Genomic DNA, 70809 nt, shown 5'->3' on the forward strand with positions numbered 1-70809 from the left:
TGAGAATGCAGCAGAAAGAGACTATTCTTAATCTGAGAGGACATGTATTACTGGTTGTCATTACACAGAGTGCCAGTGAGGTTATCACTCACAAGAGTAAACATTTTACAACTCAATGTCAAATATTTACTTATTGTTACACAAGTGTATAAATTTCCTCAATTCAGTGTTTTGTGCTGTCAGCAATGACACAAGCAAGACTCAATTCAACTTATTTTGGACAACTGTGGAGACTAAGGCCTAGATTCAATCTGTAGCATGGAAGGTCCGTTGAATAGCACGATTTAAATTTTAAGGTCATTTCCGATTGAGTCGACATATGCAACATTTACCGTGAATGCAGTCTCCTCGAACGCAGGAACATTTCTTTTTTCCTTTTGGTACACAAAAGAAGAGGCCATTATCAGAATACAGATATGTAAACCAAATGTATTTTTAAATAAAGCTCAAAGGGTAAATAAATCACACATTCTAATTTCAAACACATTTAGATCAAAAGCCTTTTGACTGGCAGCAGGGTACAATTAATAGTCCACTAAAAAGCATGATTAATCTTAACACTGAATATTTCTCTCTTTACCCTGTGATTTATGTATATTAGCATTTGTAATATCTATACAGTACCAGTCAAAGGTTTGGACACACCTGCTCAATCAAGGGTTTGAGTAGGTGTGCCTGGAAAATTGAGCATGCCTGGAAAATACAAAAGGAAATTCATATCTAAAATTAAAAGTTATATTACAGATATATGGATTATCTCTTGACAATAAGGTACTGCCCGAGAAATCAGTGCTCTATGAACTGAACAAAAAAGGAGAACCTAAACGTAGAACCTACAAGCACAGATTCAATGCCAGTAAGTCCGCTCACCCACATGAGAGAGTCTATTTACACACAAAGCCACACAGCGTCAATTCCAGTAAGTCTTGCTGAAGGGGTGCAATGCACCCACATGAGAGAGTACATTGGCCTGCTTGGATGGGGGTGTGTCCTGGTTTATCAGTGTTGTCTTGGCTGCCCTCTGTTGGTTTGTGTAGACAACTGTATAGCTTAGCTTGCCAGGTTTATGTGGAAGACATATGGCAAGGAACAATACTCACTGCAATAATACTAACTACAGTAACAAAGAGGAAAATAGTATTTGGGAGTAACAAAGATTGCCCCCCCCCCCACCCCCCACCCCCACCCACCAATATGCTCTCCCTAACCTTATTGTTCTGTAGGAGAAAGGAAGTGCAACTAGAGAAGTGGAACCTGACATAACAGACATGAGGTTAAAACAGCTTGTAGAGGTTAATTGAGCCTAGAGGTTAACTGAGGCTACTCTCTCTCGCTCTGTCTCTGTCTCTCTCTTCTCTCTCTTATTACCTCTCTCTCGTTCCCTATCTCTCTCCTTCTTTCCATCTCTCTCTCTCTCTCTCTCGCTCACTCTCTCAATTCAAATAAATTCAAAGGCCTTTATTGGCATGTAAAACATGTTAAAATTGTCAAAGCAAATGGGAATAGATAAACAAAGGGTGAAATAAACAATAAGAAATGACCAGTTAACATTACACTCACAACAGCTTCAAAATAATAGAGACATTTCAAATGTTATATGTACAGTGTTGTAACAATGAGCAAATAGTCTCTCTCTCTCTCTCAGTTAGTGATAACACAACCTCTGTGATCAGATAGCAGGACAAAGTGCCTGGTAGACTAACAAACTCAGGACCAGGTCCTACTGTAAGTCTGTTTACCCACAGTATGCAGGCTAAAGGAGCCCCAATAGGCCTGCATGGGAGGGGTCACCACCACCTTAGCCAGGATATTCTGACCATTTCACTTTAGGTGAAACTTTAGATGAATGTGCTCACCTATTAGTGAAAAGCCTACATTTCACAGAACTTGTTTTTTAATGTGTTTGCATATAGTACATGGTATTTCAACATATTAAGCTCCACTCACAATTCTGTATTGTCACAGGACCATTGTAGTTCGAGGATTTATCCAAGACATGCAGCTGTTAGTTGCATGGTGTAAGTGTGTTCCAAGCAGTGGGCACTCCACTCAGAGTTTACCTCTCTGACTTATAAACTGGAACACATTCCAGCTCCAACTCCAGCCCACTCTACCCTACTGAGATTAGGATGCTAGTGTCCTGTTTGAAAAGCAACTCCATGTTGTTTCATGTCATTCTAATAGTTCCACCACAGTTAGAACATTGAGCCAGGAATTTCACCGGATGTATAAATGTGAAGTATCTGTTTGGCGTTTCCACTCACTACCAAATATGGTAAAGAGAGGAAGCCCAGTGGCCGGCAGTGGGATAAGATGGAGCTAGATGGATTTTTGCTTACATTTTGCACATTTTCTCATTGATGAACAGCAGCGGTGTGTGGGTAAAATCAAGATAGTGTCACGTCCTGACCAGTATAAGGGGTTATTTGTTATTGTAGTTTGGTCAGGACGTGGCAGGGGGTGCTTGTTTTATGTGGTTCGGGGTTTGTTGGGCTATGGTATTATGTAAGAGGGGTGTTTGTTTAGAGTGTTCCGGGGTTTTTGGTCTATCTTCTAGGTTAGTGTTTTTCTATGTTCAGTCTAGTTTTCTACTTCTATGTTTAGGGTTTGTTGATTGACCTTCAATTGGAGGCAGCTGTTCCTCGTTGCCTCTGATTGAAGGTCCTATGTATAGGGGTGTTTTTGTAATGGGATTTGTGGGTAGTTGTTTCCTGTTTTGTGTCTGTGCACATGACAGGACTGTTTAGTGTCGTTCGTTGTTTTGTATACATGATTTGTTTGTTTTTTCCTTCTTTTGATTTAATAAAGAAGATGAGTATACACGTTCCCGCTGCACCTTGGTCTAATCCTTAAGACACCCGTTACAGATAGACATTGTTTTAAAAAGGTATTGGTAACATTTCATTCACTACATAAATTGTGTAGGTGGCTTAACATACCCTGTCCCACGGCTCAACTACCCCATACCTGGACTAAATCGTGCCAAGAGATCTAATTTGTTTTGGACAAGCTATGTTTTCAAAAATGTCATGTTACCATGAATTCTGATCATTTCCAGGGATACACAACATCCTGAAGTATATGTATATATCTTTGTTACAAAGAAAGCTATATTTCACTTGATGGAGTGATGCTGAATGTAAAAAAATGGCTCAACTTACCCCACTCTCCCCTACAAACGCTGCCTCTGCAACCCTTGAACCTCATCATTAAACCCAAAGAGCAATATCCTGTTTTTATGTTTTAATTCTTCCATACAGTCTGATCAAAGTCAATCGGTTGATGCACTGTAATTACCCTGTTTATAATTCCCTATCGATTAGCTTTTTGAGGAATCAATGGGCAAGAAACATCAGTGTTCATCAGCAGTTTGAATAAGTATGTCCAGAGAATTTATGAAAAGCTTACGATAAGTAACACTGGTCCTTGCTCTTCATTTAATGAATATGAACCGTCTGTGTTATAACACAGGTATGTTTATTGCGCAGACAGGATATACATCGCTGCTTATTGTACTTGAAGCAGTGTGTTGGCATGGGTTTTGCAATCTCGCTAATGGTCCTCTTGATGTTTACTCTGAGTGGCTAGCAGGAAATGCCGTATTTGACTACTTCAACACACTATAATGTAATTAACCCTTTACTGTGAGCATACTTTCCACTTTCACTAGAGAATGACCACTGGAAGTAATACTTGTAAAACAATGAGGGTAAACAGTAAGTGCTGCTGTATCTATCTTTGGCTACAGATTTACGTAGTTTAGGATGTTTGTTGACTACCATAGATTGAGTTTACCATAAATTACATTTTATATTGTAGGCCTACTGAAAATCCCTCAACTTGTTAGCCCAGGTTAGGGGTACTCAAATACTATTTGTGAAAGTCCGGTTGCACAAATTTGATAGGTGGCGAAAGGTACAGATGGATATTGTTATTTATCGGAGTGACTCAAACGCTACAACAAAATCAAGACTAAATAGAAAGCCCAACTAAATTCATTAATTATTATGATTACATTTTTTTCAAGAACCGTGGTCCGTATTGACACCGTTCTGGTCCACCTATTGAGCCTGCCTGGAAAAAACAAAAGGAAATTCATATCTAAAATTAAAAGTTATATTACAGATATATGGATTATCTCTTGAAATTAACGTACTGCCCGAGAAATCAGTGCTCTATAAAGTGAACCAAAAAGGAGAACCAAAACGTAACCGTAGAAAACAAACAGAGTCAATGCCAGTAAGTCTGCTCACCCACATGAGAGAGTACATTGGCCTGCTTTGGATGGGGGGGATGTCCTGGTTTGTCAGTGTTGCCTTGCTGCCCTCTGTTGATTGTTGTAGACAACTGTATAGCTTAGCTTGCCAGTCTTATGTGGAAGACATATGGCAAGGAACAATACTCAATACAATAATACTAACTACGGTAACAAGGAGGGAAATAATATTTGGGAGTAACAAAGATTCCCCTCCCCACACTAATATGCTCTCCCTAACCTTATTGTTCTGTAGGAGAAAGGAAGTGCAACTAGAGAATTGGAACCTGACATAACAGACATGAGGTTAAAACAGCTTGTAGAGGTTAACTGAGGCTACTGTGTATGTGTGTGCACTCTTTCTCTCTTTCTCTTTCTTTCTCTCTCTTATTACCTCTCTCTTTTTCCCTCTATCTCTCTCTCTCCCTCTTTCCATCTCTCTCTCTGTCTCTCTCTCTCTCCCTCAATTCAATTAAATTCAAATGGCTTTATTGGCATGGGAAACATTTTTACATTTTCAAAGCAAGTGGAAATGATAAACAAAAATGAAATAAACAATAAGAAATGACCAGTTAACATTACACTCACAACAGCTTCAAAATAATAGAGACATTTCAAATATTATATGTACAGTGTTGTAACAATGAGCAAATAGTCTCTCTCTCTCTCAGTTAGTGATTACACAACCTCTGTGATCAGATAGCAGGACAAAGTGCCTGGTAGACTAACAAACTCAGGACCAGGTCCTACTGTAAGTCTGTTTACCCACAGTATGCAGGCTAAAGGAGCCCCAATAGGCCTGCATGGGAGGGGTCACCACCACCTTAGCCAGGCTATTCTGACCATTTCACTTTAGGTGAAACTTTAGATGAATGTGCTCACCTATTAGTGAATAGCCTACTTTTCACAGAACTTGTTTTTTAATGTGTTTGCATATAGTACATGGTATTTCAAGATATAAAACTCTACTCGCAATTCTGTATTGTCACAGGACCAGTTCGTGCATTTATCCAAGCCATGCAGCTGTTAAGTGATTGGTGTAAGTGTGTACCTCTATATTGGACTGGCCATCACAAAGCCCTGACCTCAATCCTATAGAAAATTTGTGGGCAGAACTGAAAAAGTTCTGGAGGCCTACAAACCTGACTCAGTTACACCAGCTCTGTCAGGAGGAATGGGCCATAATTCACCCAACTTATTTTGGGAAGCTTGTGGAAGGCTTTGACCCAAGTTAAACAATTTAAAGGCAATGCTACCAAATACTAATTGAGTGTATGTAAATTTCTGACCCACTGGGAATGTGATGAAAGAAATAAAAGCTGAAATAAATCATTCTCTCTACTATTCTTCTGACATTTCACATTCTTAAAATAAAGTGGTGATCCTAACCCTACCTAAGACAGGTAATTTTTACTATGATTAAATGTCAGGAATTGTGAAAAACTGAGTTTAAATGTATTTGGCTCAGGTGTATGTAAACTTCCGACTTCAACTCTACGTGCTCCCTGGCCGCAAACATGGAACAATTTTCCTTCAAGTATAATTTTATGTGTAGCTCACATATTTAATTTTTTTTTAACCTTTATTTAGCTAGGCAAGTCAGTTAATAACAACTTCTTACTTACAATGACAGCCTATCGGGGAGCAGTGGGTTAACTGCCTTGTTCAGGGGTAGAACGACAGATTTTTACACACTTACACCAGTTACATGACCTAAAGCATGGTCAAGCAAGTTCGGACCACTAAACAACTATTGATTTAGAACCACAGAGAGTTACCACAAGTCGCAAAGAAAACAGTAGCTGCTTCCCCTATTCCAGCACCATTTCAACTTCATCATTTCAACATCATCATATCACCTCTGCTTAGTCTAATACAGCGACAACTAAAATATACCTAAAACCATTTAGTTCAATCAAGGTAAGCTAAATAGGATGTGGCTGTCCGTAGTTCTGATTTCTGTGTGCGTGTGTGTGCGTGCGTGTTCGTGCAAGTAGAAAACATGTTGACTCATCCTACTGCCAGAGGCACAACAATGTATGAATGAATGGTTGGATCGGAGTTGCTGTTATAATCATTGGCCAGCACGGAGAATTGAGTAACACCACAAGTCCAAATCTCTATCTCCATCAATGGCTAATTTAGGAAAGGGTCCATTTTAGCTAGCTAGCTAGCTAGCCTCCAGAGTACAACAACAAAAGTGACTCCAAAATCCAAGCTGGCTTCCCATTACACTTTTTTGTTGGTGTGCCAGGACCATTCACAGTTGAGCTCGCTCAGTTTAGCTCAACACTGATTGACAAATTTTTTCTACTTTTCTAGGGAGGCCAAATGCTCGCTGGCTTCCCTTGCCTTCAATGCTATGGGTGGCAACAATTTTATACTCGTTTAGACCAGACAGCATCAGATAGATGGCCTACAGGTAGAGAGACAGAGGGGCACCGTTTCGCTCGCTCGGATGCTTTCTCCTGTGAGATACTTTCAGCCTCTTGCGAATTGAAGGAAAATTATGAAACACAGAGAGACAAAATATCAATTATTATATATATTTTTTTTATTGGTACATTTTTTTCGGAAGCCTGGTTTCTCTTGGCATCCATGAATACATGCCACTGTCGATGAAATATTTGCTCTCCATACATTTTTCTGTTTCAAAAACTATAATCTGTAACAAAGATAGTGGATTGCGTTTTGTAGACTTTACCCTTTGCCAAAGTTTCTAAAAATGGTGTTGTTTAAAAGGAGTGCAAGGCTGAATGGAGTTATTACACGTGCGCACTTCACAGAGCAGGCATTCCATATGGGAAATATGAAAATAAATGCCAGAACGTGCCAATAGGATCTCACTAGCTCATGCTTGGCTCTGCCCACCTCCTTGCTTGTTCTGCCCCGATGATTAATTTGCTCCCATTGGAAACAACAGGCTCTGGTCTATTTTGGGTTAGTTATCAAATTCTCCTGTTCAGGGTGCTTACGGTAGATTTCTTACAAACATGATGGAAAATGATTGATAAATTGGCAGATGACAGAATTCACTGTTGGATGGATATTGCCATTGAATAAACATTATTTCACTTATTAACACTTAGTTCAATAACAGTAATAAAAGTATTACGTCAGTTCATCTCCCACCCACTGGTGTCTTTGTGATGGGAACATGGTGCAGTACAAAAGAGGTTGTGAGTGTCAATTTGTTTTTAATGTTCAACTGTCCTTTCCTTATAAGGGCAGATGACACAGCAGTGACGCCAATGTAGAGTGTGCCACCATCACACCTTTCAGCAGTCTGAGGCACAAATAAGTATTTACACACTCTTCCACTGATAAGGGGTTCTCACATTGGACCCTAAACAGGAAATGTAGAAAAACAGTCTCCATTTCTAAACGCTTACAGGCCTGGCATGACCATACAGCTGTATTTTATTTGAATTGACCATTACATTTTTTTACACTGATATATACTGTAAGTTAGGCCCTCCTGAGGGCAGATAATGGCATTTGAATCTACAAGGCATTTGAATCTACTTCTCAGTAGATGTGTTTCATTCAATTCATGTCTTCTATATCTGTACCAGTCATTGAATGGGATGAACCAGTCACTGTCTCAGTGTCAATGTATCAGTCAATTAATGGGTATATGATTTGAGAAGAAAATCACCCTTGATGTAATACAGATTTGGCCTATCACAAGTGAAATAAGTAGTTGTGACTTTGGAATGGCATTGACCTTCTTGATAGCTTTACAGTTAATCAGGGAACGTAGAAACGTGTGTATTCTGATAAGACAGGTACAAGCCCTACGCACAAGGCCATTGGCACTGATATGAAAGAGCCACCAAAGTGGGTAGGGTACGCTTTGCCACTCACCTTAATAGGGGTGACATTGGCTACTCTTAAAATAACACTGCCATTTTGGGGCGGGTAGAGAAGGTGACGGCGGTGCAGTAGTATATAAAGCTGAGCCAACAGTCTGGTCCTGCTCTGGAGGTTGGGGATTTTACACTGAGGAACGTCCCTAGTGAGGATATAAAGACGCTTCCAAGATTTCGGGGGAAAAGAGGACTGAGCGTTGGACTTCAATAGATTTGGGCAGGCCCTCCACCATGAGTAAAGGGGTAGGTTACCCATTTATGTGATTAATCAAAGCTCTGATCAAATTACCATGAATTAAATTAGATTTTCCTTCAATGATCAAGGATATTGTTTATTCATCCCCTAGCAAGATGATACAGGATGTCATCTCTTTGTCTCCAGGACTCTTACGACATGTTTGAGATGAATGGAGAGGTGGATGTCAAGATGAAGAAAAAGAAGAAGATAAAGAAGAAGGAAAGGCTAGAGGGCATGAAGAAGGAGATGGACATTGTGAGTGTGATTCACAAGACCAGAAGGAGAGAGAGCTGGAGAGAATATGCCAAATTAAATGAAATGGGACAGAATTGCAGCATAAATACATTGTAGCTTTTACAGTCTGTCAATCTTTACAGGATGACCACGAGATCACAATAGAAGAGCTAGAGATGAGGTATACCACCAGTGTTACCAAGGTAACTAAACTACCATGGGGTTTCTGTCTGTCTGTCTGTGTCTGTCTGTCCTGTGTCTGTGTCTGTGTCTGTGTCTGTGTCTCTGTCTGTCTGTCTGTCTGTCTGTCTGTCTGTCTGTCTGTCTGTCTGTCTGTCTGTCTGTCTGTCTGTCTGTCTGTCTGTCTGTCTGTCTGTCTGTCTGTCTGTCTGTCTGTCTGTCTGTCTGTCTGATGAAACAGACTGTTGCTAATATAGAGTAAATGCCCCCTCTCTCCCTCTCGCTCACTCTCTCCCCCCTCCTCCTCCACCTTCCCTCCCCTCAGGGCCTGACCTCCAGCAAAGCTGCGGAGGTTCTGGAGCGGGACGGCCCCAACGAACTGCTGCCCCCCAAAGGGACCCCAGAGTACGTCAAGTTTGCCCGCCAGCTGGCCGGAGGGCTGCAGTGTCTGATGTGGGTGGCAGCCGTCATCTGCTTCATTGCTTTCGGCATCGAGTTCTCCAGGGGAACCCTTGGCTGCTTTGACGATGTGAGGAGGATGGGGCGGGGAGAGAAAAAGAGGGAGGAGAGAGGAAGGGTAGGAGGAGGGGGAGGAGAGAGGTGGAGGCAGAGGTAGAGTAGGAGTAGGAGTAGGAGACTGAAGTTACACTGGGAGGGTGAAGGAGATGCTAAAGTTACATTGGGAGGGTGAAGTAGATGTTAAAGTTACATTTGGAGGGTGAAGGAGGGGCTAAAGTTACATTTGGAGGGTGAAGGAGAGGCTAGTTACATTGGGAGGGTGAAGGAGAGGCTAGTTACATTGGGAGGGTGAAGGAGAGGCTAGTTACATTGGGAGGCTGAAGGAGAGGCTAAAGTTGCACTGGGAGGCTGAAGGGAGGCTAAAGTTACACTGGGAGGCTGAAGGGAGGCTAAAGTTGCACTGGGAGGCTGAAGGGAGGCTAAAGTTGCACTGGGAGGCTGAAGGGAGGCTAAAGTTGCACTGGGAGGCTGAAGGAGAGGCTAAAGTTGCACTGGGAGGCTGAAGAGAGGCTAAAGTTACACTGGGAGGCTGAAGGAGAGGCTAAAGTTGCACTGGGAGGCTGAAGGGAGGCTAAAGTTACACTGGGAGGCTGAAGGAGAGGCTAAAGTTACACTGGGAGGCTGAAGGGAGGCTAAAGTTGCACTGGGAGGCTGAAGGAGAGGCTAAAGTTGCACTGGGAGGCTGAAGGGAGGCTAAAGTTGCACTGGGAGGCTGAAGGGAGGCTAAAGTTGCACTGGGAGGCTGAAGGAGAGGCTAAAGTTACACTGGGAGGCTGAAGGGAGGCTAAAGTTACACTGGGAGGCTGAAGGAGAAAATACTGTATGTGAAGAAAGGGGAATACATACGAATACAACATGTATTACAGTTTCAATATAATGTGACTGTTTGTTTCATCACTGTTTCTCTGTGACCACACCTGTCTACAGCTGTACCTCGCCATCACTCTGATCACTGTTGTTGTGGTGACTGGCTGTTTCGGTTACTACCAAGAGTTTAAGAGCACCAACATCATTGCCAGCTTCAAAAATCTAGTGCCACAGGTAAAGATATGGAAATACATTATAACTAAATAAATACATTATAACTAAGGAAATACATTATAACTAAGGATATGCATTATAACTAAGGAAATACATTATACCTAGAGAAATACATTATAACTAAATAAATACATTATAACTAAGGAAATACATTATAACTAAAGAAATACATTATAACTAGAGAAATACATTATAACTAAGGAAATACATTATAACTAGAGAAATACATTATAAGTAAGGAAATACATTATAACTAAGGAAATACATTATAACTAGAGAAATACATTATAACTAAAGAAATACATTATAACTAAAGAAATAGATTATAACTAGGGATATACATTATACATTATTAACAGACCAGGAAAAACTCCTGGCCCTAAATACCCATACAACAGTTACTTTGTTATTGTAAGAAATGGTTTACTTTCATGACAAATATATTCCTTTCATCAAGACAGATCATAATCCACTCACTACTGCACTGAGGCAAGGCAGTCAGTCCATCAATCAATCATTGAAAGACAGGGATTTGGTATAACCATCTATCTCTTTCTAGCAAGCCCTGGTGATCCGTGACGGGCAGAAGAACCAGATCAATGCCATGGACCTGGTGGTGGGAGACCTGGTGGAGATTAAGGGTGGGGACCGCGTGCCTGCTGACATCCGCATCATCTTTGCCCAGGGCTGTAAGGTAGGTACACTAGGCCACCAGTTCCCATTATAGACCACTAACACACTTTCAACCCAGAAGTAATGGCTAAGGGTGTTGATGCAGGTTGAGCAGGAATGTGAACATAGAGCTAGGATTCAGGTTAGAATTAGTGTTAGGGTTATAGCCCTAGCTGAAGCTAGGATTAGGGTTGATCCAGGATGTGGACATGAAGCTAGGGTTAGGGCTAGGTTTAAGGTTGACCCGGGGTGTGGACATGAAGCTAGGGTAAGGGCTAGGTTTAAGGTTGACCCGGGGTGTGGACATGAAGCTAGGGTTAGGGTTAGGGTTAGGTTATGCAGAAGACCCGGGTTTGAACCCTGGTCGATTTCATATGTTATAACCCTGTCAGTTCCTTGATCTCATCATCCCCTCCAGGTGGATAACTCATCCCTGACAGGAGAGTCAGAGCCCCAGAGCAAAACCCCGGAGTGTACCCACGAGAACCCCCTAGAGACCAAGAACATCGCCTTCTTCTCCACCACCTGCCTGGAAGGTAGACACATCACAGGGGGCTGCTGAGGGGAGGACGGCTCATAATAATGGCTGGAATGGAGTAAATGGAATTGCATCAAACACATGGAAACAATGTGTTTGATGAGTTCGATACCATTCCATTTATTCCGGACGATGAGCCCGTCCTCCCCAATTAAAGTGCCACCAACCTCCTGTGCTACCTAAACACACACACACACACACACACACACACACACACACACACACACACACACACACACACACACACACACACACACACACACACACACACACACACACACACACATTGCCTGAAAGGTACTACAGAAGGACACCAGAGGAGGTTGGTCGGAGGAGTTATAGGAAGATGGGCTCATTTTAATGGCTGAAATGGAGTAAATGGAACAGAGTCAAGCATGTTGCTTCCATGTGTTTGATGTGTTTTGTAGTATTGGTACCATTCCATTGATTCCACCACCAGCCTCCTTTGACAGACACACCCCTTATTCAATCACACACAGAAAAGATTCACACAGAAACACTTACACTCATAACAACAAAAATTTGCAAAAACATCAACATTATACTCATAATGTAATCTAAAATCCCCTTTCCTCTGCTTGGCCCCTACCAGGAGTGGCCACAGGAACGGTCATCAACACGGGTGACCGCACCATCATTGGCCGCATTGCCAGCTTGGCGTCAGGCGTAGGCAATGAGAAGACGCCAATTGCCATAGAGATTGAGCACTTTGTTGACATCATTGCTGGGCTGGCCATCTTCTTTGGCTTCACCTTCTTCGTGGTGGCCATGTTTATCGGCTATGCCTTCCTGGAGGCTATGATCTTCTTCATGGCCATCGTGGTGGCTTATGTACCTGAGGGGCTGCTGGCTACTGTCACTGTGAGTCAACACTGAGGCTTTGGTCTGTTTAGGCCTATATCAAGTTGGTTATTAACAGTTTTCATCAACCATCTCCCTCTCTCTCCCCCTAGGTGTGTCTGTCGCTGACGGCCAAGCGTCTGGCCAGAAAGAACTGTGTGGTGAAGAACCTGGAGGCTGTGGAGACCCTGGGCTCCACCTCGGTCATCTGCTCCGACAAGACGGGCACTCTGACCCAGAACAGGATGACCGTGGCCCACCTGTGGTTTGACAATGTGATCCATGCCGCAGACACCACAGAGGACCAATCAGGTCAGAGCTTTGACCAATCATCCGAGACATGGCGATCGTTGGCGAGAGTGGCAGGACTCTGTAACCGGGCCGTCTTCAAACCCAACCAGGAGTCTCTGCCTATTCCTAGGGTGAGCAGATAGACACCAGCCTCAATATATAGATTGGCAGACACATTCATTCACAGACACATCATCAATGAAAAACTATATGATTTATGAGTTACCTTTTTCCAATGGACCTATGTGCAACAGAGAATAGTGGTGGGCGACGCCTCAGAGACAGCTCTGCTGAAGTTCACTGAGCTGGCCATAGGGAACATGATGGAATACAGGGAGCGATTCAAAAAGGTTGTTGAAGTACCATTCAACTCCACCAACAAGTTCCAGGTAAGAGGCCTGATTTTCTGATCTGATTTCAAGTCAGTCTGTTGAAAGTATGTTATATAATCTACAGTATGTTGTATAGGTGTATCATGTGACTATTAGAAATACTTTAATGGCATGACCAGAATGAGCTATTTGTGTTTGAATCGTACTCTGTCTCCCCCCGGTGGCGAGTAGCTGTCAGTGCATGAGTTGGAGGACCCCATGGACCTACGCTACCTGCTGGTGATGAAGGGGGCGCCAGAGAGGATCTTGGAGCGCTGCTCCACCATCCTGATCAAGGGCCAGGAGATGCCTCTGGAGGAACAGTGGAGAGAGGCCTTCCAGACCGCATACATGGACTTGGGGAGCCTGGGGGAGAGAGTGCTGGGTAAGGGACAGTGTTGGGGTGTAGTGAACTACATGTAATTCAACTAGTAATTGAACTACATTTTGCAGTAACTTGGTGGTGGTTGAACTATATTCAAATCTTGGAAGTGTTTTCAATAGTTTAACTTTTTTAGTGTTACTTTTTGGGCCATATAGCGTTGTAGCTAACTACTGGAACTACAGAGTACTTTTTTTGGCTAAAATAAAATATGGGAGAAGTAGGCAAAAATGTCCTTTCTTTTTCGGCATCAGACCTGCCAAATATTTTGTGTTTAATAGGTTAAATGACACATTCTGTTAACATCTGACTGCAGAGTGAACTGTTCTTGCAATTTGTAGTCTATGACATTTCAGATTTAGATATGATAATTTATCACAAAGTAGTTATCACGACGTTAATTACTTTTCTAAGTAACTTTAGTTAAGTAAACTGTTTTATTATGATGGCTTTAATGTAGCTTAACTTGCATTATTTTGTAGCTCGTTAAACAATATTTTCAGAGTGGCTTCCCCAACACTGGTAAGGGACCGTACAAGGCTATAGGAAACCATGCACAAAGGTTGAAGGAACAAGCCAAGAGAGAAAAGCAACAGGATCAATTGACTGCAAGAGAGGATGAGGGGAGAAAAATCACATCTAGAAAATGTGAAAATACAAGATAGTACCACAGTAGCTTTATAAGCTATCAGGGGGAAATTGGTACCTTAATGGTATCTCTTCTTTGGGCCCATAAATACCCACTAACCCCTCCAATCTGTCCAAACATTTATCTCCAGGTTTCTGTCACATCTATCTGAATGAGAATGAGTTCCCTCGTGGTTACAAGTTTGACTCTGATGAGATGAACTTCACCACGTCTGGTTTGTGTTTTGCTGGACTTATATCCATGATCGACCCACCCCGCGCCACTGTGCCTGACGCTGTCATGAAGTGCCGCACGGCTGGAATAAGGGTACGAGGGTAAAATGGGGGAGAGTTCGGGCAAAGGGGAAAGACAGAAAGAGAAAAATAGAGAGAGGGAGTTAGAACGTACAGTGCCTTGTAAAAGTATTCACCACCGTTGGCGTTTTTCCTATTTTGTTGCATTACAACCTGTAATTTAAATAGATTTTATTTGGATTTCATGTAATGGACATACACAAAATAGTCCAAATTGGTGAAGTGAAATGAAAAAAATTACTTGTTTAAAAAAAACTAGGGAAAAAAACGGAAAAGTGGTGCGTGCATATTTATTCACCCCCTTTGCTATGAAGCCCCTGAATAAGATCGGGTGCAACCAATTACCTTCAGAAGTCACATAATTAATTAAATAACGTCCCCCTGTATGCAATATAAGTGGCACATGATCTGTCACATGATCTCAGTATATATACACCTGTTCTGAAAGGCCCCAGAGTCTGCAACACCACTAAGCAAGGGGCACCACCAAGCAAGCGGCTCCATGAAGACCAAGGAGCTTTCCAAACAGGTCAGGGACAAAGTTGTGGAGAAGTACAGATCAGGGTTGGTTATAAAAAAATATCCGAAACTTTGAACATCCCACGGAGCACCATTAAATCCATTAATAAAAAATTTAAAGAATATGGCACCTCAACAAACCTGCCAAGAGAGGACCACCCACCAAAACTCACAGACCAGGCAGGAGGGCATTAATCAGAGAGGCAACAAGGAGACCAATGATAACCCTGAAGGAGCTGCAAAGCTCCACAGCGGAGATTGGAGTATCTGTCACTTTAAGCCGTACACTCCACAGAGATGGGCTTTATGGAAGAGTGGCCAGAAAAAAGCCATTGCTTAAAGAAAAAAATAAGCAAACACGTTTGGTGTTCGCCAAAAGGCATGTGGGAGACTCCCCAAACATATGGAAGAAGGTACTCTGGTCAGATGAGACAAAAATGTAGCTTTTTGGCCATCAAGGAAAATGCTACGTCTGGCACAAACCCAACACCTCTCATCACCCCGAGAACATCATCCCCACAGTGAAGCATGGTGGTGGCAGCATCATGCTGTGGGGATGTTTTTCATCGGCAGGGACTGGGAAACTGGTCAGAATTGAAGGAATGATGGATGGCGCTAAATACAGGGAAAATCTTGATGGAAACTTGTTTCAGTCTTCCAGAGATACGAGACTGGGATGGAGGTTGACCTTCCAGCAGAACAATGACCCTAAGCATACTGCTAAAACAACACCTGAGTGGTTTAAGAGGAAACATTTAAATGTCTTGAAATGGCCTAGTCAAAGCTCAGACCTCAATCCAATTGAGAATATGTGGTATGACTTAAAGATTGCTGTACACCAACAGGAACCTATACAACTTGAAGGAGCTGGAGCAGTTTTGCCTTGAAGAATGCGCAAAAATCCCGGTGGCTAGATGTGCCAAGCTTATAGAGACATATCCCAAGAGACTTGCAGCTGTAATTGCTGCAAAAGGTGTCTCTACAAAGTATTGACTTTGGGCGGGTGAATAGTTATGCACCCTCAAGTTTTCCGTTGTTTTGTCTTATGTCTTGTTTGTTTCACAATAAAAAATATTTTGCAACTTCAAAGTGGTAGGCATGTTGTGTAAATCAAATGATACAAACCCCCAAAAAATTTATTTTAATTCCAGGTTGTAAGGCAACAAAATACAAAAAATGCCAAGGGTGGTGAATACTTTCGCCAGGCACTGTAGCTAATACAAGGTAACAGGCCATCACAGTCTCCCTCATTGTGTCACTTCAACCTATATCAACTCATTCCACTGTGACCTCCCTCAGGTAGTCATGGTGACGGGTGACCACCCGATCACGGCCAGAGCCATCGCTGCCAACGTTGGCATCATCACAGAGGGCAGTGAGACAGTAGAGGACATTGCTACCAGGAAACGCATTCCAGTGGAGCAGGTCAACAGGAGGTGGGTCTTGTTCCCCAACACCAACACGGTCTGGCAGGGTTAGGATTCTGACTCTCACTGTGGTTGATGAATCTCCTGTGACATATTTGACTATTTATACATAGTTTTGTATATCAAGTAAGGAGTGAGAACTCCTAATACTTCCAGGAGGTAATAACACTAAACACTGTCAGTGGATTAGACATGTATATTCTATTCTATCATATTCTAATCTATTCTATGTGGTCTTCAGGGATGCCCGTGCCTGTGTGATCAGTGGTGGTCAGCTGAAGGACATGAGCAGTGAAGAGCTGGACGAAGCGTTGAGGAGTCACCCTGAAATGGTGTTCGCCCGCACCTCCCCCCAGCAGAAACTCATCATCGTGGAGAGCTGTCAGCGCCTGGTGAGCCCCCCACACACTCACACACACACACACACACACACACATATACCAAGTCTTTAGTCACACTGCATTCCAGAGAGATTTTTGGTTTGGCATACCCTTCTTTTTTGTCATGTTATCTCTCTCAAACTCTCTCCTTCCCTCTCTTTCTCTCTCACTCTCTCACTTTCTCTCTCACTAAGGGCTCCATTGTGGCTGTGACAGGCGATGGGGTGAACGACTCCCCTGCGTTGAAAAAGGCAGACATCGGTATTGCCATGGGCATAGCTGGCTCCGATGCAGCTAAGAATGCAGCTGACATGATTCTGCTGGATGACAACTTTGCCTCCATCGTCACAGGGGTGGAGCAGGGTGAGTGAGAGTGTCTTAGCAAATCATAAAACACAACAATAGCCATTTTAACAGGCTGATTACAATTGAAATGTATCCTGTGAACCAATATAAGTTAAGCCTTCATGATATTGAGGGATTGATTTTGACCATATCTGACACCTAGGCCGTCTGATCTTTGACAACCTGAAGAAATCCATTGCGTACACACTGACCAAGAACATTCCGGAGCTCACACCCTACCTCATCTACATCACTGTCAGTGTTCCTCTGCCATTGGGCTGCATCACCATCCTCATGATCGAGCTGGCCACTGACATTGTGAGTCTCCTCTTCCTCACCCCTCATCCCCCTGCACTATAAGACCATTCTAGAATGATGCCGATTATCCTTCTTCTATCCCACAGTTTCCCTCTGTGTCTCTGGCCTATGAGAAGGCAGAGAGTGATATTATGCATCTGAAACCCAGGAACCCACGTAAGGATAGGTTGGTGAACGAATCTCTGGCTGCCTACTCCTACTTCCAGATTGGTGAGGGTTCATGTCTATTCCTGCAGTATATAAATGTCTGGAAAAGGCCTTGCTTTTTCACTAGGTCCTTTGAGCCCGATTGATCCTTGAAGCTGAATGATTTATTGATCAATAATCAAGGTGATAAGCTACAAATAGTCTATTAGTACATTTTTCATGTCCAATGTTCTCCTCCCTCCCTCTATTTTGGTTTATCTCTCCCCCTCTCCCCCTCTTCCCTTATCCAGGAGCGATCCAGTCTTTCGCTGGTTTCACAGACTACTTTACAGCGATGGCCCAGGAAGGCTGGTATCCCCTGCTGTGTGTGGGGCTCAGGTCCCACTGGGAGAACGTCCATCTGCAGGACCTGCAGGACAGCTATGGCCAGGAGTGGGTGAGTGTGTGTGGCTTACTGTAGGATAGATATGGCCAGGAGTGGGAGAGTGTGTGTGGTTTACTGTAGGATAGATATGGCCAGGAGTGGGAGAGTGTGTGTGGTTTACTGTAGGATAGATATGGCCAGGAGTGGGAGAGTGTGTGTGACTTACTGTAGGATAGATATGGCCAGGAGTGGGAGTGTGTGTGGTTTACTGTAGGATAGATATGGCCAGGAGTGGGTGAGTGTGTGTGACTTACTGTAGGATAGATATGGCCAGGAGTGGGAGAGTGTGTGTGACTTACAGTAGGATAGATATGGCCAGGAGTGGTTGAGTGTGTGTGGTTTACTGTAGGATAGATATGGCCAGGAGTGGTTCAGTGTGTGTGGTTTACTGTAGGATAGATATGGCCAGGAGTGGGAGAGTGTGTGTGGTTTACTGTAGGATAGATATGGCCAGGAGTGGGAGAGTGTGTGTGGTTTTCTGTAGGATAGATATGGCCAGGAGTGGGAGAGTGTGTGTGACTTACTGTAGGATAGATATGGCCAGGAGTGGGAGTGTGTGTGGTTTACTGTAGGATAGATATGGCCAGGAGTGGGTGAGTGTGTGTGACTTACTGTAGGATAGATATGGCCAGGAGTGGGAGAGTGTGTGTGGTTTTCTGTAGGATAGATATGGCCAGGAGTGGGAGAGTGTGTGTGACTTACTGTAGGATAGATATGGCCAGGAGTGGGAGTGTGTGTGGTTTACTGTAGGATAGATATGGCCAGGAGTGGGTGAGTGTGTGTGACTTACTGTAGGATAGATATGGCCAGGAGTGGGAGAGTGTGTGTGACTTACAGTAGGATAGATATGGCCAGGAGTGGTTGAGTGTGTGTGGTTTACTGTAGGATAGATATGGCCAGGAGTGGTTCAGTGTGTGTGGTTTACTGTAGGATAGATATGGCCAGGAGTGGGAGAGTGTGTGTGGTTTTCTGTAGGATAGATATGGCCAGGAGTGGGAGAGTTTTTATGTAGATATGGCCAGGAGTGGGTGAGTGTGTGTGACTTACTGTAGGATAGATATGGCCAGGAGTGGGAGAGTGTGTGTGACTTACTGTAGGATAGATATGGCCAGGAGTGGTTAGTGTGTGGTTTACTGTAGGATAGATATGGCCAGGAGTGGTTCAGTGTGTGTGGTTTACTGTAGGATAGATATGGCCAGGAGTGGGAGAGTGTGTGTGGTTTACTGTAGGATAGATATGGCCAGGAGTGGGAGTGTGTGTGTGGGTTACTGTAGGATGGATATGGCCAGGAGTGGGAGTGTGTGTGGCTTACTGTAGGATAGATATGGCCAGGAGGGGATTTGTGTGTGTGTGTGTGTGTGTGTGTGTGTGTGTGTGTGTGTGTGTGTGTGTGTGTGTGTGTGTGTGTGTGTGTGTGTGTGTGTGTGTGTGTGTGTGTGTGTGTGTGTGTGTGTGTCTTATGGCCAGTACTGGACGAGTGCGTGTAACTTTACAGCACCCTCACTTACCTGTAACTCCTGGAAATGTCTATTGAAAATCTCCTGTCTTCTCTGTTCTGCAGACATACGCCCAGCGTCTGTATCAGCAGTACACCTGCTACACTGTCTTCTTCATCAGTATCGAGATCTGCCAGATCGCTGACGTGTTGATCAGGAAAACCCGCCGTCTGTCCATCTTCCAGCAGGGCTTCTTTAGGTCTGTGGATGTTGACTGCATGGAATAAATGTCTCTTACTCCCTACATAAAATCATATACTCCATGTTATGCATCGTTCATGAAAGGATGGTAGCAGAGAAGGCTTCCAACAAAATAACTTAGGATGTATCAATCTTGATGGGACTAATAAAACATTGTTTGACCATCCTCCATGTATTCTATTTGTGTGCAGGAACAAGGTGCTGGTGAGTGCCATCGTCTTCCAGCTGTTACTGGGTAACCTGCTGTGCTACTGCCCAGGGATGCCTAACATTTTCAACTTCATGCCCATTAGGTACTGTTACACTCTGTTTGACTTGAATGGTTGACGATTCATCTTCTCTGTCATTGTTTTGATGGCTTTCATGTTGGTTTGTTCATGCGTGTAACTCCCCCTTACAGGGGCCAATGGTGGTTTGTTCCAATCCCATACGGAATTCTAATCTTTGTCTATGACGAGATCAGAAAGCTGGGGGTCAGAAGACATCCAGGAAGTAAGTAGCCTTGCTTGGTGCTGTCTTATCCATCCATTCATCTATCTATCCACCCATCCATCCATCTATTTATCATCCATCTATCCATCCATTCCTTGTAGTAGTCCGCCCTAATTCTGATTATTTCCATTCCCCTCTCACAGGTTGGTGGGACCAGGAGCTGTATTATTGAGAGAAGAGGGAAGATATCTAGACCAGAGCCATAGGTATTAAGATGCAGGTTAGCGTTTTCCGTCAATAATCTTGTTCTGGAGGCAGCTCTGCTCTGCAGTGGTCACTAGCTGGCACAGCCACAAAGTCATAAAATCTGATTTTAATCCTAACCCTAACCTTAACCCTAACCTTAACCACACTGCTAACCCTAGCTAATGGCTAATCCTAAGCTTAAATTCATTTTTGTTTTCATGAATTTTTACAATAAGTCAAATTTGACTTTGCAGCAGGCCTATGAGGAAATCGCTCAGTTCTGCTACTAGAACAAGACTCATGACAATAAACGTCAACCTGTTATACAAACCGAGTCTGGCTAGCAAACTGTCCTCCATCTTGGCCCCAAACATTCCATTACAAACATTGGTGCCATGGTGTCCATTACAATTTAAATGTCTAACAAGGTTTGCCAAACTCTATACAAGTGTAGCTCTGAATATCCTAAACCATTTCTGATATGGAACCAAATATTATACATTGAAATAATAACCATAAATTCTTATGTGATATGTTTTTAAAGACACACCTCCATGTTCTAATACAAAAAATAAGAATGCTTGATGTGAGTTTGTCATATGAATTTTAATTTAGAATCCTTTCCTTTTGTAAATCCAGTATGTATATGTCTGTGTGTGATTGCCTTTTGCTTCTGAATTCCATTGCCTTTTTATGTATAACATCAAACATATTTGCCGTCAAGGGTTCTTTCTTGGTGATAATGTTGACGGTACAGTAGCCTATATGCATTGTATTTCTGTATTTGTATGAATAAAGTGTGTCAAATACAATGTATTGTATGACTTCATATTCTAGAGAGATACCTGTAATGTTTCTTCACCATTCTGATTTCAATTCAAATTAATGAATCACTTTTATTAAAAGCCAGACACTCAGGGGTTTTGTACATTGTGTAGCTCAGTCTACCTCTGGTTGATCTAATCTTATCCTGTCCTACATCTGTCCACACAGATGGTAATATAGCTTTGACACCTCCACAGTGAAAAAAGCTTACCAATATTGAGGGATATGATGTCATTGATCCTTTCCTTTTGGGTCATTTCAACGCACGATGGCGCCATTGAGAAAAGTAGGCTACAATGTGTTCAAGGTTTGACACAACGACTATGGTTTGACAGCTTCACATATTATTATTCCTATACATATATTTTTACGCAACTCACCATATGTGATGTAACATTTAATATACACCCTGTTCAATCAGATTAGAGAGTAATCTAGTCGATTTAAAAACTCAACGTTTAGGTAGCATACCACCATAGCGGTTAAAAGCTTTAGGCCAGTAACCAAAAAGTCGCAGGTTTGAATCCCCGAGCCGGCAAGGTGGAAAAATCTGCCTTTCTGCCCTTGAGCAAGGCAGTTAACACCCAACAATATCTGTTCTCCGGGCGCCGATGACGAGTGAGGCAGAACTCACACCTCTGATTCAGAGGGGTAGGGTTTAATGCGGAAGATACATTTCAGTTGAATGTATTCAATTGTGCAACTGAGTAGGTATCCCACTTTCCATTTTTTTCCCTAGAGATATTATTTTACACTGAGAAATTAGATTAGTTAAATTTGCTATTACATTGAGATCGTGTGTAACTACAATGGATGGATGATGATTCATCAAAATGTGGTCTCATAAGGTTTCATCCATGGGGTTTCCACAGAGGCACGCATCATATCTCACGTAGCCCAGCAGCCGGATGCTCTGCAGAACACTAGCCCAGACAGTCACGTGCTGCAGCATGTGGAATTTTAGAGTAGTACTCTCAGAGTTTTCTATCAAATTATGCAAATGAACGACTTTTCCATTAATGATCCGTTATTATGGTTATGGTTCCGTGTGTGAAAATAATATAAAATACTCATTTCAATTTCTGTCCATAAAAAAAAACATTCGTAGCATATTTTGATTATATTTCTAAATACTCTATTGATGTATGGTGATGTATAGGGAGGGACTCATCAGGCTCCCGAGTGGTGCAGTGGTCTAAGGCATCGCAGGTCACTAAAGACACCCTGGTTCGATTCCAGGCTGTATCACAACTGGCCGTGATTGGGAGTCCCGTAGGGTGGCGCACAACTGGCGCCACGTTTGTCCGGTGTAGGCTGGAAATAATACTTTTTTCATAATTGACTTGCCTAGTTAAAATAAGAGTTCAATTTTTTTTTTTATCTGCTTTTAGTATCCTCCCATGGTTTGGCAATATCCCCAGTTTCTCTATGGTTTCCATTGCAGCCGTGCCCCAGAAAAAGATAATGTGACGTCATGTTTCCAGGACGATTAGACCAATGCTCGTTTGACGTGTCTGCTATAAATTCGGAAGTCTGTACTCTCAGTTTGCACAGACGCTGCAGCATCTCCCCTCAAGGTAGGCATGAACGACAAAATGGGTTATGATACAACAATAATTATTGCTTAATATTTGTCTTTTTTTGAATGCTGTTGTAATGGTGTAGCATTAGCTACTTCTGAGCCTCTCCTTTCTCTTTAACATTATAAAGCCAGGAAATAAATGGAGGCGGGGAAGAGATGCGCCCATGCATGGCCTTGTGTAATAATTCGCTTTTCCGTACAACAATTTCTGAAAATATGACGTAGTTTGCTAACTAATGCATAGCACGTGCAAATATTGTTTATTAAGACACGAGTTGAGCATTTAGTGAGAACAACAAGATAATGCATTATTCATTCATTAGAAGGCAAAATGTGCCGAGGTTACGTGACACTAGCCCGAACTATGATGCATTTTGCTGAAGACTGTTGACCACGAATATTGTGGCATCATGCAACATTTAGATTATGTCTTCATGTCACAAATAACTAGTTACTGTTTCCCCACACCTGAACCTAAATAGTTGTAGCAAATGGTCGGTGTAAATCAAGAGTTCTGGCATAGATGACTACAGGAAATCCCAGAAATGTTGCTCTAGCTAGCTACGTGCCTCACCACATGCTCGTGATGAATTATTTTGATTGCGTCATAGCATTCTAGAACGTTACTGTCGAAATGATGAAAATCTAAACAAAGAAATGTAGCCAAATTAAGCCGAGCCCACTTTTAATGAAGTGTATGTTGAATTTTAATTGATACATTCACGTTGACCGTTTTAATTTTGGGGATGAGATTAATGATTGAAGATTAACTGTATTGTTCCAGTCTCTCTCTCTCTCATGGTGGAAGCAATGGTGTAGTGTCGCATCAATGTGCCTACCGATTAGGTTACTCTGTCCGAATTGTTGCAAATTGTATTAGTTGCTAAAATATACATAATCAAGATGTCAACCCTTTGCAAAGACAGGAACAACAGGTATCGTCTCGGTGTCACTATGGAGAAGCAGCCATCTCCAGACGATGGGCCTTTTTCATCACTGCAGTGGTGAAGGTCGTATCATACTGTAAGGTCATTTTACAGACCCGGACTATTTTCCAGGAGATGCCATAAAGAGTGACTGATTAGTTGCCTTGCTCAAACACTTATCACATTCTTGATATAAAATTATTCCTTATCTAAAAGGACAGAAAAATGTCATGTTAGAATTGTTTAAATAATTATATTTCAAAATCAATTGATTTTAAAGTTAAAATATGTAATCATCATCAGTAAACGGCTCATTTATCTAGTTTGGCCTGCTTATATGCATGCGCACTGTGTCAATTATCATTCTGGAAGAATAACTGCTAATTGAATGCATAGGCCTAATATAAACAAGCTGATGTGCTGCCTGCTTGAACGTGCCTGCAGCTGAGAGACTCTGACTCAATGGCTGTGTTTGAGTTAATCAAAACTGATGTATCATAGGAAAATTGAGACTTGACTGATTTACAAATAATATTGAATAGTTATTTATGATGCAAGTTAATCAGCCAGTCTCCACTTTCCTTTAAAGTCGTCTGCAATGTCGAACGTGACCAGTCTCTTCCTGGGTAAAAAGAGGTGGTTCCCTCAAACTCTCTACTCCCTCTCTCTGACCTGCTCAATGCGCTTTCCTTTTTTTGGTACGCACTTACCATCACCTTGAGGTTACCATTGAGATATTTCCCCAACCATTATTTAAAGTACATGTGTGTTCTTTATACCTGTATTGTTAGTGTGTAGCTGTTGAATCAGTTTTATTTGTTAAGGGGAACACATTGTTCTTTACCTGCCTTATGTAGGCCTATTTTTGTGCAGAGCCGGCTTGTATACCGGCGAGAACTTGATAAGCACTTCTGATGCTGATGCAACATGCAGTCCATCACTAGCTGTATAACTGCCTGGGTTAATAGTTAACCACACTTCCTGGCTCAGCTAGGCTTGACTTTTGCATTTGATTTGTGCTGACCGAGTCCTCTCGATGCTGGGGTTAGAGATGGCTATCGCTGCCCCACAGATGGCATCAGTAAATGATCACATGGATGTCGTTGTGTGTTTCTCCCCCCCCACCTCACCTGCACATGTCAGGCAGGTCACATGCTGGCAGGGTGCAGGAGGTGGCCCCTCCTTCATCGATTCACTGCAGTTCGATACAACAGTTAATTTATTCATGGCTGTTCTGCAGTGGTCTTTCCCTCCTCTGTTAGGTTTCGCAGCTCTAACAGAACATAAAAGGACTTAAATGTTTTGCCGCCTTGAAGATTTAGTCTGACATGACACAACAGGGTGACAACTTGATGTTCTTTTGTCAGCACAGGACAGGTGACAGGCTTATTATGCATTTAGCAAGTGTCTAGTTTTGTCCACACAAAGCTGACTACGTTAGTCTATTACTAGGCCTTGATGATGTGATATTTAGTGGCGTGAGTAGACTGGCTGTCTGCAGTCATGTGACAGTAAAGAGGCAAGGTGCTGAGGCTGGCTGGTCCTGAGGCTTGTACAGGAGGACTGGACATCATGCTGCTCTCTCTGATGACACCTGTCCAACCATATTAGACTGATAACATTCTGAGATGAGAACCAGTAGGCTATACAGAGGTTCATTGTATGTATTTGAGATTAGCCCACATACTATAGTTTAGCTGCAGGTAATAAGATCTAATTTTAAAATTTTCCCTCAACCAAATCAGAATGATCTTGAAAAACATGCTTTTGACTATAAGTTCATTTCTTTTAGTTAATCATGTTTGCTGTTTCATAAATACAGAAAAGGTTTGATACATTAATTTACTCAAAAGAATATTCTACATGTAGGTTTGTGAGATTTAATGTTGTTTATTTTCCAAAGGGGTGTGGCAGTCAGTGAGCAGGTTGAATCGTGAATACTGAGCTGTGTCTTCAGTCTCTAGTATCAAGGCCAGCCCCTCAGGTCTCAACCGTGGAAAACTACTGAGCTACAATCTATACAAGACATGCCTGGGAATGTAGAAAATGCCGGTGTATGTGTGAGGCAGCACGTTAAGACAGCTTGTAGAGGTCACTGTGTGCTCTCTCTATGCAAATGACAACACTGGCTTAGTATATTTGTTATTACGTTGTAAATATCTATATCTTCTTACCTACAATTACTCAGCCTGCCTCTTGCATCGTATTTGCCTGGTTGTGTCATTCTTCCTGTGTGCAGCACAGTAAATGGATGTGGTGGTATGACACAGCACTTCTTCAAAATGGCTCCCAGGCTCACCTCTGCTAACAGGAATGGTCTCATCTGCCTCATCCTTCAACACAGCCACACACGGGTTTTTTGCTTTGTTTCTTGATTGCCAGCATTTTTGTGACTATGGTAGTGAAAGGCCAACTCGTTCATAAACGCTTCCATATTGAGACGCACCCACTTTATTTTTGTCCCATTGTCTGGGACATTTTCTGCCTGAGTGGGTATCTGTATGCCCCTGGGGTGAATGACCCACTTACTACAGGCACCCTGTTTCTCCCCAGTAATTGGGTTGGTGCTGTAGCTGTGGACCATTGCACCCCAACAGAGGAGTAGCCCCATAGCACTTGACTGATTGGCTAGACAGACTTGGAACAGACAACTACCATGGTGGATGTTTGAAACAAAGTAGTCATTATTGAGCTTTGTTACCCCAGGCATTTTTAATACCATGCTATGAAATATTATTGCTATGGTGGTCAATATACCTAGGGATGTGACGGTCAGGTCATGGAATTTTGGATGGCGGTTATTGGTCAACTAAATGACCGCTGTCACCAGAATGGATGTAAGGTGCACATTTTATCCTCCTCTCCTGACTGATATGTGCTGCTGCAGGGAGGGGGAATCACCTAGGCAACCAAAGATTAGTTTGCTACAGCATCTTGCTTGCTTCAGGAAGGAGCAACAAAGTTGAATGAAGTTGTGGAGTCCATGTTACAGCAGAAACAGAGTCAATCGCATGAATGCCCGGCTCTCCTGTTTTCAGTCAGCTGTTCTTTCCACACACCAAAAAATGTAAATATAGATATCAGTACCAGTCAAACGTTTGGACACACCTACTCATTCAAGGGTGTTTCTTTATTTTTACTATTTTCTACATTGTTGAATAACAGTGAGGACATCAACACTATGCAATAACACATATGGAATGATGTAGTAACCAACAAAGTGTTGAACAAATCAAAATATATTTGAGTCTTCAAAGTAGCCACCCTTTGCCTTGATGACAGCTTTGCACACTCTTGGCATTCTCTCAACCATCTTCATGAGGTAGTCACCTAGAATGCATTTCAATTAACAGGTGTGCCTTGTTTGTATTTATTATGGATCCCCCATTAGCTGCTGCTTTGGCAGCAGCTACTCTTCATGTGGTCCAGCAAAATTAAGGCAGTTTATACAATTTTAAAAACATTACAATATATTCACAGATTGTACAACACACTGTGCCCTCAGGCCCTTACTCCACCACTACCACACATCTACAGTACTAAATCCATGTCTATGTTTGTTTCACAGTCCCCGCCTTTCCATAAGTCGGTCTCTTTTAAAAAAAAAAAAATCTAATTGTACTGCTTGAGTCAGTTACTTGATGTGGAATAGAGTACCATGTAGTACGGTCTTCCGCCCATAGTCTGTTCTGGACTTGGGGACTGTGAAGAGACCTCTTGTGGTATGTCTCATTGGGTATGCATGGGTGTCTGAGCTCTGTGCCAGTCGTTTACACAGTCAGCTCGGTGCATTCAACATGTCAATACCTCTCATAAATAAAAGTAGTGATGAGGTCAATCTCTCCTCCACTTTCAGCCAGGAGAGATTGACATGCATATTATTAATATTAGCTCTCTCTACATCCAAGGGCCAGCTGTAATGCCCTGTTCTGAGCCAATTGCAATAAAAAGGGGGAATTTCTTTCTTAATGCTTTTGAGCCAATTAGTTGTGTAGCGACAAGGTGGTGGTATACAGAAGATGGCCCTATTTGGTAAAAGACCAAGTCCATATTATGACAAGAACTGCTCAAATAAGCAAAGAGAAATGACAGTTCTTTACTTTAAGACATGAAACTGTCTCATGTGGACCGCCACAGGAATGGAAGACCCAGAGTTACCTCTGCTGCAGAAGGTAAGTTCATTAGTTAACTGCACCTTAGATTGCAGACCAAATAAATGCTTCACGGAGTTCAAGTAAGAGATCTCAACTAGAGGTCGACCGATTTTAATCGGAATGGCCGACTTCAAGTTTTCGTAACAATCGGTATTTTTGGCCATCGATTTGCCTTTAATTTTTTTTATATATATATAAAAAAAATTTAACTAGGCAAGTCAGTTAAGAACACATTCTTATTTTCAATGACGGCCTAGGAACGGTGGGTTAACTGCCTTGTTCAGGGGCAGAACGACAGATTTTTACCTTGTCAGCTTGGGGATTCAATCTTGCAACTTTACGGTTAACTAGTCCAACGCTCTAACCACCTGCTTTACATTGCACTCCACGAGGAGCCTGCCTCTTACGCGAATGCAGTAAGAAGCCAAGGTAAGTTGCTAGCTAGCATTAAACTTATCTTTAAAAAAAAAAAAACAATCAATCATAATCACTAGTTAACTACACATTATTGATATTACTAGTTTATCTAGCCTGTCCCGCGTTGCATATAATCAATGCGGTGCGCATTCGTGAAAAAGGTACGTTGGAGCAATGACCAACATTGACGTTTAGGACTGTCTTAAAATTAATACACAGGTATATTTTTAAACCTGCATATTTGGTTAATATTGCCTGCTAACATGAATTTCTTTTAACTAGGGAAAATGTGTCACCTCTGCAACAGTCAGGGTATATGCAGCAGTTCTGGCCGCCTGGCTCGTTGCGAACTGTGTATACTATTTCTTCCTAACAAAGACAGCCAACTTCGCCAAACGGGGGATGATTTAACAAAGGCTCATTTGCGGAAAAAAAAAAAATCAAACGTTGCACAACTGTACCTAACCATAAACATCAATGCCTTTCTTAAAATCAATACACAGAAGTATATATTTTTAAACCTGCATATTTAGCTAAAAGAAATCCAGGTTAGCAGGCAATGTTAACCAGGTGAAATTGTGTCAGTTCTCATACGTTCATTGCACGCAGTCGGTATATGCAACAGTTTGGGCCGCCTGGCTCGTTGCGAACTAATTTGCCAGAATTTTACGTAATTATGACATAACATTGAAGGTTGTGCAATGTAACAGGAATATTTAGACTTAGGGATGCCACCCATTAGATAAAATATGGAACGGTTCCCTATTTCACTGCAAAAAATAAACGTTTTGTTTCCGGATTTGACCATATTAATGACCAAGGCTCGTATTTCTGTGTTTATTATAATTAAGGCTGTGATTTGATTGAGCGGTGGTAGGCACCAGCATGCTCGTAAGCATTCATTCAAAACAGCACTTTCGTGCACTTTGCCAGCAGCCCTTCGCAATTGTTCCAGCATTGCGCTGTTTATGACTTCAAGCCTATCAAATCCCAAGATTAGGCTGGTGTTACCGATGTGAAATGGCTGGCTAGTTAGCCGGGTGTGCGCTAATAGCGTTTCAAACGTCACTCGCTCTGAGACTTGGAGTAGTTGTTCCCCTTGCTCTGCATGGGTAACGCTGCTTCGAGGGTGGCTGTTGTCGACGTGTTCCTGGTTTGAGCCCAGGTAGGAGCGAGGAGAGGGACGGAAGCTATACTGTTACACTGGCAATACTAAAGTGCCTATAAGAACATCCAATAGTCAAAGGTATATGAAATACAAATCGTTTAGAGAAATAGTCCTATAACTACAATCTAAAACTTCTTAGCTGGGAATATTGAAGACTCATGTTAAAAGGAACCACCAGCTTTCATATGTTCTGAGCAAGGAACTTAAACGTTAGATTTTTTTACATGGCACATATTGCACTTTTACTTTCTTCTCCAACACTTTGTTTTTTGCATTATTTAAACCAAATTGAACATGTTTCATTATTTATTTGAGGCTAAATTGATAGTATTTATGTATTAGATTAAGTTAAAATAAGTGTTCATTCAGTATTGTTGTAGTTATTATTATTATTATTATTACAAATAAAACTATTTTTATTTTTTTAAATCGGTATCGGCTCTTTTTTTTGTTTTGTTTTTGGGGCCCTCCAATAATCGGTCGACCTCTAATCTCAACATCAACTGTTCAGAGGAGACTGCGTGAGTCAGGCCTTCATGGTCGAATTGCTGCAAAGAAACCACAACTAAAGGACACCAATAATAAGAAGAGACTTGCTTGGGCCAAGAAACACGAGCAATGGACATTAGACCAGTGGAAATCTGTCCTTTGGTCTGAGTCCAAAATTGAAATATTTTGTTCCAAACACCCATGTCTTTGTGACAGAGTAGGTGAACGGATGATCTCCATGTGTGGTTCCCGCCGTGAAGCGTGGGGGTGCTTTGCTGGTGACAGTCGGATTTAATTTATTTAGAATTCAAGACACAATTAACCAGCATGGCTACCACAGCATTCTGCAGCAATACGCCATCCCATCTGATTTGCGCTTAGTGGGAGTATCATTTGTTTTTCAACAGGACAATGAGCCAACACACCTCCAGGCTGTGTAAGGGCTATTTGACCAAGGATGGTGATGGAGGGCTGTATCAGATCTGGCCTCCACAATCCCCCGACCTCAACCCAATTGAGATGGTTTGGGATGAGTTGGACTGCAGAGTGATGGAAAAGCAGCCAAGAAGTGCTCAGCATATGTCGGAACTCCTTCAAGACTGTTGGAAAAGCATTCCAGGTGACTACCTCATGAAGCTGGTTGAGAGAATGCCAAGAGTATGCAAAACTGTCATTTTAATAAAAATGTTGGTTACTACATCATTCCTTTTTTTCATAGTTTTGATGTCTTCGCTATTCTACAATGTAGAAAATATGAAAAACCTTGAATGAGTAGATGTGTTTAACTTTTGACTGGTACTGTATAAAAAATGTTATGCTTATGAAGGTTATTTTATTTTCATGACGGTCTTCATCGATAACCATCGGTTCAACGTTATGCAGTAATTGTGCCAGCCCTAAAAATACCATGGCTCATGCTCAATCTTTTGCTTGAATGATGCAGAAAAACATGGGCCTACTCTTTTCAGTGTTTGGGACTTGATCATGGGGTGTTGGTATGGCGCTGTTCATTTTTCACCTGACGTTGTCAGTTTTCAGTAGAACAGGCAGATAATTGATTTGAGGTTGAGTCAGAAGCTGAGGTGGATCCTGTATAAACAGTGGCCACTTGTCTGTGCTGGGCTTTTAAGTCACCACCATGTTGCCACCAGCCTGCACCTGTTGAATTCCTCCACAGTTCAGCGCTTAATTGAGTCGTTTGACATCTTGAGGCATCCAGAACACAAGTCCAGTATTGATTGGTCCCCTCGATAAAGGATTATATTTTTCAGACCACTTGCGTACTCTTGAGAGCAAAAGAGGTGTGGTAGTACTTCAGACAATAGTACACACAGACACAATAACAGAACCCACCGACATTTTCTTTTATAGACCACAGCAGCCTTGACAAGACAGACGTGAGGGTTGTCTACTCTGTTTTTCTCAAGAAACAAAATGGAGTTGATTAGAACTAGTGCAGTGGACTTGATGTGGATTGGACCAGACTGCAGCTGAGAGGGGGGGGAAGGAAGGTGTGAACAGAATATAAAGGAGGGAGGAATGTGAAAACACGATACTAACATGGAGCCTTCTCTGACTGCCTCTCAGCCTGCTTGCCTCTATCACTAAGGGCTGGGTCAACTTATGACGCCTGTGTGGCAAGGAGAATTGAAGATGGCCAGACAGTCTAACTTGATGACATCTTTTTAATGTAATTATTCAAATGTTCAATGTTACTGAATATATCAAGCTCCAGACTAATACTTTTAATTCCCCACTGGTGCAGTGAATGGAGTTGAGGCACAGATGCCATTCATTTGTAGTCAGTGTGACTGCATTAGGTGAGGAGGATTCACTGTGAGCTTGGCCCTGTCGGCTCATTATTGGCCAGTCAATTCAGGCAGCATACGCAGTGCATTCTGGGGTTCTTTAAAAAGACCACAGGCTGGAGGAACAGGCAGATTAGGATAAACCAGCTTGGTGCAGTGCAGTGGGAGCCACACAGGCATACAGACACAAACTCACACAGGCACAGATTATCAAGTTGTCTAAAGTTAAACCAACCAGATGCAAGGGCAATCCTGTGTGTCCTTTCAAAGACGGCACTAAGTCCTACTTTGCTGCCGCACAGTAGTCTTAGAGGCCTGCAAACTATGGAGAGGGGAGTCCTAAGGAGTTTCTTTTTGACTTATTGCTCATAGGAGGATACTACAGATTCTAAGCATATTCAGTAAGGTACTTGACCTTATGACACTAGTCCAATTAAATATGTAGTTTTGCATAGCTTACTACACTTAGTTAACCAGGTAAATAAATAGTCTGAAGATTTTTTTAGATTTTTTTTTTTTTAACTAAGCAAGTCAGTTGACCTGTTGGGGATAGGGGCCGTATTTGCACGGCCAGATAAAAAACGTACCCGATTTTAAATCTGGTTACTACTCCTGCCCAGTAACTAGAATATGCATATAATTGTTTGATTTGGATAGAAAACACCCTAAAGTTTCTAAAACTGTTTGAATGGTGTCTGTGAGTATAACAGAACTCATTTGGCAGGCCAAAACCTGAGACGATTCCAAAAAGGAAGCGCTCTCTCTGACCATTTCATGGCCTTATTGATCATCTCTAACAAAAACAGGGGATCTCTGGCATGACGTGACATTTTCTAACGCTCCCATAGGCTCTCAGAAGGCGCCAGAAAGCTGAATCGTGGCTTTGCAGCCCATGGCTGAAAAACATTAGCGCATTTTGTAAGTGGCCGATCTGAGGACAATGGGACGGGGCGCGCGTGCCCAAGTCGACTCAATGTTTACTTTCTCTCTCTTTGAACGAAAACCACCACTCCCGGTCGGAATATTATCGCTTTTTTTACGAGGAATGGCATTAAAAATTGATTTTAAACAGCGGTTGACATGCTTCGAAGTACGGTAATGGAATATTTAGAATTTTTTTTGTCACGAAATGCGTCGTGCGCATGACCCTTATTTACACTTCGGATAGTGTCTTGAACAAAACGCCGCTATTTGGATATAACTATGGATTATTTTGAACCAAACCAACATTTGTTATTGAAGTAGAAGTCCTGGGAGTGCATTCTGACAAAGAACAGCAAAGGTAATACAATTTTTCTTATAGTAAATCTGATTTTGGTGAGTGCTAAACTTGGTGGGTGTCTAAATAGCCCGGCATCACAGGGCTAGCTATCTACTCAGAATATTGCAAAATGTGCTTTCACCGAAAAGCTATTTTAAAATCGGACATAGCGAGTGCATAGAGGAGTTCTGTATCTATAATTCTTAAAATAATTTGTTTTTTTCTGAACGTTTATCGTGAGTAATTTAGTAAATTCACCGGAAGTTTGCGGGGGGGTATGATTTATTTCTGGCTGGGTACTCTGCTGACATAATCTAATGTTTTGCTTTCGTTGTAAAGCGTTTTTGAAATCCGACAGTGTGGTTAGATTAACGAGAGTCTTGTCTTTAAAATGGTGTAAAATAGTCATATGTTTGAGAACTTGAAGTAATAGCATTTCTAAGGTATTTGAATATCGCGCCACAGGATTACACTGGCTGTTGAGTAGGTGGGACGCAAGCGTCCCACCTAGCCCATAGAGGTTAAGAACATATTTTCAATGACGGCCTAGGAACAGTGGGTCAACTGCCTTGTTCATATTTACATCTAAGTCATTTAGCAGACGCTCTTATCCAGAGCGACTTACAAATTGGTACATTCACCTTATGATATCCAGTGGAACAACCACTTTACAATAATGCATGTAAATATTTTAAGGCGGGGGGGGTTAGAAGGATTACTTTATCCTATCCCAGGTATTCCTTAAGGTGGGGTTTCAGGTGTCTCTGGAAGGTGGTGATTGACTCCGCTGTCCTGGCGTCGTGAGGGAGCTTGTTCCACCATTGTGGTGCCAGAGCAGCGAACAGTTTTGACTGGGCTGAGCGGGAACTGTGCTTCCTCAGAGGTAGGGAGGTGAGCAGGCCAGAGGTGGATGAACGCAGTGCCCTTGTTTGGGTGTAGGGCCTGATCAGAGCCTGAAGGTACGGAGGTGCCGTTCCCCTCACAGCTCCGTAGGCAAGCACCATGGTCTTGTAGCGGATGCGAGCTTCAACTGGAAGCCAGTGGAGAGAGCGGAGGAGCGGGGTGACGTGAGAGAACTTGTGAAGGTTGAACACCAGACGGGCTGCGGCGTTCTGGATGAGTTGTAGGGGTTTAATGGCACAGGCAGGGAGCCCAGCCAACAGCGAGTTGCAGTAATCCAGACGGGAGATGACAAGTGCCTGGATTAGGACCTGCGCCGCTTCCTGTGTGAGGCAGGGTCGTACTCTGCGAATGTTGTAGAGCATGAACCTACAGGATCGGGTCACCGCCTTGATGTTAGTGGAGAACGACAGGGTGTTGTCCAGGGTCACGCCAAGGTTCTTAGCACTCTGGGAGGAGGACACAATGGAGTTGTCAACCGTGATGGCGAGATCATGGAACGGGCAGTCCTTCCCCGGGAGGAAGAGCAGTTCCGTCTTGCCGAGGTTCAGCGTGAGGTGGTGATCCGTCATCCACACTGATATGTCTGCCAGACATGCAGAGATGCGATTCGTCACCTGGTTATCAGAAGGGGGAAAGGAGAAGATTAATTGTGTGTCGTCTGCATAGCAATGATAGGAGAGACCATGTGAGGATATGACAGAGCCAAGTGACTTGGTGTATAGCGAGAATAGGAGAGGGCCTAAAACAGAGCCCTAGGGGACACCAGTGGTGAGAGCACGTGGTGCGGAGACAGATTCTCGCCACGCGACCTGTCAGGTAGGACGCAATCCAAGCGTCGGCCACGCCGGAGATGCCCAACTCGGAGAGGAGGATCTGATGGTTCACAGTATCAAAGGCAGCAGATATGTCTAGAAGGATGAGAGAGTTAGCTTTAGCAGTGCGGAGAGCCTCCGTGACACAGAGACGAGCAGTCTCAGTTGAATGACCAGTCTTGAAACCTGACTGATTTGGATCAAGAAGGTCATTCTGAGAGAGATAGCAGGAGAGCTGGCCAAGGATGGCACGTTCAAGAGTTTTGGAGAGAAAAGAAAGAAGGGATACTGGTCTGTAGTTGACATCGGAGGGATCGAGTGTAGGTTTTCAGAAGGGGTGCAACTCTCGCTCTCTTGAAGACGGAAGGGACGTAGCCAGCGGTCAAGGATGAGTTGATGAGCGAGGTAAGGGAGAAGGTCTCCGGAAATGGTCTGGAGAAGAGCGGAGGGGATAGGGTCAAGTGGGCAGGTTGTTGGGCGGCCGGCCGTCACGACGCGAGATTTCATCTGGAGAGAGAGGGGAGAAAGAGGTCAAAGCACAGGGTAGGGCAGTGTGAGCAGGACCAGCGGTGTCGTTTGACTTAGCAAACGAGGATCGGATGTCGTTGACCTTCTTTTCAAAATGGTTGACGAAGTCATCCGCAGTGAGGGAGGAGGATTCAGGAGGGAGGAGAAGGTGGCAAAGAGCTTCCTAGGGTTAGAGGCAGATGCTTGGAATTAAGTGGTAGAAAGTGGCTTTAGCAGCAGAGACAGAAGAGGAAAATGTAGCGAGGAGGGAGTGAAAGGATGCCAGGTCCGCAGGGAGGCGAGTTTTCCTCCATTTCCGCTCGGCTGCCCGGAACCCTGTTCTGTGAGCTCACAATGAGTCGTCGAGCCACGGAGCAGGAGGGGAGGACCGAGCCGGCCTGGAGGATAGGGGACATAGAGTCAAAGGATGCAGAAAGGGAGGAGAGGAGGGTTGAGGAGGCAGAATCAGGAGATAGGTTTGAGATGATAGGATGGAAGAGGAGAGAGAGAGAGAAGGTTGGGACGGCGCAATACCATCCGAGTAGGGGCAGAGTGAGAAGTGTTGGATGAGAGCGAGAGGGAAAAGGATACAAGGTAGTGGTCGGAGACTTGGAGGGGAGTTGCAATGAGATTAGTGGAAGAACAGCATCTAGTAAAGATGAGGTCAAGCGTTTTGCCTGCCTTGTGAGTAGGGGGGAAGGTGAGAGGGTGAGGTCAAGAGAGTGGAAAGGAGGCAGAGAGGAATGAGTCAAAGGTAGATGTGGAGAGGTTAAAGTCACCCAGAACTGTGAGAGGTGAGCCATCCTCAGGAAAGGAACTTATCAAGGTGTCAAGCTCATTGATGAACTCTCCAAGGGAACCTGGAGGGCGATAAATGATAAGGATGTTAAGCTTGAAAGGGCTGGTAACTGTGACAGCATGGAATTCAAAGGAGGCGATAGACAGATGGGTCAGGGGAGAAAGAGAGAATGTCCACTTGGTAGAGATGAGGATCCCAGTGCCACCACCCCTCTGACCAGAAGCTCTCGGGGTGTGCGAGAACATGTGGGCAGATGAGGAGAGTGCAGTAGGAGTAGCAGTGTTATCTGTGGTAATCCATGTTTCCGTCAGCGCCAAGAAGTCGAGGGACTGGAGGGTAGCATAGGCTGAGATGAACTCTGCCTTGTTGGCCGCAGACCGGCAGTTCCAGAGGCTGCCGGAGACCTGGAACTCCACATGGGTCGTGCGCGCTGGGACCACCAGGTTAGAGTGGCAGCGGCCACGCGGTGTGAAGCGTTTGTATGGCCTGTGCAGAGGGGAGAGAACAGGGATAGACAGACACATAGTTGACAGGCTACAGAAGAGGCTACGCTAATGCAAAGGAGATTGGAATGACAAGTGGACTACACGTCTCGAATGTTCATTTGTTGCTTTTGCATAACCCTCACATTATAGCCTACACCCAGATAGTTTGAAACGGGTGCTAGATATTAGACAATCCGTTGGAAAAACCTAAGCCTATTTATAGCTATTTTGCGTTGATTGTCTAAAGTGTTGCTTCGATTGGTTTGAGGTGTTTTAGCCCCAAGGGCTTTGTCCGCACTAGTCTAGCCTAATGCTCGGAGAGTTCAGTACTAGTTCTGTCCCGTGTATGGATTGTTTCTGTGCTTCCAATTCGGTGACCCTCAGCTCAGAGTGGAAAAGCTAATGGAAGATAACTGGGACTCCCTTCATATAGGATCATGGCTAGAAGGGATCCAGCTTTTGTCAAATGAACATCAGATTTGACTTTTTGTAGCTGATTATAGATGACCTAATACTACTTACCTGCTGCGCAAGTAAAGGTTAGGGAAATGATTAGATTTGGAGGGGGGGGGGGGGAGAAATCTACTTTTGATGTTAATTAGACAAAAGCTCAATCCCTTCTAGCCATGACTCTAATATAGCCTATCTGTCCAGGGTTTTTATATCAGTGTCTGGTTTAGAGGTTATGGTAAACTTATCAACAAGTGAAGGGGTCACAAAGATGCACTCAGGCTTTTTCAAGGTCTCATTTTAGGCGTAACATCCACTTGTACAGTCAGTTGCTGATGTGTTAACCTTGTAATTTCAGTTTTATTTAGTTCTGGGACACTAAAGTCCATGGAGAGTAAGAGCACCTCCCAGCTGCCCACTGCACTGAGGCTAGGAAACACTGTCACCACCAATAAATCTTCGATAATCAACAGTTTCAGCATGTTTCTACGGCTTGCTATGCTTTCCACGTGGCTACCCCGGTCAACGGCTCTGCACCCCCCACAGCAACTTGCCCAAGCCGCTCCCATTTCTCCTTCACCCAAATCCAGATAGCTGATGTTCTGAAAGGGCTGCAAAATCTGGACCCTCTCTTTCTGAAATTATCCTCCGCAATTGTTGCAACCCTTATTACTAGCCTGTTCAACCCCTCTTTCGCATCGTCTGAGATCCCTAAAGATTGGAAAGCAGCTGCTGTCATCCCCCTCTTCAAAGGAGGGGACACTCTTCACCCAAACTGCTACAGACCTAGATCTATCCTACCCAACCTTTCTAAAGTCTTCGAAAGCCAAGTTAACAAGAGATCACCGACCATTTCGAATCCCACTATACCTTCTCCGCTATGCAATCTGGTTTCCGAGCTGGTCATGGGTGCACCTCAGCCACGCTCAAGGTCCTAAACGATATCTTAACCGCAATCGATAAAAGACAATACTGTGCAGCTGTCTTCATCGACCCGACTCTGTCAATCACAGCATTCTTATCGGCAGACTCAATAGCCTTGGTTTCTCAAATGACTGCCTCGCCTGGTTCACCAACTACTTCTCAGATTGAGTTCAGTGTGTCAAATCGGAGGGCCTGTTGTCCAGACCTCTGGCAGTCTCTATAGGGGTGCCACAGGGTTCAATTCTTGGGTCGACTTTTCTTTGTATACATCAATGATGTCGCGCTTGCTGGTGGTGATTCTCTGATCCACCTCTACGCAGACGACACCATTCTGTTTTCTTCTGGCTCTTCTTTGGACACTTAACTAACCTCCGGACGAGCTTCAATGCCATACAACACTCCTTCTGTGGCCTCCAACTGCTCTTAAATGCAAGTAAAACTAAATGCATGCTCTTCAACCCATTGCTGCCCATACCCGCCCGTCTAGCATCACTACTCGAAGGTTCTGCGTTAGAATATGTGGACAAATGCCTAGGTGTCTGGTTAGACTGTAAACTCTCCTTCCAGACTCACATTAAGCATCTAGTCTATCACAGTGCCATCCGTTTTGTCACCAAAGCCCCATCTACGACCTATATGCTCTCATCTGCCCCGCACTTCATATTCATCACCAAACCCACCCATATGGAACTCACTGGCTCCAGGTCATCTTTGCTAGGTAAAGCCCCACCTTATCTCAGCTCAATGGTCACCATAACAGCACCCACCCGTAGAATGCACTCCAGCAGGTATGTTTCACTGGTCATCCCCAAAGCCAACTCCTGCTTTGGCCGCCTATCCTTACAGTTCTCTGTTGCCACTGACTGGAACGAATTGCAAAAATCACTGAAGCTGGAGACTCCATCACTAACTTTAAGCAGCAGCTGTCAGAGCAGCTCACCGATCATTGCACCTGTACACAGCTCATCTGTAAATAGCCCACCCAACTACCTCATCCCCATATTGTTATTTATTTTTTTGCTCCTTTGCACCCCAGTATCTCTACTTACACTCACCTTCTGCTCATCTATCACTCCAGTGTTAATGCTAAATTGTAATTATTTCACCACTATGGCCCATTTATTGCCTTACCTCCCTAAGCACTGCCAGAGCCCTGCAAAATGACCTCCAGCAGGCCACAAATGCGCATGTGTCTGCTCATACGGTCAGAAACAGACTCCATGAGGGTGGTATGAGGGCCCGACATCCACAGATGGGGGTTGTGCTTACAGCCCAACACCGTGCAGGACGTTTGGCATTTGCCAGAGAACACCAAGATTGGCAAATTCGCCACTGGCGCCCTGTGCTCTTCACATGTGAAAGCAGGTTCACACTGAGCACGTGACAGTCTGGAGACGCCGTGGAGAATGTTCTGCTGCCTGCAACTCCTCCAGCATGACCGGTTTGGCGGTGGGTCAGTCATGGTGTGGGGTGGCATTTCTTTGGGGGGCCGCACAGCCCTCCATGTGCTCGCCAGAGGTAGCCTGACTGCCATTAGGTACCGATATGAGATCCTCAGACCCCTTGTGAGACCATATGCTGGTGCGGTTGGCCCTGGGTTCCTCCTAATGCAAGACAATGCTAGACCTCATGTGGCTGGAGTGTCAGCAGTTCCTGCAAGAGGAAGGCATTGATGCTATGGACTGGCCCGCCCGTTCCCCAGACCTGAATCCAATTGAGCACATCTGGGACATCATGTCTCGCTCCATCCACCAACGCCACGTTGCACCACAGACTGTCCAGGAGTTGGCGGATGCTTTAGTCCAGGTCTGGGAGGAGATCCCTCAGGAGACCTTCCGCCACCTCATCAGGAGCATGCCCAGGCGTTGTAGGGAGGTCATACAGGCACATGGAGGCCACACACTACTGAGCCTCATTTTGACTTGTTTTAAGGACATTACATCAAAGTTGGATCAGCCTGTAGTGTGGTTTTCCACTTTAATTTTGAGTGTGACTCCAAATCCAGACCTCCATGGGTTGATAAATTGGATTTCCATTGATTTATTTTTGTGTGATTTTGTTGTCAGCACATTCAACTATGTAAAGAAAAAAGTATTTAAGATTTATTTCATTCAGATCTAGGATGTGTTGTTTAAGTGTTCCCTTTATTTTTTTGAGCAGTATAGATTTTTCTATTGTGTTACTGACTCTGTTTGTTTATCCCATGTGTAACTCTGTGTTTGTCGCACTGCTTTGCTTTATCTTGGCCAGGTCGCCGTTGTAAATGAGAACTTGTTCTCAACTGGCCTACCTAGTTAAATAAAGGTGAAATAAATAAATGTAAGGTTACAGCGAGGATAGGTTATGGCCTAATGATTTATCCTAACTTGAGAAGAAACAAACCACATTTACCTTACCTTTTGAACTGGACATGTTCATGGATTTTTGATTATTGTTAATGTTATTTTAGTCCTGTTAGATAGTGATTTTGGCTGCACAATCTGTCATGGCAGACTAGGACAAATCAATAGTCTCCTTTGTTGAAGAGAAAAACCTGTGTTTTTCAGTTGCTTAATAATTGGTCTGTCATTTGCTTTATTGGTTTAAATGTCACTTATAGAGCAATACAGATTATAGTAAATATGATGCACTGATAGATCTATAGCCCAGGGCTATGACTTGTTTAAACAGCAATGTTTCTACGTTGGTTTTGACACATCAATTTCCAACAAACGTTTTCATCGATGCAAAATGAAGCAGGAATTTCCTGATTGTTGCATCACTTTGTTAGCCAAGGGTAGTAACTTACTGTTATGCGGTCCATCCATCACGTACCTGTTATTGGCTAACTGTATTTCCTCAAATGTGTTCAAACCTCCTGACCTCATTTTAACTTCAGCATTGCTAACCAACACTTTATTTTATTTTTTGTATTTTTTTGCTAGGTTTCATAATTTGGTTGAACATTTTATCTTTGACTTGCTCAAACAGTATGTAAAGACAGAGTTAAACTATAAAGCCTTATTTGTATAGTCTCAGCTGTAATAACTTGCTTTGAAGTTACAGGAAGTGTCTCATATCTATCTTGTTCACACACATCTGCTTCCTGTGTCTCTGGCTAATGGTCATCTTCCTCCACAAAAATATCTCTGACTCCTCTCCAGTCCTTATAGGGCTGATGAGGTTACATGCTTGACTATGTTCCAACCCTCCCTCTTTTTGTTTAGTAGACATGTCTGTCTCTCTTACATAACCAATGGCATATCTCAGTGTCTTTTAGAAACCTCAACATGCTCCTGTACAGCACAGCCACTCACTCTGTCAAATACCACACATGCAGCAGCTTGCCCATAGTCATGTGCATATGATCACAATACAGATTGTCACTGAAAACTAGGCACTACCCAAGGCTCATATTTATACATTTCCATGCAAGTTGAGCTGAGAACAGAAAAGCATGTCTGTGTCCAATCCTCCAATATGGGACCATTGGAGAAGTCAAAGTAGGCAAATAGCCTAGTCTCCTATTAAACCAGAAGGTTAAAGTGGAAGGCTGTGTTTTATCGTTCCTTACACACCGCAACCTCTGGAAAGTAATGAGACTGGCCTGGCACCACAGGCCTTTAGGCTGGTAATACAGTGAGAGCTAACATTGCAGAGGAGAGCTACTGATTTTATATCCCCTCTGGATTCAGACAGGCTACAAGGGAGGAGCCCAGGACCCAGTGTTTGTTTCATACTGGGCTGGTTTCCCCTGGAGTCTACAGAAAGGAAGTCCTCTGAATAGGAAGTCTGGGCCTGTTGCTTCAGTTCCTCAACTCTCTGCTCTCTGTCTGGCATTTTAAACAGGCTTGGAGACAATGGAGCCTTCCATAACCAAGTTGGGGACACAAATCTATCCTACACCTCCCAGCACGAGGCCATCTAGTCCTGCACTACATTGCAGAACAAGTGTTTGACTTAGCTAACTGCTGTTATGTAACTGGACAAATTAAACTTTTTCACTACTTTCTCTGCTGTTATAGAAAAAAGTGCTTGCAGAGTCATGGTATTGTGCTCTGAAATAGACGGCGTGGAAAACTTCAGTGTTACAGCTACCGTCTTTGAAGGCTTTACATTTGCAGACGTTGCTGTTTCTACAGGGAGGGACACTTTTTGTTGCAATACACTTCCTAATGTTTTCTAATGTCTTGTTTCAGGTTCACCACTACAACCCAATCAACAGCAACTATGTCAGACCTCTGTGTTGGAATCAACGGGTAAGTATTACATTCACCTCTAATATACAAATTGTTGCATATTTATCAAAAAAACGTGTTAAACACTGCCATTCAAAAAAATAGGAAATGACCCATGTGCACCGACAGACATCCAGCCCCAGTTAAGACTAGTTATGTAATAATAACAGGCTATGAAGCCATATAAAGGTGCAAAACACACTGAAAGCTCTATGGTGTAAATCGCATTTGGGAGCAGCAAACAATGAACACTGAACAGACATTGGTCGTCTTCCTATGGGTATCTGTCGGCCCCCACAGAGCTTGTGGTTGTCATCAGGGGCCAGTTGCTGCACCAGTTGGGTGTTAAAGAAGTTGGCCTTAAATGCTAGTTCGGGCGTAGCTGCGGCCAACTTTGGGATCAGAATTTAGTCGTAGCTAAGTCCGGCGTAAGCAATGGCCGTTCATGAGATTTGGTGGTTGCTAGGCTATTACCATCATAGTGACAGTTCTGAACTTTGCGAGGCACGTCCCATCACTTCACAAAGCCCACCACTAGGCATGCATGTTTTCTAAACCACATCTGGATGGGTCAATCAATAATTACTGTTGGAATGAATATCACTAAATGATGAAACTATTGGAATAAAGTAGGCTAATTTAAATACTTTTAAAGTAACGCCGTGTGTGGTCAACTATAATTTCATCACCGTTATGATTGGGACAGCGCCATCTCACTGCTTTGAGACAAGCATGGGGACTCGTCTTGATAAATCAATGAATGTCAGATTTTTGTTTTCACTGTATCTCCATTGGATATTTGGTGACAATTAGGCTGGGAAAATGTTAGCCGAGGTGAGTTCATGATGATGATCTTTAGTCTAGTTCGCTCATCTAATAGTGTTATCAGAACATTGTGCTAGCATGTTATGTAGCCGAGTATAACGGGGGGATTATTTTGCTCTTCACTGGCGTAGTAGCCAAGGCTATATCCCCATGAAAAGCCTTTGATTGATCAGATAAGTCAATGTGATTTTGTTTCACAGAATCTCCGTTGTGGATAGGATATTTGATCTCTGGTTGGGCAAATAAGTTGAGGTTGCAACTCATCTATTTGTTTGCTAATATCTGATCAGGCACATTTAGCATGGTATGTAGCATAAATCAAGTGTATTATTGATTCACCCATAGGCAACTCAAAGCCCGCAGAGGTTGTGAAAATATGAACACGAGACTCACATCCTTTTGAAAAATATAGATTTTCTGTGCATGTCATGAAAGAAAATGGTCCCAATTTAACACCGTACGCCTGCTCCCTACTAGGTGTAGAATCTCCGCCCAGGCATAGCTCATAGAAGGGCTTACGCCCAGGTGGTGTAACAGGTATCATTTTTAGGTCCGGCGTAGAGCACATTTTACCTTGGACGTAGAGTTAAGACCAACTGGTGCAACCGGCGCCAGAAGGTGTTGAGGGGAGTCAGTAGTGTTAGATGGGAAGAGGAGAACAGCACTGTTAACAGAATGAGGATTACACTGTAAACCAGCACACCAACGCACGTACAACAGTCACATGACTAAGTACACACACATTTCTTCACTCACCCATCCACATGATGTGTAACTCCTAACTCAAAACATTTTCATTTAGCATCATCTGGAATTTTTCACAGCAGTCCCAATACACAGAGGCCGGACAAGGGAATTTTAGAACGTTTTTAGGGGAGCAATACCATGTCGCTCTTTTGTCCGTGTACTGAATCCAGCTCTTCCCTCTGTCCAGATTTGGCCGAATTGGCCGCCTGGTCCTCAGGGCCTGCCTGCAGAAGGGAATCAAAGTCGTTGCCATCAACGATCCCTTCATCGACCTGCAGTACATGGTGAGCTGAGTCTCTTTCAGTCCCTCAATCAACAGCCTTCATATAATATGGCACCGTGCCATATTAATCAGAGGAGGCCAGGTCACGCTACCTGTGTGCTTATGTGGTAGTATTTATTGTAAAAAACGCACCAATTACCCCATGTGTAATGAACTGATAACCTTGACGTTCTCTGACATTCTCTTTCTCCACAGGTTTACATGTTCAAGTATGACTCCACCCACGGTCGTTACAAGGGTGAGGTGAGCATGGAGGACGGGAAGCTGATTGTGGACGACCACTCCATCTCCGTATTCCAGTGGTGAGTGACATCACGTGTGCTCGGGCATGCTTGCCTGTGTGTGTGCATGCGAGGGCCACTGGAACAGCATTTCTGTACGTCTGAGTAAAGTTCCATTCTATGGGGCTAGGTTGATTTGGGATTGAGCGTGTGTGCCCCTTTCTCCCTGGCTCATAGAGTATTACCTCAGTGGTCTGTAATCCCTCTGGCCATTATCTCCTCAGTGTTGCTATCAGCCTTTGAGGCTGGCGCCACCTGTCTGCAAGGCCCAGCCCAGTGATAACACTGAGGCTTAAAGGAAATATTCACCCATTTTGAATGTTACTCCCAAAAGTTCCAAAGGAATTGACATTTAAAATGTCATTGTCTATGTACAGTGTTGTAACGATGTTCAGATAGTTAAAGTACAAAAGGGAAAATAATTAAACATAAATATGGGTTGTATTTCCAATGGTGTTTGTTCTTCACTGGTTGCCCTTTTCTTGTGGCAACAGGTCACAAATATTGCTGCTGTGATGGCACACTGTGCTATATTACCCAGTAGATATGGGAGTTTATCAAAATTGGATTTGTTTTCAAATTCTATGTGCAATCTGTGGGAAATATGTGTCTCTGGTCATACATTTGGCAGTAGGTTAGGAAGTGCAGCTCAGTTTCCACCTCATTATTTTGTGGGCAGTGTGCACATAGCCTGTCTTCTCTTGAGATCCGGGTCTGCCTACGGCGGCCTCTCTCAATAGCAAGGCTATGCTCACTGACTCTGTACATAGTCAAAGCTTTCCTTAATATCTCTCTCTCCCCATTAGTATGAAGCCCCATGAGATCCCATGGGGTAATGCCGGTGCCGATTACGTCGTTGAGTCCACCGGAGTCTTCCTCAGCATTGACAAGGCCTCTGTAAGTAGCAGTACCCAGACAGACTGAAGACACTGACACTCGTGTGTCCCCGTCAAGCACTGAAAACTATGTAGCGCCCACCAAGGCCTTGCAAAATAAGTAACCCTAATGTAATTTGTCAAAATAAACCTATGAAACTCGAAGGACTTTATCAACAGTTCTCAAGTGTATTAGGACCAGTCAGATCCAGACAAAACATTCAATATGATGTGCATGCAAGATTTGAGACTTTCTCAATGCGTTTTCTTTTCTGTTTTCAGTCCCACATCCAGGGTGGTGCCAAGCGGGTGGTTGTGTCTGCCCCTTCCCCCGACGCCCCCATGTTTGTCATGGGAGTCAACGAGGACAAGTACGACCCCTCCAGCATGACCATCGTCAGGTGAGTCCCTTTATTCCTGACCAATACATGCACGACCAAAGGGTGAACTCTTCACAAGAATAGTCAACCTTTAATAACGCTAGCATAATTGATTAATCTGAATTGGTGACCTATTGTAATTCTCTCTGGTCATCCACAGCAATGCATCTTGCACCACTAACTGCCTGGCCCCCCTGGCTAAGGTCATCCACGACAACTTCGGCATCGAGGAGGCCCTTATGGTAAGTGTCCTTCTTCCATTAGACTGTCTGCCCATGCATCTTCATGACCAGCATGCAGGGAGCATCGGAATGTCTTTTGTTCCTGTGATCCATATTGACATCTGCTGACGCTATGGAACCCATGCTCATCTTTCCCTTTTTTCTCTCTTCTCTTTCTCTCCCTCTGGTCCTCCTCTCAGACCACAGTCCATGCCTACACCGCCACCCAGAAGACGGTGGATGGCCCCTCTGCCAAGGCATGGCGCGATGGCCGTGGTGCCCACCAGAACATCATCCCCGCCTCCACCGGAGCTGCCAAGGCTGTGGGCAAGGTCATCCCTGAGCTCAACGGGTCAGTAGATGGGGTGTGTGTCACAGGAGGCTGGTTGGAATGACATCAAACACATGGTTTCCATGTGGTTGATAGCACTTCATTGACTCCATTCCAGCCATTATTATGAGCCATCCTCCCCTCAACAGCCTCCTGTGGTGGGTGTGTTTGCATACATTTATGTGATTGTGCCTGCTACTTATCAAAGATGCTAAATGCAGATATGTGCTTGACGAAAAAGACTGCTTATATAAGTGCTGATGTGAGCCTTCTCTCTGTCAGCAAGCTGACTGGCATGGCCTTCCGTGTGCCCGTGGCTGACGTGTCAGTGGTGGACCTAACCTGCCGCCTGTCCCGGCCCGGCAGCTACGCTGAGATCAAGGCGGCTGTCAAGAAGGCTGCCGAAGGACCCATGAAGGGATACCTGGGATACACTGAGGACTCTGTAAGTTAATTACAAAATATGTATGTCAACATGAAAGATGAGCAGAGGTGGAAATAGAGCTCGGTTTAACTGGCAATTATATGATGTGTTATTAGCAAGTTGTAGTTTAAAAGCAGGGCTCCTAGATTACATAGATCTCTGTATACTGCAGCTGTTCTGTTGGTGGGTTTCTCACGTTTCATATTTCCTGTCCCACCAGGTTGTGTCTTCTGACTTCATTGGAGACACCCACTCCTCCATCTTTGATGCTGGCGCCGGTATCTCCCTCAACGACAACTTTGTCAAACTCATTTCCTGGTAAGTTCCTCCCTTAGAATTAGAGTAAATATTCAATCATTCTTCATTCTAATTCTATAGGTCCTCCCCTGCTAACCCTTTTTTTTTTTTGGGTTATTCTCAACTAAACTGACACCATCTGTCTGTTTTCCCCAGGTATGACAACGAGTTTGGCTACAGCCACCGCGTCGCTGACCTGTTGCTGTACATGCATTCTAAGGAGTAACTTTCTGGCTCCAGAAGCTGGAATGGGACCACCACCCCCCCCCCCTCTTTTACATGCACTCACACCCTCCAGTGTCACAACCCTAGCACCCCCAGCCCTCCACCACTCTCTACAACACAAATTAGTCTCTGTAGTAGGCTGTGTGTACGAGTGTTTGTTTCTTCCTTTATGAAAAAGTCCCACTTTGAGACTGTTTTGACTTGACAGTATGAGTTTCTGTGTTTTCCCAGAGCATTGCCGTAGATGTTTCCATACTGGCTGTTACCATGTAATATTGGTGTTAAAGATTTCTAGTTTAAGAGTCAAGTGAGAAAGACAAGCTATTGTAACAAAAAAATAATAATACTGCTGGGAAATCTTTACCAATGTCTCTGTCTTGCCTTGTTGTAGTTCATGTTTCCTGTTTCCAGTGTTATAAGAACATGTTTTCACACAATGGCAAATAAGTTGTCATCTGCATTCAAGATAATCAACAGGATGCAGAACATGAAGATGATGCATTATAAAGTGACAATTGTATGATAATGTGTTTGTTACATTAATGACAAGATTAGACTTAATTGTATGCACATTTGCATTATTTGAACATCAGTTTGAAGATTATATTGAAAAAAATGTTATTCCCTATACTTCAGTTTTAATAGCTGATGCTTTAGCCAGGCCAGTTTTAATACTATGCTGGAACAAAAGTCTGCATACCATGTTGGTACCTAGGACCAGAAGTCAAACATGATTGATATTGAATTTGCCAATCTGGTTGTGCACATTGCACTGGATGACTTCTCAGACAGGTTTTCTGCCAGAATTTAATGGGTGTAAGGCTATGGGACTGACAGTTTCTCAGTCAAGTGTCAACTCTCCATCAAGGACATGTGCAAATGCATGCTGAAAGCTATCTGGAAGTCCACTATTACAATGTATTTAATGCTGCCCTAACGGGAATCGCAGGAGACATCTAGTGGCAAATATTGTATACAATAAGGTAAATCAAATGACACGTGGTATATTTTCTGCATTCAACACTGTTCACATGGAAAAACCACAACACCCATTATTTTGTGATGTCATTATAGCATGGTTGTAAAATCTTTATATTAATTTGAATGTAGCCTAGACTACTGCACATTGGATGCCTGAATGACCATAATGAGCTTTAAAGGTCCAATGTAGTCATATCTCAATATCAAATCATTTCTGGTTAACAATTAAGTACCTTACTGTGATTGTTTTCAATTAAAATGGTCAAAAATAACGTTTCTTAGCAAGAGCAGACCAAAACGTCATCCCACCAAAAGAGGTTGACATTTCAGGCTGTCTTTTCAAACAGCTCTTACACTAAAAGGGCATTATCATAATTTGACAGTTTTCAGAGTACTATTACAAGCTCATAGTTTGGAAATATTTTTCAAACAGACAATCACGTTTTTGACTACTGGGCCTTTATTAACTAAATGACGTTAGACTACTACATATAGTGTAGCCCTGCTGCCACCTGATGGCGCTATTATTCTTAACGTCGTTTGTCAGTGGAGAATAGCGCCTACTAGCGGATGTTCAGGCTTGCTATAGTGCTGCAAATATCCTTAAGCTTATAAATTGTCATTATTTGTCATGTCAACGACGATGCATGAACTATTTACTCGTTGCATGAACAACAGAAACCACCGAGTTTTTAAACCTTTTCATACTAAACAATATTTGCAGAAACTGCCGAAGTCCTGCCCTGCGGTTAACCATGGTGACTCCGTTCTGTCGTTCCGTCCATTTGTTTTATAGGACCCTCTTTGAGTACCTGTCCTAAAACGCTAGCAAACGAGCGGAACGATAGGATCGGAGACATCAAGGGATAGCGGAATCATTTAAAGGTAGGACTTTGGTAGTTTCCGACTCGTCACTAGTTACCACAGCCACACAGTTATTAATCCCGCCTATTTCTACAATGTATATTCTTAAAATCTGATTTGGAACCTTACTCAATCCACACTGCTAATCGTATGCCTAACCCTAAATTAATACCAAAACGCACATTTTTGATTTTATGAATTTTCTACGATACAGCCAATTTTGACATTGTGGCTGTCGTAAATAGTGGAAAACTAGTTTCCGTCCTTCATCCAACGAGTTAGCAAACCAGCATTAGCATCTCAATAATCCCTCGGTCAACCTGAGTAAATACAGGTATTTCTGAATGATTCGTGCCGATCTCATTTAGACATGTTATTTATATGGATTTAACTTATCTAACAGGTTTCAATTTACAATACGAGTGGAATAAATATGTTAGGCCTTGCACATAATCAGCCTTTTGAGTGTGCAGGAAGAGAGAACGCTAGCAAGCAACGTTACTTAGATTATCTGCTCCAATGCTTCAAATCTTAAATAACTAACGTTAGCAAGCTATATATTGTGTCAATAATTGTTGCTAGCTAATAGCTATCATGTCTTCATTCCTTCAGACTCGTTGGAGAATTCGCCAGTGTTGGACTGACTCCCTGGCAATATGACGCTATTTCATTTCGGGAATTGCTTTGCCTTGGCTTATTTCCCCTACTTTATCACCTACAAGTGCAGTGGACTGTAAATATCAGCACCTCTCATACTAAATAAACTGCATTAGATTAATTTGTTAGTTGACCCCGTACATTTAGCTACTGAACATGTATTTTTTTTATGATCTGTTCACTAGCTAGTCACCCTTATTGGGCTCCCGAGTGGCGCAGCGGTCTAAGGCACGGCATCTCAGTGCAAGAGGTGTCACTACAGTCCCTGTTTCGAATCCAGGCTGTATCATATCCGGCCGTGATTGGGTGTCCCATAGGGCGGCGCATAATTGGGCCAGCGTCGTCCGGGGTAGGCCGTCATTGTAAATAAGAATTTGTTCTTAACTCACTTGCCTAGTTAAATATTATATATATATATATATATATATTGTAGAGGGTGAAATGTAATCTACATGGAAATGTCAGCATATTGAGAGGTCAGCCAATCCTCCTGCCACTCTAGGCAACCATGTTCAAACCATTCTAGTGTACAGATGCGTCTCTCTCTATCCATATTATAGATCAGAATACAATGCATTCTGGAGATGTGTTCAAGCAGGAGCTACCTACCTATGTGTGCAACTATGCAAGGTGAGCATTGACTGTCCAAACTGTCTGTTTTCTGAAAAGCAATAAAAGTATCATCATTCTGTCAAAGAAACTGATGATCGATCACATTGGGATGCAGACTAAAAACTGCTTGATTACTAATGTAGCCTACTAGTTATTAGTTATTACTAGTTAATATGTATCCTACTAAGGCGGCAGGTAGCCTAGTGTTTAGTAACCAAAGGGTCGCTGGTTTGAATATTCGAGCCGACAAGGTGAAAATGTGCCCTTGAGTAAGCCAATTAACCCTAATTTGCTACAGGGGCGCCGTACTACTATGGCTGACCCTTTAAAACAAGACGTTTCACTGCACCTATCCGGTGTATGTGACAATAAAAAATAAAATGAACAATGTCTCTGTTCCAGATGCTATTTCTAGCCACATTCTTCCCCACATGGGAGGGAGGAGCTGGTGTGTATGACTTTGTTGGTGAGTTTATGAAGGCTACGGTGGACCTAGCTGACCTTCTGGGCCTGCATCTGGTCATGTCCAGGAACGCAGGGAAGGGAGAGTACAAGATCATGGTGGCAGCGATGGGATGGGCCACAGCAGAGCTCATTATGTCAAGGTACATTCTCTTTCTCTATCTTTCTCTGTCCACCTACTGTTTCTCTTTCAATCTCTTTGGGTGCATTCCAGATTCACATTCATTTCTGTGTAGATTATAGTCATTCACTACCCAAGCTCACTAGTATAGTTGCCATTATGTTTATTTGCAATGCTGTCTCTTGTTTTTAATCCTTTTGCCCTGTCATCCAGGTGTATACCTCTGTGGGTGGGTGCCAGAGGCATTGAGTTTGACTGGAAGTACGTACAGATGAGCTTCGACTCCAACATCAGCCTGGTAAGTCCCCTTGCACTGACACTTATACTGCTGAATCAAATAGCAATTTATTTTGACTTCCAATAAATACTTAGATAATGAATACTCATCAACATTACATTTCCTGTGGAGGGCTTAGAAGAAGAATAGTTTCTAAGAAAATTTGGTGTCGCGTTCTATTTCAGGTGCACTATATCGCCATGGCAGCAGGGGTGTGGATGTTCACGCGGTACGACCTCCCGAAGAGCTTCCGTCTTCCTGTGACTGTACTGCTAGGGCTGTGTGTATACAAGGCCTTCCTCATGGAGTGAGTATCACATACTTCAACGTACCCAGGGAAGGGAACTGTGGAACTGCATACTGTAGAAATGGTCAACATTACAGAGCTGGTTTTCAGCTCATAGTGCTCATCTGTTCTGGGGAGGGAACTGACGTTTTTCTGTACACCGCTAGAGGTCATTATAAACACTGATAGCTACAGTTGTGTAACGGTCTGGGAGACCAAACCCTATTTTTCAATAGAAACAATACATTATTGAAATGGTACTGAAAACAATGACGCCTCCAAGTTCATGGCATAATCCATCGTAATTATATGATGTTAGCAACAATCAGTTACATAGTAGTCAACAATTGGCATATTGGTATAAAACATAGCTACACAACCATCATAATAATTGTTCATAGACACCTACTAATTTTCTCCTCTGTCCTCTAACTTCTCTCAGGTTGTTTGTCCACGTGTTCCTGCTGGGGAGCTGGACAGTCCTCCTGGTGAAGGCGGTGCTCACTGGATCTATCTCCCTCTGTTCTCTCTTCCTCTTCGTCACACTGGTGCACAGCAACTGAGACCGGCTGCGACCCCAAACAAAGAGGGTCTTTAACACACACACAGGGCCTTTCAACCAGACTTTGCCTGTAAAGATTAATTTTGTATCGCTCAGAAAGAGGGCAGGAATGTGAGCATTCATGATTTGACTTTTTTTAATGTTATGATACTACTTTTTTATGTATGATTTATTATTGTGCTGAATTAGTACGGTAGATTGAGTATTTATAACAAGTGGATGAAAGTGGATGCCTCTTAAGCGTTGTAGTACAGTTACTAAACTACTTTGACATCTAAGCTGATGGTACAATACTGTTGTTACTCTGTGTGCTCACCTGCATTACTGTAGATATGAAAGAGATTTAACTTAATCTCATTCGACATGATGAAATACAAATGTTGGTGCACTTGTCACATGACTGAAGCAGCATAATGGCGTACTTATGTTGTCGTAAGACTACGTAAAACATGGTAGCAGCGGGTTATCCTACTCTATGGAAACTTAGTGAGGTGTGAATGAATGGCCAATAAATGACTTAATATGCTACTTTTGATTGCGCACAGTGTGCTTATTACATAAGATAGACAATGTTTTAATTAGATTTTGTATAGTATATCTACAAAAGGCAGGAGATAGAGGTCAAATTTGTACTCAACATTGAGGTGTAGTTCGGGCTCCTCGTATGAGAGCTTTATGTGTGGTGTTGTAGGGAGATAGTTAAATCACACCTGACTTGCTGTCACACCTGACCTACTGTTACTACAAACCCTATTATGTACTGTGGGGCCCAATTCTGCTGATTTCCATTGTGACTTGGTGTCTGTACAGTAGTGGACTTCTCCTTGAATGATGAATACTCTTGTGTCCAGATTCCCACACATATTGCCTTTCCAATCGGAAGAATTGACGCTCCACACCTACCACCGGAATGCCACTTCTAATTCACGCCGGAGATAATAGATTTGTTCCCCTTGTAGTTAGCCTTAAAATGACTAGTCTGGTCTGTATAGAAACCTGTTGACCAGTCTAGTCTGTGTAGAAACCTATTGACCAATCTGCATAGAAACATGTTGACAAGTCTAGTCTGTGTAGACACCTGTTGACCAGTCTAGTCCGTATAGAAACCTGTTGACCAGTCTAGTCTGTGTAGACACCTGTTGACCAGTCTAGTCTGTTTAGAAACCTGTTGACCAGTCCAGTCTGTGTAGAAACCTGTTGACCAGTCTAGTCTGTATAGAAACCTGTTGACCAGTCTAGTCTCTGTAGACACCTGTTGACCAGTCTAGTCTGTGTAGACACCTGTTGACCAGTCTAGTCTTTATAGAAACCTGTTGACCAGTCTAGTCTGTGTAGAAACCTGTTGACCAGTCTAGTCTGTGTAGAAACCTCTTGGATCAGTTTAGTCTTTGTAGAAACCTGTTGACCAGTCTAGTCTGTATAGAAACCTGTTGACCAGTCTAGTCTGTGTAGAAACCTGTTGACCAGTCTAGTCTGTGTAGACACCTGTTGACCAGTCTAGTCTGTATAGAAACCTGTTGACAAGTCTAGTCTGTGTAGAAACCTGTTGACCAGTCTAGTCTGTATAGAAACTTGTTGACCAGTCTAGTCTGTGTAGACACCTGTTGACCAGTCAAGTCTGTGTAGACACCTTTTGACCAGTCTAGTCTTTATAGAAACCTGTTGACCAGTCTAGTCTGTGTAGAAACCTGTTGACCAGTCTAGTCTGTGTAGAAACCTGTTGACCAGTCTAGTCTGTATAGAAACCTGTTGACCAGTCTAGTCTGTGTCAAAACCTGTTGACCAGTCTAGTCTGTGTAAAAAGCTGTTGACCAGTCTTGTCTGTGTAGAAACCTGTTGACCAGTCTAGTCTGTGTAGACACCTGTTGACCAGTCTAGTCTGTGTAGACACCTGTTGACCAGTCTAGTCTGTGTAGACACCTGTTGTCTAGTCTGTGTAGACACCTGTTGTCTAGTCTGTATAGAAACCTGTTGACCAATCTAGTCTGTGTAGAAACCTGTTGACCAATCTGTTTTCTCCCTCACTTCAAAAAGGTCTCATGCTTTGTGATTGTTGGTGCTCCACTATGGTGACAGGGGACTTAGGCTGTATTCAGTGAAGTCAAACATTCCTATATAAATGTAAGAAACTGAGCCAACACGATTACATTCTACCTGACACAATAATTTCTCTTTTACATAATGCATTTCTATCTGAACATTCTCTAACCCCTAACTAAAAGTCCTACAAGATTCCTGTAGGATTATTTTGTAAAGTACACTACACCCTTCTAAACAGGCCCCTGCTAAACCAGAACTTTGTTAATCCTGCATTACACTCATGTAATGTAGCATGCTTTTCAGCCGAGGCACTTGGTCAATCCTGTAAATGTATGCAAAGAGGAGGCTATTACATATCTTTTATCAAGGAAGTTCATGCAACAGATTGGAATGTCTTGGTATTTATTTAACTAGACAAGTCAGTTAAGAACAAATTCTTATTTTCAATGACAGCGCGGTGATTCGAACTTGCAACCTTTCGGTTACTAGTCCAACGCTCTAACCACTGCTGCCCCATATGTGGCATCTTAACTCTGCAATATTTAAGCTCTAGGGATCAGATCTTTTTCAGAACTGATCTGATTAGTCAAAAGGCCTATTAGTGGAAATTATCAGAAATGGGCTGCCAGTATAAATGTAGCCTAAATTACAGGATGGCAAACACAGGGCCATATCCTATCTGTCAGGCCCCCTCTCTGGAATTCTGCCACAGACTTACAGTTCTGCCCTGGACAAAGGCTCCATTGAGTAAGTCCAAGTCACAATGACTGACCTACAGTATCTGCTAGTCAGTTTCACTTAGGCCTGGCTTCATAAAATGTGCATTACATCACAATACAAGAGTTGTTCAGTTCATGCATAATAACATTATCGTGCAAAATGTTACCATATCTCAGTGAAAGCAAGGAACAGGAGTGAGGTGAACTGTCTTCTGGACAGACAAATGGTAGCTCCTCCTGCAACAAGGTAGAAGGCCATGGCGAAACACATCACACTTTTTTAAGCTGTTCAACTGATCATCCCATGGCAATAAAGGTATTTCAAATATTATGGAGAGTGCTGTGCTTCTCCTTGTTATTCATGGGCAACGTAGACCTATTTGTAATGGTTGCAACATTAGGTGGAATGTCTCATTGTTTGCATACCCTATGGCTGTGGGGAATAGATAGAGACAGTGAAAAGGTTTACAAACACTCCTTCCTTTCTTGTATTGGGTTTACTGCTCCTGCAGGGGCCATCCATCCCATCTCAAGCCCTGCTCCGGGTGATTCTGCCCTTGACAAAGGCCCCATTGCAAGAAAGAGCTACAAGAGGGGGAGGGATTCTTTCCTCTCTCACATTTGCATTGATGCATTAAAAATATGCCTCTAGGTCAGGGCTGAACTGGCAGAACCTTACTGCAGGCTATACCTGAGTGTGTTCCAGTTATGCCATGGCGTCAGACAGGTACTTTCTTCACCATGGAATTTTGTTACCAACTGTGGTTCACAATGAGGAGAGTCTGAAATATGCCAATGATTTCAAAGTTCAGGACAGCGATGTGTTTGCCATTACTTACCCCAAATCAGGTAATTTATGCAACATATTTCTATATCTCAGTGTGATCTGCCAGCTTTGAGGCACCTTCTTCAAATCCAGGGATCAACAACTTGACATCATTTTCAAACATGACATAACTTAACCAATTTTGGTGTTGTAACTGCATCTTTGGATGGGTCCAAATCTATCTATTCAACATTTGTATTATTGTATTATTATTAGTAGTATTAGTATGAGCAATTATTTTAATTATTATTAATTACTATTATTATTAGTGTATTATTGTCAATGAATTATGCTGCTATCGGCTGGGTGAATTGTTAGAATGTTTTGGCATCTGCGCACAAATTACACAAAAAGGAATGCACTTCCCACCCACTTTACTCACTCACGGACATTGTTTTCACCGAAAATTAGCATACTTTACTTTAACTCTGTAGTATGGCGAATGCTGGAAATTATATCGTTTATCACGGTATTTTGTGCCCGAAAGAAACTCACTCTTTTGAAAGTTTGAAATACGCGGAGCAAATTAAAGTTGAGGATGAAGATATTTTCACAGTGACCTACCCAAAGTCTGGTAAGTACATACTGTACTATAACGTTAGTATGGCTTCATGTCATTTACAGTTTAGTAGTGGTGGAAAAAGTACCAAAATTGTCAAACTTGAGTAAAAGTAGATACCTTAATAGAAAGTTACTAAAATAAAAGTGAAAGTCACCTAGTACAATACTAACGTTACTTGAGTAAAAGTCTAAATGTATTTGGTTTTAAATATACTTAAGTATCAAAAGTAAATCTAATTGCTAAAATATACTTAAGTATCGAAAGGAAAAGTATAAATAATTTCAAATTCCTTATATTAATCAAAGCAGACGGCACCATTTTATTGTTTTAAAAATGTACGGATAGCCAGGGGGACACTCCAACGCTCAGACGTTATCTACAAAATATGCATTTGTGTTTAGTGAGTCAGCCAGACCAGAGGCAGTAGGAATGACACGTGTTCTCTTGATAAGTGGATGAATTTCAAAATGTTCCTGCCCTGCTGCATTGAAAATGTAGTATTTTTGGTTGTCTGAGAGAATGTATAAAGTAAAAAGTACAATACTTTCTTTAGGAATGTAGTGAAGTAAAAGTTGTCAAAAATATAAATAGTAAAGTACAGATGCCCCCCAAAAACGACTTAAGTAAAAAAAAAATATATATACTTTAAAGTACTATTTAAGTAGTTTACACCAATGCAGTTTAGTCTCCCAGGCATTGCAGTTGGACATTTTTACATCCCAAAAACTTGTCAGACGAAAGAAAATATTTAATGTGTTTTTTATTACTATAGTAGGACTTACTTACAATAACTGATTAAGGTAATGTTTCCCAGGCACCACATGGATGCAAGAGATTGTCCCTTTAGTCCTAAATGGAGGAGACCTTACTCCAGTGCAAACTATTCCCAACTGGGACCGGGTTCCCTGGCTAGAGGAGACACGAGCAGCCCTAGTTCTGAACCGTCTGCCCTCTCCACGGGCAATGGTCTCTCATATGCCCTACCATCTCATGCCCCCCTCCTTCTTCCCCTCCAAAGCCAAGGTAGGCCCTGATCCAGGAACTGAGAGCAACTACTAGACAGTAACAACTGAAGAGACTCTTGCAGTATGTTTAATGGACTGACTTCATCATTGCAAATTAATAAAACAATTGGAAAAATGTGCCTACATGCAATGTAATTATCTTATAATTTAGCTATCACACTGGGCTCTTGTAAGTTTGTCTATGGAACTCATATTTAAGACTTTATTTGCTTTCATTTAGGTCATCTATGTTACCCGGAACCCAAAAGATGTTATGGTGTCATCATTTCACTTCCACAAGATGGCCAGTTTCCTGGATGACCCTGGGACTTTTGATGAGTTTCTAAATAAGTTTCTCTCTGGGCAAGGTGAAAAATGCTAGGATATATAAATGTGAGGGACCTTTTGATGCCCATACTAAAGAAGAGGGTAACTGGGTTTGATTGTAATTAACATTTGTTTATCTACACAGTGTTGTTTGGGAAGTGGACAGACCATGTGAAAAGCTGGCGAAATTCCGATCTGGGAGATAGAATCCTATACATTACCTATGAAGAAATGGTCAAGGTAGAACACCAATCAATCCAAACCGCCTCAACCCTGCGTGACCAGAATAATGTATAGTGAACTAGGCTAACCCCAGGTCAAACTGCTAACATATGTCTGTTTCTCTCCTGAAGGACCTGCGGGGAGTGCTGGAACGCCTCTCACGGTTCCTTGGTCGGGACCTAAGTGAAGAAACTCTGGATCGTGTAGCCAACCACTGCTGTTTCAGCAACATGAAGTTAAATGCAATGTCAAACTACTCCCTGGTGCCACAGGAGATCATGGATAGCAGCAAGTCCCCCTTCCTTAGAAAAGGTAGTGGAACCTGGCAAGATAGGGGGTAATCACTCCCTGCAGCGGGATAGGAACCCAGAATGCTGCTAGTAGTATAATGTTCTCTCATCATGCAGTGATACGCTACTACAACCACTCTTTGCTTCAATGTATTTCACTGTTCAATTAAAGCACATTCTCCTTGTTCTTTCAGGGGTTGCTGGAGACTGGAAAAATCATTTCAGTCCTGAGCAGGATTTCAAATTCACAGCGGTCCTAAAAGAGGAAATGAACGGAACAAACATAAAATTCCCATGGGATGAGGAGTGAACAGGTGGAAATGTACCGACAATGTTTTCTTGACATTGCAGGCAGTTAGATAGTGGAGAACTTAAAACAAATGGACTTTCTAAATGCGTCTCTGCATCCACAGCATAAGTGTAATGTCACTGGCCGTGCCCTGAAACCTCAGCAGTACACTGACAATACAATATAAAGCACCTGTGCTGGGTTTCCCAAAAGCATCGTAGCACTAAAATCATAATTCCATTGGAACTAAATTCACGAAAACCCAGCCCAGGTCAAGTTGATCTAAAAAGACACCACCAAATACAAGTACATCGTCTCGGTACTGGTACACCGTGTATATAGCCAAGTCATTATTACTCATTGTGCATTTATTTTTCAATTATTTCTATTTTTCGCTCTGCATTGTTGGGAAGGGACCGTAAGTAAGCATTTCAGTATTAGTCTACACCTGTTGTTTATGAAGAGTGACAAATAAAATTTGATTTGAAATGGTCCAAAAGTCCTGCTGCCACAGGAATGACTTGTGGTTAACTGGATATTTTGTAACTTTGTTAGTATTTTGATTGAACTCGGTGCTTGTTGGTTAAGTCAAAGACCGGCTTTCAAATCAAAGTTTATTGGTCACGTATACAGATCTGCAGATATTATCGCAGGTGCAGCGAAATGCTTATGTTTCTAGCTCCAATAGTGCAGTAATATCTAGCAATACAATAATAATACAAGAACTCAAGAAATTACGAAACTTTCTGAACTATTCTTGTGTAGTACTTATTTCACATTTCTTTTCATATAAACAAATGGTAGTTGAATACATTTATATTAGCCATAATCTGGTAATAACAGACTGTTATCATAAATAGTAAAATACTGCAGGTTATATTAACATTGTATACATCTGACAGTCACATGGTACCGTGTCTTGTTTTTTCTTACTGCTGAGGATTTGGCTAAAGGGTTGTGCTCACATAAAACGTTTATTGACTTGCAGGCATAGTCTTCAGATGACAACAGTCCTAATGTAACTATAATACATTTCTTGTACAAAAACTTGAGGGTCCTCAATGCAACAATTTCATGAACATTTTCATAACAAGAGACAACACTTTGGGGATCAGCATTCACTTTCCGGCTCTATCAGTTAGTTCCTTATTGACTTCACAAACCATTTGGCTTTGAACACATGGTTTGCAGAAAGCAGTCATACACCAGTCATCGCAAATGGTTCCCTGTAGAAGTCAACATATTAATAGGGTGGCTAAGGTGATATCAACTTCTCACAGTCCTATGTCGTAGGCCTATAACGATCAGTCTCTAAGCCCTGACTAGCCCTGGCCCTGACAGGGTGAGGATGATGCAGGTAACACAAAGGGCTGATTTACAGGACACAGATTACACCTAGTCCTGGACTAAAAAGCATGGCCAATGGAGAATTCCCATTGAAATAGCATTTTTTTCCAGGATTTAGATTAATCTTAGTCCAGGACACCACCCCAAAGGGCTTTGTGATATGACTGAGTTGGTGCTGGACAATGAATGCTGAATAGTGTGCATGGGGTAGTGGAGAAACAGGTCATGGAAATGTTCAACAATACATGAAGATGCATATCTATACAACTGTACAATCAGCAACATGCCATATGCATACCTCTATGTTATACCTCTCCTGAATGCTGGTTCGCAACATAAAATGTGTCCATGGAACATGAGAGAGTAGGAAACACTCCGTATTTCTCTGCCATCTTAACGGCCTGAATGCATGGACAGAAAAATCCACAGAGACCTGTTGGTATGAATGAACAGGCAAGTAAAGGATGAATGAAACCGACCCAATTACACTCCTCTGTAAATGTACCATATTTGGACAGTGAAGCTAAACCTTTTAACTTGGCTCCATACTCCAGCATTTTGGATTAGACAAATGTTTTAGATGAGGCGACAGTACATAATGTCACATTTTATTTTAAGGTGTTTCCATACATATCCATTTGGAAATGAATGCACTTTATGTATCTAGTCCCCCCATTTGACGGTGTCAAGTATTTTAGCATATTCACTCAGGCCCAGATTCTGACCCAGGTTAAGCAAGCGGAAGTAGAATGTAATCCTCTTTTTATGCGCTTTTCTCTATGCATATTCTGACCTTGAATTTAAGTATGAGAATAGCATGCCATTCACCTACTATATAATACATGAATAAATTAAGGTGTGGCGGAGGTGTGTCTACAGATACGCCGTATTCTGACCTTGACTTAATTCCCAAATAATTCCACCACCTTTACACGCGAAGGAACCATGAATAAGGTCCAGCGAACCTACCCGTTCCATGTCTCGGAGGTCTAGGGACAATTCCTTAGACCTCATGGCTTGGTTTTTGATCTGACATGCACTGTCAACTGTGGGACCTTATATAGACAGGTGTGTGCCTTTCCAAATCATGTCCAATCAATTTAATTTACCACAGGTGGACTCGAATGAAGTTGTACAAACATCTCAAGGATGATCAATGGAAGCAGGATGCACCTGAGCTCAATTTCAAGTCTCATAGCAAAGGGTCTGAATATTTATGTAAGTAGGGTATTTTAATTTTTAATACATTTGCAAACATTTCTAAAAACCTGTTTTCACTTTGTCATTATCGGGTATTGTGTGTAGATTGTTGAGAAAAAATATTTAATCAATTTTACAATAAGGCTGTAACGTCACAAAATGTGGAAAAGTCAAGGGGTCTGAATATTTTCTGAAGGCACTGTATATAAGGTCCCACACTTGACAGTGCATGTCACAGCAAAAACCAAGCCATGAGGTCGAAGGAATTGTCCGTAGAGCTCCGAGACAGGATTGTGCTGAGGCACAGATCTGGGCAAGGATACCAAAAAATGTCTGCAGCATTGAAGGTCCCAAGAACACAGTGGCCTCCATCATTCTTAAATGGAAGAAGTTTGGAACCACCAAGAATCTTTCTAGAGCTGGCCACCCGGCCAAACTGAGCAATTGGGGGAGAAGGGCCTTGGTCAGGGAGGTGACCAAGATGGTCACTCTGACAGAGATGGTCACTCTGACAGAGCTCCAGAGTTCATCTGTGGAGATGGGAGAACCTTCCAGAAGGACAACCATCTCTGCAGCACTCCACCAATCAGGTAGGATAGAGTAGAGTGGTCAGACAGAAGCCACTCCTCAGTAAAAGGCACATGACAGCCCGCTTGGAGTTTGCCAAAAGGCACCTAAAGGACTCCCAGACCATGAGAAACAAGATTCTCTGGTCTGATGAAACCAAGATTGAACTCTTTGGCCTGAATGCCAAGCGTCACGTCTGGAGGAAACCTGGCACCACTCCTACGGTGAAGCATGGTGGTGGTAGCATCATGCTGTGGGGATGTTTTTCAGAGGCAGGGACTGGGAGACTAGTCAGGATCGAGGGAAAGATGAATGGAGCAAAGTACAGAGAGATTCTTGATGAAAACCTGCTCCAGAGTGCTCAGGACCTCAGACTGGGGCGAAGGTTCACCTTCCAACAGAACAGCAACCCTAAGCACACAGCCGAGAAAATGCAGGAGTGGCTTCGGGACAAGTCTCTGAATGTCCTTGAATGGCCCAGCCAGAGCCCGGTCTTGAACCCAATCGAACATCGAGAAACTTGAAAATAGCTGTGCAGCGACGCTCCCCATCCAACCTGACAGAGCTGAAGAGGATCTGCAGAGAAGAATGGGAGAAACTCCCCAAATACAGGTGTGCCAAGCTTGTAGCGTCATACCCAAGAAGACTCGAGGCTGTAATCGCTGCCGAAAGTGCTTCAACAAAGTACTAAGGTTCTGAACACTTACAGTTCAGTCAAATGTTTGAACACACCTACTCATTGAAGGGTTTTTCTTTATTTTTACTATTCTCTAGATTGTAGAATAATACTGAAGACATCAAAATTATGAAATAACACATATGGAATCACATAGTAACCAAAAAAGTGTTAAACAAATCCAAATATATTTTAGATTTTAGATTCTTCAAAGTAGCCACCTGTCATCAAGCTTCCTTGATGACAGCTTTGCACACTCTTGGCATTCTCTCAACCAGCTTCATGAGGTTGTCACCTGGAATGCATTTCAATTAACAGGTGTGCCTTCTTAAAAGTTAATTTGTGTAATTTCTTTCCTTCTTAATGCGTTTGAGCCAATCAGTTGTGTTGTGACAAGGTAGGGGTGGTATACAGAAGATAGCCATATTATGGCAAGAACAGATCAAATAAGCAAAGAGAAATGACAGTCCATCATTACATTAAAGAACTTTGAAAGTTTCTTCAAGTGCAGTCGCAAAAAACATCAAGCGCTATGATGAAACTGGCTCTCATGAGGACCGCCACAGGAAAGGAAGATCCAGAGTTACCTCTGCTGCAGAGGATAAGTTCATTAGAGTTACCAGCCTCAGAAATTGCAGCACAAAAATGCATCACAGTTCAGCATCAACTTTTCAGAGGAGACTGCGTGACTCAGCTCTTCATGGTCGAATTGCTGCAAAGAAACCACTACTAAAGGACACCAATAAGAAGAGACTTGCTTGGGCCAAGAAACACGAGAAATGGACATTAGACCGGTGGAAATCTGTCCTTTGGTCTGATGAGTCCAAATTTGAGATTTTTGGTTCCAAACACAGTGTCTTTGTGAGATGCAGAGTAGGTGAATGGATGATCTCCGCATGTGTGGTTCCCACCGTGAAGCATGGAGGTGGTGTGATGGTGTGGGTGTGCTTTGCTGCTGACACTGTCAGTGATTTATTTAGAATTCAAGGCACACTTAACCAGCATGGCTACCACAGCATTCTGCAGCGATATGCCATCCCTTCTGGTTTGAGCTTAGTGGGACTATCATTTGTTTTTCAACAGGACAATGATCCAACACACCTCCAGGCTGTGTAAGGGCTATTGACCAAGAAGGAGAGTGATGGAGTGCATCAGATGACCTGGCCTCCACAATCACCCAACCTCAACCCAATTGAGATGGTGCTCAGTATATGTGGGAGCACCTTCAGGACTGTTGGAAAAGCATTCCAGGTGAAGCTGGTTGAGAGAATGCCAAGCGTGATCAAAGCTGTTGTCACGTCCTGACCATAGAAGAGCTCTTATTTTCTATGGTAGAGTAGGTCAGGGCGTGACTGGGGGAGTTTATCTAGTTTATTTAGTTCTATGTTGTTTGGTTCTAGTTTATTTTTTCTATGTTGGGGTTTTGGTATGATTCCCAATTAGAGGCAGCTGGTCATCGTTGTCTCTAATTGGGGATCATATTTAAGTAGTTGTTTTTCCCACCTGTGTTTGTGGAAGATTATTTTGAGTTAGTGCATGTTGCACCTCTGTCGTCACGGTTTGTGTTTTGTTTATAGTTTTTTGTTTGTCTTGCAAAGTTTTACATTAAAATAAAAGATGTGGAACAATACCCACGCTGCGCCTTGGTCTCCTTCCTACGACGAGCGTGACAGAATCTCCCACCACCAGAGGACCAAGCAGCATGGCCAGGAGTGGACATGGGAGGAGATCCTGGATGGCAAGGGGCCCTGGACGCAGATTGGGGAGTATCGCCGTCCAAGGGAGGAGATAGAGGCAGCAAAAGAGGAACGGCGACGATACGAGGAATTAGCACGGCAACAACGGAAGCCCGAGAGACAGCTCCAATCTTTTTTTTGGGGGGGGGGGGGCAGGGTTTAGATTGGCGGGGTCAGGGTTTAGACCTGAGCCAACTCCCCGTGTTTACCGTGGGGAGCGTGTGACCAGTCAGGCACCGTGTTATGCGGTGATGCGCACTGTATCTCCAGTGCGCATTCATAGCCCGGTGCGCACTGTGCCTGCGCCCCGCATTTGCCGGGCTAAAGTGAGCATTCAGCCAGGACGGGTTGTGCCGGCTCAGCGCTCCTGGTCTCCGGTGCGTCTCCTCTGTCCAGGATATCCTGCACCGGCTCTACACACTGTGTCACCAGTGCGCCTTCACAGCCCAGTGCATCCTGTGCCAGCACCCCGCACTTGCCGGGCTAAAGTGAGCATTCAGCCAGGACGGGTTGTGCCAGCTCTACGCTCCAGACCTCCAATGCGGCTCCACGGTCCAGTATATCCTGTGCCTCCTCCTCGCACTCTCCCTGAAGTGCATGTCCTCAGTCCAGTACGTCCTGTGCCTGCTCTCCGCACTCGCCCTGAAGTGCGTGTCACTAGTTCGGTGCCACCTGTACCGGTCCCACACATCAGGCCTCCAGAGCGCCTCCCCAGTCCAATACGTCATGTGCCTGCTCCTCGCACTCGCCCTGAAGTGCGTGTCACCAGTCTGGCGCCACCTGTGCCGGCCCCACGCATCAGGCCTCCAGTACGCCTTCCCGTTCCAGAGCTTCCGGCGACGGTTCCCAGTCCGGAGCTTCCGGCGACGGTTCCCAGTCCGGAGCCTCCTGAGACGGCCCACAGCCCGGAGCCTCCTGAGACGGCCCACAGCCCGGAGCCTCCTGAGACGGCCCACAGCCCGGAGCCTCCTGAGACGGCCCACAGCCCGGAGCCTCCTGAGACGGCCCACAGCCCGGAGCCTCCTGAGACGGCCCACAGCCCGGAGCCTCCTGAGACGGCCCACAGCCCGGAGCCTCCTGAGACGGCCCACAGCCCGGAGCCTCCTGAGACGTCCCACAGCCCGGAGCCTCCTGAGACGTCCCACAGCCCGGCGCCTCCTGAGACGGCCCACAGCCCGGCGCCTCCTGAGACGGCCCACAGCCCGGAACCTCCTGAGACGGCCCACAGCCCGGAACCTCCTGAGACGGCCCACAGTCCGGAACCTCCTGAGACGGCCCACAGTCCGGAACCTCCTGAGACGGCCCACAGTCCGGAACCTCCAGCGACGGTCCCCAGTCCGGAACCTCCAGCGACGGTTCCCAGTCCGGAACCTCCAGCGACGGTTCCCAGTCCGGAGCCTCCAGCGACGGTCCGCAGTCCGGAGCCTCCAGCGACGGACGGCAATCCTGAGCCTCCAGCGATGGTTGGCAGTCCAGAGCCTCCAGCGACGGTCGGCAGTCCAGAGCCTCCACCAATGCTGGCGGATTCACAGGATGAGAGGGTTCTTCGTCCCGCACCAGAACCGCCTCCGATGCAGGAGGATCCGCGGGATGAGAAGGTTCTTCGTCCTGCGCCAGAGCCGCCACCAACACTAGACACCCCCCCAACCCTCCCTTTTGGTTTCAGGTTTTGCGGCCGGAGTCCGCACCTTTGGGGGGGGTACTGTCACGTCCTGACCATAGAAGAGCTATTATTTTCTATGGTAGAGTAGGTCAGGGCGTGACTGGGGGGGGGGTTTATCTAGTTTATTTAGTTCTATGTTGTTTGGTTCTAGTTTATTTTTTCTATGTTGGGGTTTTGGTATGATTCCCAATTAGAGGCAGCTGGTCATCGTTGTCTCTAATTGGGGATCATATTTAAGTAGTTGTTTTTCCCACCTGTGTTTGTGGAAGATTATTTTGAGTTAGTGCATGTTGCACCTCTGTCGTCACGGTTTCTGTTTTGTTTATAGTTTTTTGTTTGTTTTGCAAAGTTTCACATTAAAATAAAAGATGTGGAACGATACCCACGCTGCGCCTTGGTCTCCTTCCTACGACGAGCGTGACAGTTGTCATCAAGGCAAAGGGTGGCTACTTTGAAGAATCTCAAATATAAAATATATTTGGATTTGTTTAACACTTTTTTGGTTACTACATAATTCCATATGTGTTATTTCATAGTTTTGATGTCTTTACTACTATTCTACAAAGTAGAAAATATTAAAAATAAAGAAAAACCCTTCAATGAGTAGGTGTGTCCAAACTTTTGACTGGTACTATATATACATTTGCTAAGATTTCAAAAAAACGTTTTTTTGCTTTGTCATTATGGGGTATTGTTTGTGGATTGATGGTGGTGGGGGGGGGGGCACGATTTAGTCTATTTTAGAATAAGGTTGTAACTTGTGAGGGATTTTTTGTTGTTGAAAAAGTCAAGGGGTCTGAATACTTTCCAAATGCACTGTATATTGGGCCCAATTGAAAATAATTGTGACTAATGTATTGAGTAATTTTCAAATCATTTTTATTGTAAATAAGAATATAATAGGTTTCTGAACATTTCTACATTAATATGAACGCTACTATGATTACAGATAGGCCTAATCATGAATGAATCGTGAATAAGGATGAGTGAGAAAGTTACAGATTCCCCCAAAACATGCTAACATCTCAGGTGAAGTCACAATTTTATTGGGGGTATGATAGTTATGCATCTGTAACTTTCTTACTCATCATTATTCACGATTCATTCATGCTTATCCCTAACCATGGTAGCATCCACATGAATGTAGAAGTGTTCAAAGACATATACCTTCCCAAGTTCTCTCACGTCACCCCGCTCCTCCGCTCTCTCCACTGGCTTCCAGTTGAAGCTCGCATCTGCTACAAGACCATGGTGATTGCCTACGGAGCTGTGAAGGGAACGGCACCTCCATACCTTCAGGCTCTGATCAGGCCCTACACCCAAACAAGGGCACTGCGTTCATCCACCTCTGGCCTGCTGGCCCCCCTACCTCTGAGGAAGCACAGTTCCCGCTCAGCCCAGTCAAAACTGTTCGCTGCTCTGGCACCCCAATGGTGGAACAAGCTCCCTCACGACGCCAGGACAGCGGAGTCAATCACCACCTTCCGGAGACACCTGAAACCCCACCTCTTTAAGGAATACCTAGGATAGGATAAAGTAGGAGCGACCTGTCAGGTAGGACGCAATCCAAGCGTGGGCCGCGCCGGAGATGCTCAACTCGGAGAGGGTGGAGAGGAGGATCTGATGGTTCACAGTATCAAAGGCAGCAGATAGGTCTAGAAGGATGAGAGCAGAGGAGAGAGAGTTAGCTTTAGCAGTGCGGAGAGCCTCCGTGACACAGAGAAGAGCAGTCTCAGTTGAATGCCCAGTCTTGAAACCTGACTGATTAGGATCAAGAAGGTCATTCTGAGAGAGATAGCAGGAGAGCTGGCCAAGGGCGGCACGTTCAAGAGTTTTGGAGAGAAAAGAAAGAAGGGATACTGGTCTGTAGTTGTTGACATCGGAGGGATCGAGTGTAGGTTTTTTCAGAAGGGGTGCAACTCTCGCTCTCTTGAAGACGGAAGGGACGTAGCCAGCGGTCAAGGATGAGTTGATGAGCGAGGTGAGGAAGGGGAGAAGGTCTCCGGAAATGGTCTGGAGAAGAGAGGAGGGGAAAAGGTCAAGTGGGCAGGTTGTTGGGCGGCCGGCCGTCACAAGACGCGAGATTTCATCTGGAGAGAGAGGGGAGAAAGAGGTCAAAGCACAGGGTAGGGCAGTGTGAGCAGGACCAGCGGTGTCGTTTGACTTAGCAAACGAGGATCGGATATCGTCAACCTTCTTTTCAAAATGGTTGACGAAGTCATCCGCAGAGAGGGAGGAGGGGGGGAGGGGGAGGAGGATTCAGGAGGGAGGAGAAGGTAGCAAAGAGCTTCCTAGGGTTAGAGGCAGATGCTTGGAATTTAGAGTGGTAGAAAGTGGCTTTAGCAGCAGAGACAGAAGAGGAGAATGTAGAGAGGAGGGAGTGAAAGGATGCCAGGTCCGCAGGGAGGCGAGTTTTCCTCCATTTCCGCTCGGCTGCCCGGAGCCCTGTTCTGTGAGCTCGTAGTGAGTCGTCGAGCCACGGAGCAGGAGGGGAGGACCGAGCCGGCCTGGAGGATGGGGGACAGAGAAAATCAAAGGATGCAGAAAGGGAGGAGAGGAGGGTTGAGGAGGCAGAATCAGGAGATAGGTTGGAGAAGGTTTGAGCAGAGGGAAGAGATGATAGGATGGAAGAGGAGAGAGTAGCGGGAGAGAGAGCGAAGGTTGGGACGGCGCAATACCATCCGAGTAGGGGCAGAGTGAGAAGTGTTGGATGAGAGCAAGAGGGAAAAGGATACAAGGTAGTGGTCGGAGATTTGGAGGGGAGTTGCAATGAGATTAGTGGAAGAACAGCATCTAGTAAAGATGAGGTCAAGCGTATTGCCTGCCTTGTGAGTAGGGAGGGAAGATGAGAGGGTGAGGTCAAAAGAGGAGAGGAGTGGAAAGAAGGAGGCAGAGAGGAATGAGTCAAAGGTAGACGTGGGGAGGTTAAAGTCACCCAGAACTGTGAGAGGTGAGCCATCCTCAGGAAAGGAACTTATCAAGGCGTCAAGCTCATTGATGAACTCTCCAAGGGAACCTGGAGGGCGATAAATGATAAGGATGTTAAGCTTGAAAGGGCTGGTAACTGTGACAGCATGGAATTCAAATGAGGAGATAGACAGATGGGTCAGGGGAGAAAGAGAGAATGTCCACTTGGGAGAGATGAGGATTCCAGTGCCACCACCCCGCTGGCTCGATGCTCTAGGGGTATGCGAGAACACGTGGGCAGACGAAGAGAGAGCAGTAGGAGTAGCAGTGTTATCTGTGGTAATCCATGTTTCCGTCAGCGCCAGGAAGTCTAGGGACTGGAGGGTAGCATAGGCTGAGATGAACTCAGCCTTGTTGGCTGCAGACCGGCAGTTCCAGAGGCTGCCGGAGACCTGGAACTCCACGTGGGTCGTGCGCGCTGGGACCACCAGGTTAGAGTGGCAGCGGCCACGCAGTGTGAAGCGTTTGTATGGCCTGTGCAGAGGGGAGAGAACAGGGATAGACAGACACATAGTTGACAAGCTACAGAAGTGTTGTTTCTTGTATTATTGTCTCTTTAGAGAACTGTTTCTCTTTGATATCCTTTTTCTTCTGTCCTGATTTTCTCTTTCTTTTCTTCTGTTAACTAGATATTCTTTCTTTACCTAGCAACAGTAACATGTTACTTGAGCAAATGTAAATTTTATAAAATAAAATGATCTGCAAAATAATACATTTACACTTCTTTTGCATTTCAAAACGTACCTAGAGGTTAACAAACAAACCTAACTTTGCTAGAAAGTTAGTTTATGGCATTCTTTGGTGTTTAGGATGTTACTAGGCAACGGTAATTCATAAATTGCATTCCACAGCCAAGATCATCCCTCCATCCATTGCCATTACTATGAAAATGTGTTGAAAATTCTGAGAGTATTTCCTCGTGTATATTAATCGTACTTTACTTTGTCATTGTTTTAGCAACAAACAATAATCAATAGTCAAATTGACAACTGCATGTGCAAGAATATAAACAAAAACACATTTATTATGGTTGTGCACTATATACAAAAGTTGTGTAGTCATACATGCAGGTTTATTAGGCCTTTTTGTAAATTCCATGCATGACTTATTCAATTGGAATTTATCAGGTTGTCAAGCCCTGATCTGTTTCACCTGCCTTTGTGATTGTCTCCACCCACCTCCAGGTGTCACCCGTTTTCCTCATTAGTCCCTGGGTATTTATTCTGATGTTCCCTGTTTGTCTGTTGCCAGTTTGTCTGGTCAAGTCAAGTCAAGTCAACCAGCGTGGTTTTCTGTGCTCCTGCTTTTTCTTATCTCTCTTTTGCTAGTTCTCCCGGTATTGACCCTTGGTTTTGAACCCGCCTGCCTGACCTCGAGCCTGCCTGCCACTCTGCACCTCCTGGACTCTGACCTTGTTATGATCTTTTGCCTGTCCACAACCATTCTCTTGCCTGCCCCTTGGATTATAATAAATATCAGAGACTTGAACCATCTGCCTCCCGTGTCTGCATCTGGGTCTTTCCCTTATACAGATACTGTAAAGCCATCAGTGTTTTTCTTCTTTTATTAGGTATGCACAGACCCCCATTTAATCTCAACCCAGCTGATGTTTCTTCTCTCTTGCCATCTGACAGAGCACAGGGTCCACAGAACATGTGCCCTGCCCAGTCATCAATTAAGCTGCCCTAGAAATACAGAGGGATGACAAAATATATATATATATTTTGCTTACTGGTGACTACTATACGGTATAAGTACACATAAATCATACAGTCAAACCAAGCTATTAAAAATTGACAATGATGTTGTCCAGCAATCTCACTGTGATGATAAAATGTAGTTGTTCAATAATACACAGATGTGTTTTAGGTTTGTTGCACTGTACTAGACAGCTATCTCACCGGGATGTTGTATCTCTCTCTCATTGATGTGCGCATCATCATCATCATAGTTGTTAGCAGCAGGGGGAGACAAGCATTCGCCATACCTCTCAACCATCTGACAGGCTAGGCACATTGAACAGAAGGTACCACACAAACCTGGAAGATACAAGTTATTATGAAATTGTTGACATTAAAGATTTTAAATAAGGGTTATGTTTGTTATTACAGCCTACACTTACAGACTCTCCTGTCAAAGCAACAGTCCAGAATCCTTGGGTTCCACTTTGCCGGAATGTTTGGTTCACTCATTACTGCTCTATCACACACTCCACATCCAGATTTGCAGGAATAATAAGAAATGTATTGGTTACGTTGAAGACAATTGGGACCTGCAGCAATCATTAGAACATTTAACAGGGTCTATAGTGCGACCATTTAACTCACATATATGCCGAAATATTTAGGAGCACCAAATTTAGGAGCACCAATGAGCCTAGAAAAATCAAGGATTCTAGTATTATTACCTCAAATGTTTTTATTTTGCTCCTAAATTTCTTTATGTGCGCCTACATATTTTAAGCCAAGGCGCACACGTGCTCTTTGTAAAAAAAAAAAAAAAGGTAATCGTAGCCCTATTTAAATATTCTATTTATTTTACAAATATTGTCTGTTTGGGGTCATTTTGAACAGGTTAGGGTAGATTACTGAAGTGATACTGTAAT

At 43.5% G+C, this 70809-nt stretch overlaps 4 protein-coding genes and 1 long non-coding RNA gene across 8 annotated transcripts in view; 4 read left to right on the forward strand and 1 right to left on the reverse strand.

Moving 5' to 3' along the window:
* Positions 1 to 8222: 8222 nt before the first annotated feature.
* LOC106577750 (potassium-transporting ATPase alpha chain 1) lies at positions 8223 to 21143 on the forward strand. Its single transcript, XM_014156070.2, has 22 exons — positions 8223 to 8370; positions 8510 to 8620; positions 8743 to 8802; positions 9105 to 9308; positions 10226 to 10339; positions 10899 to 11033; positions 11430 to 11547; positions 12163 to 12431; positions 12524 to 12832; positions 12956 to 13090; positions 13265 to 13457; positions 14234 to 14409; positions 16215 to 16351; positions 16584 to 16734; positions 16917 to 17085; positions 17231 to 17385; positions 17472 to 17595; positions 17823 to 17968; positions 19518 to 19651; positions 19845 to 19946; positions 20054 to 20145; positions 20289 to 21143. The coding sequence occupies exons 1-22, from the start codon at positions 8359 to 8361 to the stop codon at positions 20315 to 20317; spliced, it is 3075 nt and encodes a 1024-aa protein (XP_014011545.1). The 5' UTR covers positions 8223 to 8358; the 3' UTR covers positions 20318 to 21143.
* Positions 21144 to 22465: 1322 nt separating this feature from the next.
* On the forward strand, positions 22466 to 47310 carry gapdhs (glyceraldehyde-3-phosphate dehydrogenase, spermatogenic). The gene is made up of 11 exons (XM_014156063.2): positions 22466 to 22733; positions 42020 to 42079; positions 43818 to 43914; positions 44109 to 44215; positions 45001 to 45091; positions 45352 to 45470; positions 45610 to 45691; positions 45871 to 46022; positions 46284 to 46446; positions 46646 to 46743; positions 46879 to 47310. Exons 2-11 carry the CDS (start codon positions 42051 to 42053, stop codon positions 46946 to 46948), a joined length of 1008 nt encoding a protein of 335 aa, XP_014011538.1. The 5' UTR covers positions 22466 to 22733; positions 42020 to 42050; the 3' UTR covers positions 46949 to 47310.
* Positions 47311 to 47760: 450 nt separating this feature from the next.
* tm147 (Transmembrane protein 147) lies at positions 47761 to 52297 on the forward strand. Of its 3 annotated transcripts, XM_014155953.2 has the most exons (8): positions 47761 to 49126; positions 49405 to 49525; positions 49635 to 49798; positions 50010 to 50079; positions 50464 to 50666; positions 50858 to 50942; positions 51107 to 51228; positions 51650 to 52297. In XM_014155953.2, exons 5-8 carry the CDS (start codon positions 50464 to 50466, stop codon positions 51768 to 51770), a joined length of 531 nt encoding a protein of 176 aa, XP_014011428.2. In that variant the 5' UTR covers positions 47761 to 49126; positions 49405 to 49525; positions 49635 to 49798; positions 50010 to 50079; the 3' UTR covers positions 51771 to 52297.
* Positions 52298 to 55110: 2813 nt separating this feature from the next.
* sult2st3 (sulfotransferase family 2, cytosolic sulfotransferase 3) lies at positions 55111 to 58958 on the forward strand. 2 transcript variants are annotated; one of them, XM_014156049.2, is made up of 6 exons: positions 55111 to 55377; positions 56731 to 56939; positions 57162 to 57288; positions 57393 to 57487; positions 57601 to 57781; positions 57954 to 58958. In XM_014156049.2, exons 1-6 carry the CDS (start codon positions 55242 to 55244, stop codon positions 58067 to 58069), a joined length of 864 nt encoding a protein of 287 aa, XP_014011524.1. In that variant the 5' UTR covers positions 55111 to 55241; the 3' UTR covers positions 58070 to 58958. The 2 variants fall into 2 exon arrangements, with proteins under 2 accessions (XP_014011524.1, XP_014011520.1); XM_014156045.2 differs by lacking the exon at positions 55111 to 55377 and adding an exon at positions 55664 to 55928.
* A 10836-nt stretch (positions 58959 to 69794) lies between these two features.
* The window catches only part of LOC106578244 (uncharacterized), a 1593-nt gene continuing 578 nt past the window's right edge, over positions 69795 to 70809 (reverse strand). Inside the window, exons 2-4 of the long non-coding RNA XR_001322390.2 lie at positions 70327 to 70413; positions 70106 to 70243; positions 69795 to 69889 (exon numbers count right to left, since the gene is read on the reverse strand). This is a non-coding gene — a long non-coding RNA (uncharacterized lncRNA). The remainder of the gene's footprint in view (positions 69890 to 70105; positions 70244 to 70326; positions 70414 to 70809) is intronic.

Source organism: Salmo salar, chromosome ssa02 (genome assembly GCF_905237065.1).
Source record: "Salmo salar chromosome ssa02, Ssal_v3.1, whole genome shotgun sequence".
NCBI lineage: Eukaryota > Metazoa > Chordata > Actinopteri > Salmoniformes > Salmonidae > Salmo > Salmo salar.

Bases quoted from the DNA above. Each gene is read 5' to 3' on its own strand.
- LOC106577750 (XM_014156070.2), top strand. The intron at 8,803-9,104 runs GTAACTAAACTA...CCCTCCCCTCAG, and splicing joins ATACCACCAGTGTTACCAAG to GGCCTGACCTCCAGCAAAGC. The intron at 12,833-12,955 runs GTGAGCAGATAG...TATGTGCAACAG, and splicing joins AGTCTCTGCCTATTCCTAGG to AGAATAGTGGTGGGCGACGC.
- gapdhs (XM_014156063.2), top strand. From the start codon at position 42,051: ATGTCAGACCTCTGTGTTGGAATCAACGG. The intron at 44,216-45,000 runs GTGAGTGACATC...TCTCCCCATTAG, and splicing joins TCCATCTCCGTATTCCAGTG to TATGAAGCCCCATGAGATCC. The intron at 45,471-45,609 runs GTGAGTCCCTTT...GGTCATCCACAG, and splicing joins TCCAGCATGACCATCGTCAG to CAATGCATCTTGCACCACTA.
- tm147 (XM_014155953.2), top strand. From the start codon at position 50,464: ATGCTATTTCTAGCCACATTCTTCCCCACATGGGAGGGAGGAGCTGGT. The intron at 50,667-50,857 runs GTACATTCTCTT...CCTGTCATCCAG, and splicing joins GCAGAGCTCATTATGTCAAG to GTGTATACCTCTGTGGGTGG. The intron at 50,943-51,106 runs GTAAGTCCCCTT...GTTCTATTTCAG, and splicing joins TCGACTCCAACATCAGCCTG to GTGCACTATATCGCCATGGC.
- sult2st3 (XM_014156045.2), top strand. From the start codon at position 55,790: ATGGCGAATGCTGGAAATTATATCGTTTATCACGGTATTTTGTGCCCG. The intron at 57,289-57,392 runs GTGAAAAATGCT...TTATCTACACAG, and splicing joins TAAGTTTCTCTCTGGGCAAG to TGTTGTTTGGGAAGTGGACA. The intron at 57,488-57,600 runs GTAGAACACCAA...TCTCTCCTGAAG, and splicing joins CCTATGAAGAAATGGTCAAG to GACCTGCGGGGAGTGCTGGA.